The sequence below is a fragment of the Zingiber officinale genome, chromosome 2A (assembly GCF_018446385.1).
Source record: "Zingiber officinale cultivar Zhangliang chromosome 2A, Zo_v1.1, whole genome shotgun sequence".
Classification (NCBI taxonomy): domain Eukaryota; kingdom Viridiplantae; phylum Streptophyta; class Magnoliopsida; order Zingiberales; family Zingiberaceae; genus Zingiber; species Zingiber officinale.
In genome coordinates, this window is record NC_055988.1 from 111,933,313 (window position 1) to 112,005,401 (window position 72,089).

Here is a 72,089-nt window from a genome sequence, read left to right on the forward strand (position 1 = left end):
AATCCTAACTCGTAAAATGTTAATCTTCTTGCAAAACAGAGTTAGAATAATAGACAAATAGTATATATATAAAAATTAACTTTTGACAGCCTTCGGATTGTCTGGACCTGACTTTGAGTTTCGCTGAAACTCTAGGTCGGACTGAAGCCTACTGTTCCCTCTTCGGGGAATGCGTCATCACCTACTCCTCTCATGAGAGTTTAATGTTGGTGCAGGAAGCATCCGACAGTCGAACCTTTGTTTTGATTATGTCAAAGGGTCCAAAGTTAAGTTATTTTGTTATCTAACAAGTTTGATGAGATTGCAGGAAAGTCCTAAGTGTACTTAGGCAAAAGTCCTAGCTGCAGTTAGGCAGGTGGAAAATCCTAGGGGGTGGTAACCTTAGGTGAGGAAAAAGTCCTAACTGCGGTTAGGCAAAGGGAAAACCTTAGGGGGCGGTAATCCTAGGTCCTAGGGGTGGTAACCCTAGGCAAAAATTCTTGGCGGATCGAGAGCTTCGGCAAAATCCTAGGGGATGGTAACCCTAGGTTGAAATTCTGGTGTCGCGAACCGAGTGGAAGACTAGAAGGGTCGTGGAGTGGACGTCCGGCATGAAGACCGGAAGATTCGAACGCTGAGCAAAAGTCAAGTTATCTAGAGGATCAACTGACAACAGGTAAATTCTCCTGAGTGGAGTAGGTGAGGGCGTGTTCCCCGGTGAGGGAACTGTAGACGTTGGTTCGACCTAGAGTTTCCAATTGGAAATCCGAAGTCAAAACCGGGCAGTCCGATGACTGTCAGAGATTTATCTTAACCTTATTGTATTATGTCTAATTCTGTTTTGCAAGATATATTTTGTATTTTGGACTAACACATCTTGCAATGAACAAAAAGATGTAAAGCCTCGGATGAACAGTACCCGAGGTGCCCTCCATAGAGCTTGGAGGCGCCTCGGGTGCACTAGCTGAACACCTCCGCGCAACAGGGCAAAGGGCGCCCTCTATGGAGCTGAGGGCGCCCTAGACCCAGGTGGAGGACGCCCTCCATACGGTTGGAGGCACCCTCGGGCAGATAAGTAGCGAAGAAGTCAGGGCTTATCCACACTGCGGAATCGGTGGGGTGAGGGTGCCCTCCATGGTGTTGGAGGCACCCTCCACGGGCCTTATAAGGTAGTCTTGAGCAGCAGCTTGGAACAACAATGAAAACGTGATCCATCTTCCGTGCACTGCTCAAAGAACCATCCGATAAAGCTATAGCAAGACACCGACGACCTGTAGCTTCAAATTTCCTATTATTAAATTGTTGGTATATTTTCTTACTGTACTTAATTGTTGTACTCTAAACTGTAACTTTTGCGAACTCATAGTGATTGCCCAAAGTAAACGCTCAACGAGCGTGGGCCTTGAAGTAGGAGTCGCCCAAGGCTTCGAACCAAGTAAAAATCTTGGTGTTTATGTGTTTACAATTATCTTATATATTTCCGTTGTGTTTTACTCTTAATCTTCCGAAACGAAAGTGAAAGCCACAAGCGCTATTCATCCCCCCCCCCCCTCCTAGCGCTTTCGATCCAACATTTAACTTTTTGCTAGATCGGTCCTCCAGACCATCTGAACTTTTGCTCAGCGTCCGAAAATTTAGGACTTCATGTTGAACGTCTGATCCATGACCCGTCCAGACTTCCACCTGGTGTCCGTGACCCCTAGGATTTTCACCTAGAGTCCTCGACTCTAGGATTTCGCTCAAAGTCCTCGATCCGCCAAAAGTTCGCCTAGTCTCCCGGACCAGAACTTGGTTGCCTAACTGCAGCTAGGACTTTCTTTTGCTTAAGAACACTTAGGACTTTCCTGCAAGCTCAGTCACACTTGTTATATCACAAGCCAACTTAACTTTGAATCATTTATCATAATCAAAACTTAAGTTCGATCATCTGGTACTTTCTACACCAACACTGTGGTATGTGCATGTCCATAGTTTCCAACTCTTGGTCCCTCCTCCGTCAACATTTCCACCTTCTCACCGATCGTTCATCTACCCAGCTTCCGGACGGGATCAGAGGGACATCTAGATTAAAAAAAAAATTAAAAGAGAAAGCACCATTCCATCAAACATTAACAATCCAACACCCAAAGTAGGGCTATCTCAATCATTTCTGAGCCCTGAATAAAAGAAAAGCATTTAAATTTTTAATATTTTTAAAAATTAATATTAATTTTTTAAAAAATAATATAAAATTTAATTTTTTTAATTTGGGGATGCAAAATTACTAATTAAGTTTTTATATTTAAATTTTAATAATAATTTTTTTTTCAATTGATAAAATTATTAAAGTATTATCTTTTCATAGAAATTTAATTAATTTTTATATTTAAATTTTCAATTGATTTGGCTTTGTTTTGATTTTTACTATTAGTAGCAAACAAATCAAAACATGAATAAATTCTTCTATGTTTTTTTGAATATTATATATTTAGAATCATTTTGTATATAGCGGTTATATTTATATTCAAATAATAAAAAAAGAAAAATAGATCGCTAGTATTTTATCAAAATAAAAATACTTAAAATTAAAGAAATAATAAAACTTATTTTATATTGTGTATTTTCATTAAAATAAAATAAAATCACTACATCAGTGGTCCCCTAAAGCTCGTTCTATAAATATAAAGAAAGGTAAATATAGATACACAATTGAAAGCACACCATGAATAAATCCTTCTATGTTTTTTTTTTTTTTTTTTTAAGATCTTATATATTTAGATCATATTGTATAGTGGTTATATTTATATTTAAATAATAAAAAAGAAAAATAGATCGTTGATATTTTATCAAAATAAAAATATTTAAAATTAAAGAAAAATAAAACTTGATTTATATTGTGTATTTTCATAAAAACATATGAAACCGGCCCCCAGGGCGTAGCGCAGACGGTGAGCGCATGGTATTCTGGCGTAATGGTCAGGGGTCGATTCTCAGGAACTGACGATCTGGGGTTTACCTCGCCATGCGTCTATGGCTTGTGTACCTGCATGAACCTCCCTCCATATCCGTGGAGCCGGCACTAGGGGGACCGCTAAGGTAGCGGATCTACCTTTATAAAAACATATGAAACCGTCACATCAAGGCATCCTAAATCAATTCTATTGATATGGAGGGAGGTAAATATAGGTACATAACTGAAAGTGCATGATCAAGATATTAATCTCAGGTAATGATATCCCGATGATCGAATCCTGAATCTTTTTGCCATGAAACCATATGTCCCAAGTTGTGCTACGCCTATGAGATTATATTGTGTATTTTCATGATACTTTAAAATTTAACATATTACATGCACGAATGTAATAAAAGAATAAATAAATATTAACTTTTATTTTAATTAATTAGAACAAGCATCTAACGAATAATTGATCCAAATTATAAAAACATATGTAAGAGATTATTCTACGACATTAAAGAATAATATTAAATTTTGTTAAAAATCATACCAAATTAAATACTATCATCCATAAAAATCTATGAAATTTGACATGCCAAGTGCAAAATCTAAATTTTTCATTAAAAAAATATGAAGAGAATCGTGGTATTTTTTTTTTTATGTATGTAATAAAAAATGATTAAAAATCAATTTGATACTTAAAAAATTAGCATATTATTTTGTATAGAATAAACGAGGAACCCCTACTTCCTCTTCCTGTTGAGGAAGAACAGGAAAGGAAGATGATCAATGAGGGAAGAGAAGGAAGTATTTTGAGAGTATGACCGGTGAGAGAGGAGAATGGCCCAGATTAATTGAAAATTAACTAATGGGTTTAGAATTAAAAAATTAAAAGCAAAAAATTAAATTTTAAAGTCAAGATTTGATTATTTAAAGAAAGCCCTTAAAAACTAACTAATGGGTCTAAGAATGGAGAGTAGTCATAAAGGAAAGAGTCAACTATTAACCAGAATAGTTTGGGCTACAAATCCAAGTCTAGGTTAACATGTCAATCTAAGTTATGATTTACTTTGATTATGATATAAAGCGATGAGAATCTCACAGTGTGAGAAGTGATAAGAGGATACTAGGGAGGTTATTCCTAATGATCACTTTGATCAAAGTACTAAATATAGCAACACACGGGTATAATCGAATTAGTACTTGGATGATAGATTATCATACGAAAGCAAGGATCGAATTTTTGGAAAAACAAACCTTTAAAAAAAATAAAATCCCTTATACCTAAAGAGGTTATTCGTTCACCATGATTTACTTCACTCACTATGGGGCTAACGGTGAAGGGTATTTGAGAAGAACAAGTCACTTTTTGCCACCAAAAGAAACTTTTTTGCCACACAAATAAGCCTAAAAGAGTTCTTAGAACAATATTAGACAAGTTATCCCTATGAATCCATAAAAAATATAAAGAAATTCAAGATCTCTAAAAGTGCAATTTCATCGTAGTAAACAGGTATAACAGGTATAGGATGTGACAACTAATTTAGGAGAGGTGTTAACTCAACTTAAGAAAGTTGGCAAATTAGGATAATCTTAGGATTAAATTAGTGCCTAGGAAAATGGATATCCAATGAATTTCTTAGTTAATCAAGTCAATTTAATTCTAAATTCTAGAGTGTTCAAGTTCAGCTGAGTGGATAACTCAATTTGAATTATTTGGCAAATTATAATTAACTTATGCATTAAGATGGAAAATTAGTTAAAGGGTTATCCCTAAAATGCATGGTTAAAATTATTAGGATTAGAAGATGATACATACCCTAATGGCCTGTGTCAAGTAGGATTATAAATTTCATGGGGTGTCCAATTGATTAAAAGATGACATTTATTATAATGAAGCAAGGATCAATTTTTAATAGGTGCATACCCTCGAAGAGAAACTCCTACTTGTTAATCACTTGACGATCAATTATAAACTAATTCTATGATTTAACTCTTTTCATATAATATAGAGAGAGGAACAATGAAGGGTACATGAGGTAAGTATACTTATCTTTTACTATTATTGTGTTAAGTATAATTAGTTCATATATTTTTTTTATGTTTATGCACAGGAGAATCATAGGCATTAAAAGACCAATTTGTTTGAATTATGATAACGCAAGATTAAATTTTCTAATGTTAGGAATTGATATGTATGATACAATGAAATATAATTTTTGTCAGATACAAATAATATGTAGCTGGAGATTTTACGAGGTATTAGCTGAATTTAAATATATCAAATTTAAATTCCCTTATCTGTTAAAATGATCTGAGCTGGTAATCTCAGGCTGCCAGCAGAGACTGGTTTTCTGACCATGGAGTGACTGAGTGAGCAGAGTGTTAGAGCAGCAAAGTCCGAGCGAACTGAAGGTCGACCGGGCCGGGCAACAAGACAGGCCAATCGGACGAGTAGTGAGACCGACCGGGCTTACAGAGGGAGGACGACCGAGTGAGCGAAGATGCTGATTGGGCGAACGAAGGGGTCGACCGAGCAGCGAGGTCGGGTAGGCAGAATGGTCGGTCGAGCGAACAGCGAGACAGATCGAATGGGCGAACAAGCTGATCGAGGCCTGCGAATGACGCAGTTTCCTTGAAACAGATTCACCCACCTCCGGCTATGTTTCGAGGCTTACTCGGGTCGTTTGTTTCCCAAGATACAAATCTTTCTTTTCCTCTCATGCTCAAGGCCTTTTCTAGGATACCTTGCATGAGGTTACTTTTTCATTTGCTGCAGAAACGTCATATGCATTATATTAATATGCGTTTCTTGTTTAAGCGTTAATGAAAAAAGAATAATCCAAGTGGAAAAATGTCGTTTAATTTATTTGGGCGTGCATAGGTCGTGCTCGCACACGAACAAACTTGGTTCAGTACAATCCGAGCCCTAGATTTGCACCCTCCCTACGCAACCACACACAAGAGCAAGCTTCCACTCATTTATTTGTTCACAACACACATTCTTGTGAAACAATATAAACCAACCATCAAACCTTAAAACTTCCAATGTACAACTAAAATCTTCTTCACAATGAAACTTCTTTCTTCTTCCCTCTCTTCTCCATTCACTCATTTTCAACCATTTTATCGTCAATTCAGTTGAATTCACGTCTTCATATAACTTACATTTTTAATTTTTCCATGATTATTTGTAAATCATTTGTGTCGCACGGGAAATAGTATAACCATGATGATGACAAATAGTGTCCTAGCAAAAGGAATTGATTGGTAGTGTGGATTTGCTTAACCACAGTAGAATTGATTTATTTGTGTATTAAAACACAGAAATAAGAGATGTTAGGACGATGATCTAGTTCAAGATCTTCATCATAATGCACGTAATTAAGCTAATAAACATGATCAATTATGGAGAAGACTTGTGTATAAAATACATGCATAAAATTCAATGATCTTGATTAAAAGTTATTATTAAAATGCTTGATGATGATAGAAGCTTTTAGAAATTAAATTATTTCAATATCAATAATAAAGAAATCTAAAATCCTAGTTGCCAAAAAGATTCAACAAATTATTTTAGTGATGGCACACTAATAATGTTTGTTCCAAATGCATAAAGAGCTTCTCATATCATTGTTTATTGACAAGCCAATCACTCACACCTTATTTATTAACTATGCATTTACATCACACTTCACACTTTCTGAAATAAATCTCCTTTTTTTCTCATGGGTCTTCAGAACCAACCAAGGCAAGCAGGAACCTCTTGTAATCCCCAGAGGTGTCACCAATTACATCAGCTCTTAGAGTGGTTTTATATCTGATCTTATACTCCTCTTTGATCTTCTCCAAATCGATTTCTGCTCGTGTAACAATAGCTCTTGTAAGAGAATCTTCATCAGTTCCAAGCCCGACAACCGATGTCCTCACAACCTGCACAGAGTGAACATACTTGAGCATTAAAAAAAAGAAAGTCGAACACTTTGAAGTGCTCTTTTTGTGTGCAATTCTGTAGTTTTACCTCAGCGAAGTGGTTCTCTGGCGATGCAAGACACCAGATAGCAGTTTTCAGCAGTCTTGTGAATTGATTTTTATCAATGACCTCAATGTCCTGTATCATAAACACCACAAACAGTCAACTGTTTCAAACAGTAATAACAATTATACAAAGGGAAAGAAAATGGTTTTAATGATTGCTGAATTGGATAAAATTTTTCTACAATAAACATGTTGATACCTTTCAAGGCATTAAAAGTTATAAAAATCTGCAATTAGCTTTTTAAGAAACTTGAATGTAAATTCCAAATTTGAGGCGCCTACTTTAAACAAGTTGAAACTAGTTTTTGGAGGATAATTTATTCTCATAATCATTGAGTTACAAGATATGTATAGACAATGGAAATACCCTCAGTCAGCTTCTAACACTACAAATCAAAGTATATTGGCTAAAATATCTTCTTACAAATAAAATATCTTTTTCGCTAAAATATATTGGCGAGATTTTTACATAAATTGTGACAAATCACCATAAGAGAAGGGTTAAACTTTGTATTAGCAACAATTTGGTAAAATTTTGAGGACCTATTTACATAAATTTTGATTGTTCAAATTAAGCAAAACCATTTCCTTTGCAGAGCAGGTGCAATTTTAAAGTTAAAAATATATTGAAAAATCCATGACTGAGCAAATCAGTGCAATCTACCTCCAAGGCACGAGAATGAAATTTAGAAGGAAAGGCCCAATCCACACCCCCCAATCCAAACCCCAAAAACCCACTCGAGGCAAACACCAATGTAAAACCCCGAGACCCAAATGGCTGGAACCCAAAACCACCCCGGTTCGGCAAGAGGTCAGGTTGGGTCCAACGAAGAGGTCTGGTCGGCGTCAGGGTCGAGTCCGGCAAGAGGGGCCAATGGTGGGATCAAATTTGAAGGTAGGTGAGCACCCTAATCAAATGGTCTATTAGTGGCCCCGCTTCACCCCCCGTACCCATGCCACTTATAGACCTACTGATGGAGATCTTCTCTCAGGCAAATTTGGTGGTAAGCTTTTCGGTCAAAAGAAAACCACCATAGGCACCAGGCATTGGGTGAGGCAGTAGGAGGTTCATGACCAGTCTAGGAAGTGTGCCACCAAATCTGTCTGGAGGCGCACACCTGCCTTCAAATCTAATCCCACCGCTGGCGCCCTCTAGCCAGACCCATCAGACCCAACCTGACCTCTTGTCGGACTAAGGGTGGTTTTGGGTGCCATCCACTTGGGCCTTGGGGTTTTACATTGGTGTTTGCCCTAGATTAGAGGTTTTTCTGCTTCACTAATGTCGATTGGACCATGAAGCAAATAGAGAGGATCAAGGCAAAGCATCAGCTATTTTAACAAATAAACAGCAAGACGTGAGAATCCAAATCATTAATCATGAATTTGTCTTATTGATGTGACAAAAAGTTTCATATAAAGGAAACTAGTTGATTCTGGATTTGATTTGTACCTCAACAATGTGTTTCCCATAATTTTCATTGTAGTATTTGAATGTTTCCTTAAGCTGTGACTTATTCCTTGAGCTAAGTATGCGAATAACATCATCATGGCCTATTTGATTACTTTTGACTGCATCAGACAGCAGAGCTGCTTCGTACTTAGCCAACTCACTATCGACATGATCACCAGAATACCTATATGATGTAAGGAGACGAACTAACAACTGCAGAAATGAAAACACTTGCCAAGTGAGAAATACAAACAATCACAAGTCACTCAGGATGAATTGAATGGAACTTATCTCTCCAAGGTAACCAATGTAACACAATATTTCTTAAATATTGATGATCTTGGCCTTCCCCAGTAAGAGATATTAAACAATAGATACAAACATTGATGATGTTTTCAAGAACTTCCTTGGATAAGACAAAATAGTACCTTGCTGAGAGGGTGTACTGTGGAGAAGCTTTGAGCAACTTCTTCTTCCATCGAGGAAGAATAAAGAGAGCAATATGCCTTCCTCACAGCAACCAGGTGATCAGGTGATGAAGCACATGCAACCTCTATGATCACCCAAAGATCCCTGTCCCCTTTTCTTTTCAGTGCCTTATTAGCCAATTTGGCATCCCTTTCTGCAGGGTCCATTGTCCATAGCATCACTGCTTTCTGTAACAAAATAAAAAATTAACAAAAAGATGAATGGCTTTTATACTCAGATAAAGAAAAAGATTGATCAGATTTCAGAATATTCTTAATTTCACCAAATAATTATTCAAGCAAACTTTTCATCCATTAAATAGAGAAATAGTTGACAAATAAATTCATTGTTAATGACTGTCAGAATAATAATTTAGTGTCAGTCTCCATAAATATGCTTCACAAAGAATTAACCAATCACAAGGAAAATGATCTAAATTCTTGTTTAAGCATTGAAAGTGCAATTGGAGTTGTTGGGATGACTATCAAACTGCTGGTTAACAATCATATACTTCCATCTAGTCAGCCCTTCAAATGATAGTTAAAATAGGCTCTTTTATCAAAATTGCAGAAAAATAGATGTTTTAAATTATCATCTGTCAAATAGGACCAGCAGGCAAGGTTTAAACATGTCAGCGTTTTAGTCCCTAACCAAAACTATACTATATTGTGCTATAATGGTACATTTTCGATATTAATTTATTCTAATTATTAGCACTTACATGATTATTTTTTAGTAAATATGTCATAACTTCTAATTAAATTTTTATTCTAATTAAATGTTTACTTTGTAATGCATGTTTCTTTTATGGTTAATTAATTTGATTATTCTCCTCCCACCTTTAGAGCTAAAAATATTTACGTCCAACTAAGTTTTAATTTTTAGAAAACTTATTTTGTTTCATAATGATTTATACATAATTAAATCAATTTTTGTAGATATAACATTGAAATGAGCAACAACAAAAAATAACCTTTCTAGTCCTTTGATAGGAATCAAGTTCCAGATGTGGACCAAGTGTTGGATTATGAGGGAAACAAACCCAAAACATACCTTGTATATATTCCAAGAAGGATAAAACAAAAAGGGTCGGAACATAATTAATATATAGCAAGCAATTTGTGTTTTAGAGTTAGTTATATCTTTGTGGCATATATGTTAGCATGTTTGAGAGTATGTGTGTGGTTATAAATTTGTTTGAAGTTAGAGGGGGGAGGATTTGAGAATTATTATCAGAAAAGAGCATTAGCTTTGGCTGGTGGAGAGAGTTTCTTTACCATATTTGAGTGTTTTTTGTTGTACTGGTTGTGTTAACCCTAATTAAAGTCTGCGTTACTTTATTCTTATTTTTCGAATTCTAACATTTGACTTGCCAGATGTAAGAGGGGTTGAATGCTAGAAGGAATGCCAAAGATGTCAGATAAGGTTAATGTTTTGAAAGAGAGGATGGCGATGCAAGAAGGAAATAAAGAAGACATGAAGGAACTATGCAGCAACTGATGCCTGAAATACAACAACATGGTTCTCTTTTACAAGAGATCAACGAACAATTAGGAACACTGGTTGAAGCAACACCATTAAAGGGAGCATCCACCTCTGCTAAGAAGTCCTCTCAATCAGAGTCTCAGCAAGGTAATCAATTGGAAGCGTACATGATGTATGTTAAGAAAGTGGAATTACCAATGGTTGGGATCCAGTAGCGTTGATTACTAAGGATGAGATTTATTTCAAAGTGCAAAATATTTCCGATGAAGTTAAGGTCAAGTTGGCACATGTAAGTATGGAAGGCAACACCATTTATTGGTTTAATCTTTTGAAGGAGACCAAAATTAATCTAACTTGGGAAAGACTTAAATGCGCTCTCTTATCCCGTTATAGAAGGCACATACATAAGAATCCTTTTGAAGAATTGGCAGCATTAAAACAAACTAGCAATGTCGCAGAATTTGTTGAAGCCTTTGAGTTGATTTCTTTATAAGTTCCACGTCTCTCAGAAGAGCAAATTATTAGGTATTTTATGAGTGGTTTACAACCTCATATCAAAAGAAGAGTAAAATGTTGAATCCACTATCTAGAGGGCGATTAATGTGCATGACAAAAGATGTTGAAGAGGAATTACTAGAGGAAGGGAAGATCCCACAAAAGACATTAGGGAAGGAGACATTATGGAGCAGTTTCGGCCAGGCCAATGCTGGTTTGGGCAGTTCTCAGCCATATACAAGGCTTAATTCAATTCAGAAGAAACTGGATCAATATTTCTAAATAGGCAAAACCAATACAATAGCATGGGGTTCTAACAAAATCCATGACTCTAAGGAAGCTAGTAATGCAGGTTCTGCATCAAATAGAGATCCCTCTTTATAGCCTCTATAGTAAGAAAAGGAGAAGGAGAGAAGCGAGGGTTCATGGAAAAATTCATAGGAATTCATTCGATTACTTATCCATAATTAATGGAACAAAGGACGAAGGGATTATGCTTCGAATGAAGTGAAAATTTTCACCCACCTCACCAATGTGCAGAGAAGCAGTTAAAGCTGTTAGTGTTAGAAGAGAATGAAAAATTAAAGCAGGTCTTGAGGCAGAAAATTCAAAAGATGAGGAGTTGGAGTGTAAACTCGTGGTATTATTGGGTATGAATTCAGAGAGTACAAATGAAAATAGAATCGTGAAGTTAGAGGGCAAATTAATGGGGATTGATATTGTGGTGCTTATGGATAGTGGACCCAGTCATAATTTTATTTCTCCGCAATTAACTGTGGCTCTCAGATTGAAGGTGCAAGAGACAGAGATTGGGAATTAAACTTGGGGATGGGCATAAATTGTTTACTAAAAGGAAGTGTCCAAGTTATCCACTTGCTTGAGAGCTTTTGAGTTGAACACAGAGGTATATGTATTAGAATTGGTAGGTATAGATTTAGTTTTGGGAGTTTCTTGGTTGAAAACATGGGGAAAAGTTATAATGGATTAGAAGGAAATGACCATGCAGTTCCATCATGGAGATCTTGTGGTCAACCTACAAGGTAAGTTGGAGGCAGCTAAGAAGAGTAAACAAATAGACAAAAAGGGGGTAGAATCTTGCTCCCTGTATTGTCTTTTGAAAGGGCATTCCCTTAGTATTGATGGACTTTTATGGGTGGCAGAGGAAGTTCCTTCTTAAACAACATTACCACTAGAATTGAATGCATCACAGCACCAGGAATTATCACAGTTATTGGAAAGATTTTTTGTAGTTTTCAAAGAAAGGAGCAGGTTACCACCTAAGAAGTCAACAACATGCTATAATGTTGCAAGAAGGGCAAAGTCCTATTAGTGTGTGTCCATCCCATTATCCACACCACCAAAAGGAGGAAATCGAGAGGCGGGGTTCAAGAAATACTGCAATTTTGTTATTCGACCTAGTGTGAGTTCTTTCTCTAGTCATGTCTTATTGGTTAAAAAAAAAAGATTCATCATGGAGAATGTGTGTTGATTATAGAGCATTAAATAAGGTGGCAATTCTAGATACGTGTCCTGTGGTAGATGAATTTCTTAATGAGTTACTTGGAGCTACAATTTTTTCTAAAATTGATTTAAAATTGAGGTATCAACATATTCAAGTAAAGGAGGAAGACATTCATAAGACTGCATTTCACACTCACAGTGGGCATTATGAGTTCTTAGTTATGCCTTTGGGGCTCACTAATGCCCCTACAGCCTTTCAAGAAGGAATGAATGATTTATTTAGACTGTTCCTGTATAAGTTTGAGTTGATTTTCTATAATGATATTTTAGTGTATAGTTTTGATTGGCCTACACATTTGTCTCATCTTTCTGTGGTGTTGGAAGTTCTTCTCAAGAACCAATTTGCAATCAACTCCAAGAAGTGTAGTTTTGGCACCATAACAGTGGAATGTTTGGGTCATATCATATCTGAACAAGGTGTTTCAGTTGATCCTTCTAAAATTCAATGTACTTTAGATTGACTGGTTCCAAAGAATGTCAAAGGGGTAAGAAGTTTTTGGGGTTTGACGGGTCACTACAGGAAATTTGTAGAAAATTATGGTAAAGTAACTAAGCCCTTGACAGAGTTAACTAAGTAGGATAATTTTCACTAGGGATTAACTTTTTAGAGTCTTTCTTGGAACTTAAAAGACTCTTGGCCAGTTCCCCACTTCTTGCCCTTCCTAATTTATCAAGGCCTTTTGAGATTGAGTGTGACGCCTCTAGCAAGGGAATTGCCATTGTATTAATGTAGAATAGAAGACCAATAACTTATTTTAGTAAAGCTTTATTTGAAGGGAATTTGTCAAAATCTGCATATGAAAAAAAAAAATTGATGGCTTTGGTTTTGTCTGTGCAACATTGGCATCCCTACCTTCTTGGGAGACCTTTTATAGTCTACACTAATCAAAAGAGCCTAAAGCATTTACTACAACAGTGGATCACAACCATAGATCAACAATGTTGGATGGCCAAGCTATTGGGTTACCAATTTGAAGTCATTTACAAATCACATTTCAAAAATGGAAAATAAAGCTGTTGATTTATTATTTAGAATAATGAAGAAGGTGAATATCACACTTTGGTATCTTACTCTACATGGGAGGATGGTGAAAATCTTATTGAGAAAGCTAACCATCAATTCCAAAAAATTATGGCCAATTTGACCCAACAATCCATATTCTCATCCGGGTTTTGAGCTGCAATAAGGAATTTTGTACTACAACAACAAACTTGTTATTTTTGCTACATCTCCTTTGATACAATTACTCCTATAGGAATTTCATTCTTCTCCTTTAGGATTCAATTTCTTCCAAACTTATAGGAGTTTGTGCAATCTTGTGATGTGTGTCAAAGACATAAATATGATGCAACCGCTCCTAGGGGACTACTCCAACCATTGCCAATACCGGATCTTATATGGAATAACAACTCTATAGATTTTATCACAGGACTTCCTCAATCAAAAAGGCATGAAGTTGGTTTTGTTATAATGGATCGGTTATCTAAATACAACAATAGCAATCAAGTCTTATCCCACTAGATGAGGTAGGCTATATGGATTCTTTTACACCATTGAGCTCTATCTCCTATTATATCATCATCTATACTTAAATAAATTATCTTATTTTATTGTTGCTAACCAAATCTTTTTTGATCTTTCTCTTCCTCGTTTGATATACATGTTAGTCGTAGTTTCATATCGCCTAAGTACATGTCGAAACATTCTTATAGAGCCAAGATAGCAAGTGAATTGTTTGCTAAAGAAATTATACAACTCCATGGAGTTCTTAAATCCATTATTAGTAGTTGAGATCCATTGTTCATTAGTTACTTTTGGAAAGAAATTTTTTGACTGCAAGGCACTATGCTTAAGATGAGCTCTTCCTACCATCCTGAAACAGATAGACAAGCTAAAGGGATATTTGTGTTGTTTTGCTTTTAAACAACACAAAAATTGGGCTCATTGGATATCGTGGGCATAACTTTGATATAATACTTCTTTTTAGATATCTATTGGTAAAACCCCTTTCAAAATAGTTTATGGTCGGAAGCATGGTTTAAAATCTTAAGTCATATCGGAGTTTCGATCTATAATCGGAACGATACGATTTCGATAATGTATTATACCATGTGGATATGGTTTCGATGTTTTTTAAATATAAAATATATAATATTTTTAACATAAATATTTAAAAAATAAAAATATATAAAAAATTTATAGAGATAAATAAATAATTTATTATAGATTTTTAGAATTAAAATAAATAAAAATCATAGTTAATTAGAAAATTTTATTATGATTTAATTAAACTTCTTTAGATTATCTCTATGAAGTTAGATAATCAACTTAAATTCTAATTAAAACCCCCTAACCCGCTCACGCGGCCCCTCCGTGGCCGTGAGAATCGTGCAACTCCTCTGTGGCCGTGAGAGTCGCACAACTCCTCTGCGATCGCGAGAGCACGTGACTCCTCTGTAGTATTTTTTAAATATAAAATATAATAATTTAAAATAAAAAATTTAAAAAAAAATAAAAAAAAGGAGATAAATAAATAATTGATTATATATTTTAGAATTAAAATAAATAAAATATATAATTAATTAGATAATTTTATTAGGGTTTAATTAAACTTTTTTAGATTATCTCTATCATAGTTAGGAATTTGTTAAGATAATCAACTTAAATTTTAATTAAAACCCCTAACTCGCTTAAGCGACCCCTCCGCAACCGCGGGAGTCACGCGACTCCTCCATAATATTTTTTAAATATAATAATTAAAAATAAAATTTTTTAAAAAGAAAAAAAAATAAAAAAATGGAGATCAATAAATAATTTATTATATATTTTTAGAATGAAAATAAATAAAATATATAATTAATTAGATAATTTTATTAGGATTGAATTAAGTCTCTTTGGATTATCTTTATCATACCTAGGAATTGATTGAGATAATCAATCTAAGTTCTAGTTTTCATTTTAAAAAAATGCTCAGCCGACCCAGCGCGGCCGCTAGGTCAAGTGTCCTCTTCAACACTGCTGCATGGGTCACGCGACCCCTCCAACGCTGCTGCTAGATCTGGTGCCGAGTTGTGCCGATGCCGGTGCCGGTCGGCGGGCTGAACAAATGTTTCAACTGATTCGACACGATATTTTAATCCATGGTCAAAAGGTCTCCTACTTTAATTCATTTCTTAACAAATGAAACTAAAGTTGAGACAATGGCAAGCAAGTTATTTGATAGCGCAACCCCTCCAGCACTACCGCTAGACTTGTTGTCGAGTTGTACCGATGCCGATGTCGATCGACGGGTGGAACAAAATGTTTCAACTGATTCGGCGCGATATTTTAATCCATGGTCAAAAGCCTCCTACTTTAATTCGTTTCTTAACAAATGAAACTAAAGTTGAGACAATGGCAAGGGAGTTATTTGATAGGGATGAAGCTCTCCTTCAACTTAAATGTACTCTGTCTAGGGCGCAAGAACAAATGAAAGATATGCTGACAAAAAGAAGAAGACACTACAATTTGTAATAGGAGAATGGGTGTTCCTTATCTTAAGCCCCTATAGGCGGCACACAGTTTCTTGGAGGATTAATCAAAAATTGGCAACGAGATATTAATGACCTTTCCCAGTTGTTGCAAAATATGGAGAGGTTGCATATAAGCTAAAACTTTCACCTCATTCTTGAGTCCATCCCATCTTTCATGAATCATTACTTAAGAAAGCTATTGGATAGTACAAATCTATCGAGTGACTGGAGGTAGTACTAGAAGATGATATAGAACTAGAATATGTGATTGCTAGTAGAGACATTGTTCAAAACGGTGAAGTGATTTGTCAATGGCTAGTCAAATGGAAGGGCAAGAGCATGATTGACACAACGTAGGAGAATGATTTCATTCTTAAAACTCAATTTCTTCATTTTATCCTCGAGGACGAGGTTAGAGCTTCAGCAGGTGGTAATGATAGGAACCAAGTTCCAAATGTGGACCAGGTTTGGATCATGGGGAAAACATGCCCAAAACATGGCTTGTATATTCCAGAGGGGACAAAACAAAAAGGGGCCTAAACAAAATTAATATATTGTAGGCAATTTATGTTTAGAGTCAATTATATCTTTGTGGCAGTTATGTTAGCATGTTTTAGAGTGTATGTGGTTATAAGTTTGTGTGAAGTTAGAGGGGGGAGGATCTAAGAATTAGCATTAGCCTTGGCCGATGGAGAGTGTCTTTACCATATTTAAGTGTTCTTTGTTGTAATATTTGTGTTACCCTAATAAATTTTGTGTAACTCTCCTGATTTTTGGAATTCTAACATCCTCTTTTAACTAAAGCATTCTATTTTTTTTTTTTTTTTTGATAATCCAGATATCCAAACCCCCTTACAGACCCGACTAATCCTAGAGGTTCGCGGTCTTCCCTCCAGTTTCCCCACCTGGTAATTTGAAGTGCTTGTGGCAAATTCGCCCAACAGCTGACCTACACAGTTTAAAATCCACTATAAAGTCTGCCCTTTCCCTAACTGGGTTTTGAACCATGACACTCTGTGAATCCAAACGCCTTACCGTTGCACAATGTTGGGGGCAAATAATTTTACCAAACACCTTACCACTACACTGTGCCCCAACTAAAGCATTCTATTGAATTCTTTAACATTGAAACAATTTTAGATTTGAAGGACCAAGATGCTTTCATTATTGACGATGTAATATTTTTTTTTAATGAGCTTATATTTTTATGGATATAATTTGTTTAAAATAAACGTATATTTTTATGGGTTTATATAATTGTATTTCAAAAAAAATTATTTATGAACATTTGATAAAAAAAATTGAATATTAAATATCACATTATTTCTTATACTTTGTTTTATGAAACCTAAATAAATCTTTTTGGATAAAATAATTTAAAATTCTACTATTTGGTTTGAATTTTGTTTTGTTTCTTCGACATAGTGATAATTATTAAAGTGAACAAAAAATAAAGAGATAATTTTTTTCAAATTTTAGGATATAAAATATTAGATTTTAGATTTAAATTATATTTTAAATTTTATAATTTATTTATTTATTTTTATAAATTTAAAATAATAATAATATGAACCTTGACTTGGCTCAATCAAATTTAAATATTTTCATATATGAGATTTTTTTATAAAATTGAATCCAAATTTGAAAAAAAAATTAAGCAAAGTTTTTTTTAATTATTAGAGCACCTATTATAATTATCATATTTCTTCAATGATATTTAACTAAATTATTTTCTTAAGTTAATCAAATAAATTTTTATTTAATAAAAGCATTATGTTGAACGCAATTCCTTGATGCTTGAACCAAAGAGGAGGGAGAAGAAGCTTGACAAGATCTCATCAAACCCTAGTTTTCTTGTTTGCTCACACGAATTCTCTTGGTTTGTCCGATGTCACAAAAATTAGCACACAAGAAGTCTTCACCTATGTTAGATACCAAATTTTATCCTATTTAAAATTTTCATTTAAAATTATTTTTTAACAACTAATTAAGCTAAATCAAACTAATATTTAAATTTTGATGTCAATTGGACGTTAGATTAGGACTATGTGAAATCCATTGAGTAGACATGGTGATTAGGATCAAGTGCGTTAAAATCGGACTCCAATTGAATTTATTTCATCCTCTTAAAATTGAACCAAGTTAATATAAATGGAATAGTTTGATTCAATCTTATTTACTCAGTGTAGTGGTACTTTTAGAAGTTAAGAATTAATTCCATCTCTTTTCAGTTAATCCATGCACGCCTGTTCCCTAGTCCCTCTCACTCGCTTGTACTACCCTAGTCCCTCTCACTCGCTTGTACTACCTGTTGCCCATTTCTCTCTCCCCAATACCTTCTCTCTTCTTGTCCTTTTCTCCCTCGGTCTCTCCTCTCCCTCTCTATTTTCAGCACACTCTGCAACTACCATGATGCACAACCTCAATCCATGTTTGCATGTGGGACCAAGGCACACCTCGACACCTCAATCTATGCATAAAGGTGAGACCAAGACAAGTGGGACCAGGAAGAGAACTCAAGGAGCATTACCATATTGAAGGTAATGAAATAGCATACTGAATGATAAAAAAAAAGGTCTTTTTAAATAAATTCTATTTGTGTTGCTTGCATTTTGAAAAGATGTTCGATCGAAAGCACGATCTAGAGCAAACTTAGTCACTAATCAGATATAAATAATTTTGACTACCACCAAGATGAAAGGCTATCGAATGCATGATTTACAATCTCAACTTGTGCCAAGATTTCTGTCCCAGATTAAAACGATACAATTTCGGTATTGTATCATGTTGTGCCGATATAGTTTCGATCTTCTTTAAATATAAAATATATTAACTAAAAATAACAAATTTAATCTATATATATTATGATATAGTAGGGGATAGAGCTCAATGGAATAAAATGATCCATATAGTCAACCCCACCTAGTGGGATAAGGCTTGGTTGTTAACTATGATTGGATAATATAGATAGGTTTAATTAAAGTCTAATAAAATTATTCCATTATATATATATATATATATGAATTATAATGGAATATTTCAACATTATATCGTCATGAGGAAAAACATCAAACAACCTAAAGTAAAAAAGGGACTTTGGTGGGGTTCCATAAAGCTAACCCATGAATTGTTTAATCTCTTACCAATGTATTAAATGGAGAATTTTATCGATCCCTCCAGGCATTTATAGAGTGTCACCTCATGATAGTCTCCCCTACTTCAATCATGCAAAGCTACAAACCATAGATAAATATTCATAGCCTATGATGTAGCTCAACCTTCAACTCACTATCCACAGGTCCACAGGCTACTTAATTGATGACTTGATAAACAATCGCCCTCATCACATATTGTCAAACCCATGTGCCCAATAGGCACATAGTTATACTAGGTAAGAGTATTGGGAAAGGGTTCAACTATAAATCGATTGGGAATTTGGGTGTGGTTATACTTCACTGCACAAACTCTTGGACAATTTCGATCTCATGATTATAAGAAAAAAGGGATCATGCACCCTACCCATCAAATGCTCAAGTATAGGGTTAGGTAGTCCTTGTAACAATGTGAATATAATAAACAAACTAACACAATCATTGCAAGTACGTCTTTCCTAAGAGATTTTGTTATGAGTTTAGATCATGTTAGACCAAAATCCTCTACTTAAGAATTTAGATTGACATAGTTAAAAGTATTGACTAACCACCCTAGTTTGATTACATATTTTAACTAGGCTAAGCTTTTTGAAAGAGGGAATATATTTTACATAAGTAATTAAGCTAAAGAAGCTACAATGATGCTCAATAGATGCTTACTATTGAGTTATATTTGAGATGTTGAATGTTGAGTTTAAGTCTTAATATTATCTCGTGAAATATTTAATACTTATGGAGTAAAAGTCGATTTAAAGTTAACTTAAGTCACCAAGTATACATGGCAAGATCAAGTAGATTTAAACTAGATTTAATTTTGATTTATTTTGATCGGATTAAAATTAAACCAAATTTATATATAGAATAATTTAGTTAATTAGTAGTAGTATATTTTATGTTAACCCCACCTAGTAGGATAAGGATAAGATTTTATTGTTGTTGTTGTATATTTTATAATGTTAGAAGTTATATTATATTTAATTTTTTATCTTTGTTAATAATCTGTGTCTTATATTCTTTAAGGGTTTTTTTCTCAATGTTAACCTCGTGGACATATGAAGAAGGGAAAAATAATCATCCTCAAAGAAGCTTTTTCTTTCTCTATTTAATTTGCGAAGAGATGAAGGAGAGAAAAAATTAATCATCCTTAAAGAGGTTTTTTTTTTATCTTTGTTTACCTTCATGAATAAATGGAGGAGAAAAAAAATTAATGAATAAAGGAGGTAAAAAATTAATGAAGAGAAAATTTAATAGAAGAAAGAGAGAAAAATTAAGAAAAAGGGAGAAATAACATGGGAAAGAAGTTACCTGATCAAAAAAAAATTATCTAAACTTTTTATTAAAAAAAAGTAGAAAAAGGGGTAAAAAAACGTGAGGCCGTAGCTGCTTCCATGACCTCGCGCAAGCGGATGCGAGGTCACAGCAACTAATGTGACCTCACAAAGGCGATTATGGGGTCAAAGTAGCCACTGCAACCTCATGAAGGCGGCCACAAGGTCGCAACAACCACCACAACGTTGTGGAGACGATTGTGAGGTCATGGCAACCACTGTGACCTCATGAGACTATCACAGCCTCCATAACCTCGTGGAGGCTGTCGCCACAATGTTGCAGTCTGACGGTGTTGATCGGTGGGCAAGTGGAACAGTAAATTATGCCCGTACTGACCAACACAGCTCAGAGTTGAGGCCCAATGCTTTCCTATTAGGAATATATTAGGTCTTTATATTCTCAAAGTTGTCCATTGTAATGCATCTTCTGTAGATGAAATGGAAGTGAATGTACGCCTGTTTTCAGGCTTATGCATTGTTGGTCCAAAGCTAAAATATTGTTGCTCAAACAATTATTCATTATATGAGTACAAGGATATGTGATTCAAATACAATCAATGTCATTCTTGTGTAGATGGTATTGAACCTGATACTAAAAGAAAGGTGGTTGACATCATACATCTGCATCATGATCTTCTATAAAGATTTCCTTTCAGTTGTGAAGTTTCTAGACACTTTTTATTTGGACCTAGCAAGAATGGCTAAGTGAAAGATCGAATGAACTTTTTCATTGTTTACTACAAATGATGAATGAAGGGGAGGAGAAATTTCTCAACTAAGACATTAACTAACAGGTATTCCTTGAAAATTTTCCCCCACTTTTCTGCATATCAGTTTTAAAAGGTGGTTTCATAAATACCTTTAATTTTCATTACCTACTACTTGTTGAAATTGGAGAGGAAATTTTCCTTCTAGTTTTTATCCTTCCAAATTTTTCTCTTCAAAAAGATATACTTTAGAACTATCCTATTCCATCACTCTCTCTAAAAAAGATAGTATATCATAACAAAGTTAACAAATTCTATAATTTCTATAAATAAATGCACAAAATGCATAAGAAGCAGTAGGAATCAAAGCAATTTGAGGCAACAAAAACAATGAAGTGCTACTTAAGAGCTCATTTGTTTTATACAAAGCCAAAATGAACCTATTATATACATCAAGGCCAAATCCATAACATACTGTTTACATTTCTATAATCAATTAAAAAAAATAAACGATAAAGGAATTTGATTTTAAAAAGGCAATCAAATGATAGTTCCAATTATCATGAAGGAGAGGCTAAAACCAGAGTGTGAATCGAAGCAAATAAATGTCAAATGCATCCCTATCTAGAAATACTAAGCTTTTCCTCACTATCCCAAATATAGCTCTACGACCAAGCTGTGATAAAGATTTACTCAAAATCCTTTTGGGTAACTATGGACTTGTAGGGCTTGACATGGTGGCAAAGTCATTAGCTAAAGCTCAATAAAACAATAATCAGGTAATAAAACACTGTACATATTAATTGGAATAACACTAGAAGAATTGATAGCACAATGAAATTCCCAAGGCCACAAATTAACTGTTAGTATCACCAAGAAGACAATTATCTATGTCATCAGACACACCACCGTCAAGCACCATACTATCTGAGAATGAATCACCAGCAAGCAAATTCAAATGAAAGCAAGATATGAAATCATTGTGCAGACATTTTCAGAATACTCCTTATGAGAAAAATTCAAAATGCTGTGGCACAATCAGAATGCTGGAAAAGCTTATTGAGGGCAGATGCTGCATGAGCAAGTATTGATTTCACCTTGCCTTCCCAAAAGTTTAAAGAAGGGGAACAACAATTGTGAAAGAATACATTCTATCTAGAAAGACATAAGTTATGATGTCACCTTGCCTTCCCAAAAATAAGTCTGAAACCTTTCTATAAATACCTCATGTGATGATGCTTGTAACCAAAAAAAAAAAAAAAACTCAGACCACAATTTAAGTTGTAAGTGAATGTTTCCACTCTAAATCCTATTTCTTTCCCTTTTCCTCTCAGTCTAAAGTGCAGTTGTTCTACATTCTATTAAAACTAAAATAAACTGAAATTTGTTTGAGGAAACTAGAACGTTTAGCCTATCATGTGGCAAAAGGCGATTCGCTCGCCCCCAGCACCCCCGCCAACCCGTCCCTAGGCCAACACGAAGGAGATAAATCACGGATGACTACTAACCATTAGTGAAAATGGCCAAGACATGGGGGAGGGCGTTTAGCCTACCATGATATTATTGAACATGAGTAAATAAATAGAATCAAGAGACAAAAAAAAAAAAAGGAAAAACGTACAAAAAGAAGAACAAAAGACTGGTTGGAAAAATAGGATACAAAGGGTAATTAGGTCCCAAATTGAGTCTCTTCAAAGATACATTCATCTCTGCTCAAAAGATCAGTTCATTCTGAGTAACGACAATCCATAATTATACAGAAATATTGAAGGGGAAACATACTGTAAAAGTCAACGATGTTACATCAGGCATGAACCTAGTTTCAGGCCATCAACAATCAAAACAACTAAATGTCGGAAGGGCTAGATTCAGTTACCCTGAAGTCGCCGGAGAGCTCGGAGTGGAGGCGCTCGAGCAGTGATTCGCCGTAAAGGTGAGCATAAGCCTTGGCGATCGCCAATCGCTGTCCGGCGCTGCGATGACTCAAGATCTCAATAACCGTCTTCTCGTCCGTTCCCAACCCTATCGTTTGAAGGCGCACACTAAAGATGCATACGAACACACAACTCTCTGTCCATTTTAGTAGTAGAAGTGGAAATGCCGGTGGTACCTTGGAAGGCTTTTCTTAGCTTCTTGGCGTCCTCAACAGGCGAAAGGGGAGAAGGAGGAACAGTGATGGTGGCCATTTCTCCACCTACTCGATCGATCACCTCGCCCCCTCTCTCCCTCTCGCAAACCTTTCTCTGTAATTTGTCGCATCAAGCCGATGGAAACCTCCTTTAATCGTTTTGGCAAAACTTCCCATCAACGTCCCTAATTTTAAAATTACCAAAAAATATGCCTGGGCTTTCAAAATTCCTAAAGCACCCCCAACTTGAGCTTCCAATAATATCCTCCAACCCACCGAGTAGGGATGTAAATGGGTAAAACAGTTTATGAGCTATTCGAAATTAGATTCGATAAAAATTTGTTTAAGCTCAGCTCATTTAATGAGATTCGTTAAAATAAATAAATCAAGTTTAAGGTTAACTACATTCGACTCGTGAACATATTCATTAAGTCATGAATCAACTTTTAAATGAAACAAAATAATAACTTCGATATTGAATTTATAGATTTTACATTCTAACATATAGACAAATATATTAAATTTATTTATTAGAATAAAATTATAAATTTTAATAAGAATATTATAATTTTCTTAAATATATAATTTAATTTTTAATAAATATTTAAATTTATAATTTATGTTTATTAAACTCGTTTAGGTTTGATAAAAGCTCGAATAAGTTCGTGAGTCATGATATATTTGTTAAATAAAACTCGAGCTCGGCTCGATTATAAACGAGTCAAACTCAAACATTCAAGAGTTCGGCTCGACTCGATTACACCGACGCCTTTATTTTTCTAAATTTTTTTTATAATTCATATATTGTGTTTTCCAAAATCGATTAAATTTAAAAACATAACACTACTTCTCGCTCATTAATTAACGTCTTAAATTTTTTATTCCAATAAAAAAATATATCTAACTAAATTGTCTGCACAATTATAAGAGGGTGGGGTGAATAAGAGTGGAATTGATGTTTTAAAAATTCTTTCAATGCAATATAAAACTTAATAATCGTCTGTGTTAATTAAGAATAAGCATAAGCAGTAAAAAAATAAAACCATAAGCAAGTTAACATAAAATTATTTAATATAGTTCTTCCTATTTCACAATCTATGGGTTTGTATTTTGTAAAATGAGTCACTCCTCGGAAAACTATTATGCTTTTTTTAATGAAACTTTTAGAGGTGGAGAAATTTTTTTAAGAAAATCCCTTTATAAACATTTAAAGCAATAAGTGTAGAGACAGCTTTTATGATAGTTATTTTGCATTAATGTCATTTATAGCCCTTCAAATGGTCACATGGTCAAGGATAAGCTCTAATAGTTAGTTTGCATTAATGCCAATTATTGATTTTAGTCATTAGTCAATTGAAGCTTTATCATGAGATCTACTTGTAGCAACTTAGTCCTTGCCGACTAAACTAGATAAGTTATGCTTCAAATAATTTTCTTTTTAAATTCTATCAAAAATTTAGTCAACTAGTCAGTGGATTCAATCCATGACAGTCAACTGAATTCATGTACAACTTGAATACAAATTTTCTATATAAGAGTAGAACATCCACAATGATATTAAATATTTTCCACAAATATTTATGAGACTCACTTTCATATTATCAATCAAATATCTCACTTATCAAATATCTCAAATCTCACAATAAAATATCCCCTCAACTAAATATTTATGAACCTCACCTATCAAATATTTTTATCTCTCAATTACAATTTATGGGGCCCACTTTCATGCCACCCACAATGAAATCACCAGGCACAAAGTTGTGCTCGGTGATTTCTATTCTCCTTTCAAATATCCCCACAATGAGGGATATTTAAGAGAGGGGGATATTTAGAGAAATATTTTCTCTAAATATTCCTCATAGGAGATGCTCTCAATCATTTAGGCGATTCAACATTTCAATTGATAAATATTGACCCATAGTTGAATGAATCATCAACTACAAGCCCAAAACATCTATTTTGTGTCGACTTCATGCATAAGCAAAAGTCTATCAAAACTCAAAGACTATCATCACTCATAATCTTTCAAGACTCATTTAGACTTTACCTAATAAGAGAACTCATTTACCAAGAGGTCTTGCCTTTGGTCTTCCTGATCGTGTACCAAAAGGCATTACCTCTGTGCCTTCCTTATCTATGAAAAAGCATTGCTTCCAAGTCTTCCCTGTTTGCTAAAAAGTCTTGCTTCTAAGTCTTCCTCGACTATCAAGAGGCCTTGCCTCTTAGCCTTCAAGCCAAGGTTTGCTTTGACTTATCTATCAATACCTATTGAGCTTCTATGTTTACTAAGTATTTAGTCCTTAATCTACTTAAACTTCTCTAATTACTAAGTGTATGTTCGACCTTGATCCATTTAAACTTTATACATTGCACCTACATTATCAATGTCAAGTAACTTGCGTCTATACACATAATGTAAGGGTGAATAGTAATTGTTCTTGTAATTTAAAACTTATAGACTTTCTAAAGAGTCATCAAGGTCAATCAAAGTAAGTATGCAACAGAAATGAAAAGAAATAAATGCTAACACCTTGACATAATAGGGTTTGGAATCTTCGTTCCTACTCCATGATCTATGACCCATCGATAAGTCACTTTCAATGGCACCATTAGATTTTGTACCTTTCGGACTTCTTTTGGAGGTAGAGAAACTTTTTACTCTTTATAAGTTTACAATTGGAAGCTTAAAGGATTAAAAGGGAAATTACACAAGAAAGCTCAAATGACCAAAATGACACATAAGAAGTGTTCTCCTTCAAAGCTCCCCTTGGTCCCCTTTAATAGGCTTTAATCATGTTCGACTTCACTTTACCTTTTTGGTGTACTACATTGATTGATCAATTGGATCCACCATTAATTTATTGTTTTCCTAATTGCAACAACTCCTAGTTTGGATGGTTGAGCTAGAGGAGGTGACTAGTGAACATTCTTGATTTTAAGATTTCACGACATTCTCTAAAATATTTATTTAGTTCATTCGAAACACATTGAAAATATAAAGAACAAGGATACAAACAAAGATACAAGATGGGCACATGGTTCGATGACCTCAACTCCTACTCCATAGCCTATCAATCCTTCAAATGGATCACCCCCAAACAAATACTATTCTTTATCCTTCATAGAACTCTCTCTCACAGACACCCCAAAAAAAAACCTCTTACAATCTCTTGAAGGTTTACAACAAAACACTTTAGAAAGCTTAGGAGAATTAAAATAGAACTTAGAAAATGCTTATAGTATTGTTGGGAATGCTAACCTTCAATCCCCCTCCAACTCTTTTTATAGCTTTTGCTTGACTAGTTTACGATTGTTATTCTATGCCTAATAGTTGATTGGAATTCTTTGGCAGTTGGCTATTCCTTTGTTATTACCATCTAATTGTTGTATATTTATAAATGATTCTCTCAATATTAGCATTCTAGCATTAGTTAACTATAGTTATTCTATTGACTAACAAATTGATTCAGCCACAAACAAAATTATTTCGTTTGATGGTTGATTAGCCCCAGTCAATTGCATCAATTGAATGATAGTCAATATCAACCAACTAACATTACCATGAACAAGTCATAATCGCAAAATCTCCTTATTTGGAGTTTAAGGTTTCATTAGTCAATTGATCAATCCATCAATCAACTAGATCATATAACCTTGAATAGAAACCATTGTTATTTGACGACTTAGTCCATGCTTCAACCATCAGTTGATCGATATTTAGAATCAATCGATTAATATATTGACTATGACCATTTCTAATGTCGAGTTTATCTATCTTCTTCCTACCCTTGCCCAGATATATTCTTTCAACACTCAATTCTCATAAAACTATACTTGTCTTGAAGTCATCTTCCTTCATGCCCTAGTCTTTTGAATCCACCCAAGCCCACGATTTCTTGTTGTTCCATTCTTCATGCTTTTGCCTTCGAAGCCTTCTTCCCTCCGCTCCTCTTCAATATTCTTTATCTCGGGTTTCCTCAAATGCTCCAGACTATTCTTCATTGAGCTCCATGGACCTTGAACTATCGAATGTCTAATAATCTTGGTTGAGCCAAATCATCTCTAGGTGTATTCCACCATTCAAATACACATTTCAAATTCAAAGGCAAAGCTAACTTAAAACTTGCTACCTATACGTCAAAACTTATAATCTTATTCCAATTACTAAGGAGGTCAATTGCACCGACAATCTTTCACTTTTTTTATATATGATGATATATTTAAGTTAGGTAAAATATAAATAAAATTTAAAACCAATGTTAGGCTCCTCCTACACCTATGCTCCTTATAGGAATTTTAAAATTTTAATTTTGTCATTAAGGTGAGAAATCTAAGTTTTTAACTTAAACTATCTTTTCCTTATTTAACACTATCAAAAAGATTACACTATTCAACTTTTACTTCATGAAATTTTATCAAAATCATGAAAAATACTATAAACTTGCATTTCATAACAATTTCAAAGATGTAACATGAAATTCTAAGTTTATGTCTGCAAAAAATAGCTTGAAAGTTTTGATTTTTGAAGTTTTTGTCTACCCGAGACAAACACATTACTAATTGATCTGATAACTAAAGTAATCGACTAATTTTTGAACTATATTCTGATGTCAAATTTAGAGATGCATTAAAAATTCATGAAACCTCAAAAAATATGAAATTTAACAAACACATCTTTTTAAGTTAAATTAACATGGAAAATATTTTTTTTCATGAAAAAATCATCTTGATTTTAGAATTTACCAAAAACTCAAAATTCCCAAAGATATACAATTATATATCACTTACAAAGTTTTTTAAAATTTTTAAGTTTGAAAACATCAATTCCCAATTTCTAAAACTTTAAATTGTATTTTTTTTAAAAAAAAAAATGTCCAACAATGATTTTAGAACTGATTATGCACAATAAACACATTGGTCTTCCCTAGATTGGTCAATGATCACTATTTTAATACTACTTATGGTGCATCAAGCAACTTCAAATAATGTGAACCATTAGTATCATCCTAACATCCCATATAGTATCTAAATGTTCAATACACAAATCATGTTTTAACTTATAGTTCCGTTGTGAGATGTAAATGAGGTGCCCCTACTTAGCTATGTATGCATGTCATTTTACTCATGCTAAGTATCAAGTCAATTATTCATAAATGATGTGAAGTGAATTTAACTATGGTTGATTATCCTAGGGCACTCTTGAGAGATAAGAATCAATTTGGTCACTCAAACATAGATTGCATCCAATCAGATTCATCAAGTATTCTTTGAGATTCATCCCCAGTTACCCAATTTGCCTTTGATTGCCCTTAGAATTTAAACAATAGTTGGACCTTTCATTTTTTATAACTCTTGTATCCTATCCTCTTTTTGCTATAATTCATTTTTTGGCTTCTTATGGTCATGTTAAAGGTGTTAGAGCTAGTGGTGACTTTTTCAAGGGCTAATTTAAGACTTTCTACTTGTTTCCCTTACCCCTTGTTTTCATCCTCCAATTTTTTAATCAAGCAAAGGAACTACTTTTAATTTATCTTCCAAAATTATAACTAATTTCTTCAAATGAATAATTTTTTTCTTTTTTTACTTTACATAATCTAGAAACTACGTAAATTAAATCTTTGGTAGGTAAGTTTCATATCTCATTTACCATAACATCTGATTCGGATGAATGAACTCCCCCTTCATTTGAGTTTTATTCTTCTTCCTCAGATGAGGTTGAAACACCATCATCAAATATCACGAGGGAAATATTAGCCCAATGTGTATTTTTTCCTTCTTTAGATGATGATAATGATGATAAAGGGACAAATGTATCAACCCATGTTGCATGTAATTCAACATCTTTTTGGTCCTCTTTCATCCTACTTTAGTTTTTCTTTCTTCTTCCTTTTTTTTCTTCAATAATGAGCATTCATCCCTTATATGACATTCTTCATGGAAATTAAAGCACCTTATTGTAGGATCGAAAAGAATTTAGATATCTCCACAATAGCATGATATTGTCCACTTTGGGCCTAAGCCCTCATGGCTTTGCTCTGGGCTCTCCCCAAAAGGCCTCATGCCAATGGAGATATCTTTTCTCTTATAAACCCATAATCTTTCCCATGTGTTTCCAATATGGGACTATGTTTGCAACCATGCAACCCCAACAATCCCCCCCTCAAACAAAGGACCATAGGCTTCCCACGTCCGATCCTCGACCCACTAGGTCTTCCTGCCCCTCGGTCCACCCGACCTACTAGGACTTCCTTGCCTAGTCGCAACTAGGACTTCCTGCCTGGTGTCTGGTCCTCTTGATCCGAACATAGGAGCCCCCACTTTCTTTGTTCGAGGTCAATATTGTACCCACATGGCTCAATCAGACCATAGCTCTTGTGCACAGTTGGCGGTTAAACCTTCTGGCAGTCCGGGCTCTGATACCAATTGTAGGATCGAAAAGAATTTAGATATCTTAAAGGAACAACAAATGTAGGAATTTGGTATCCTAGAACCAATAATTTTGAACTAATAGGGTATTCTGACTCAGATTATGCTGGATGTAAATTAGACCGCAAGAGCACAAGTGGAGGATGCCAATTATTAGGTTCATCACTTGTTAGCTGGTTTAGTAGAAAGCAACATTGTGTTGCTCTATCTACAACTGAGTCAGAAAGCAACCACCAATCAAACAGGGGGTGAATATCGATTCAAAAATATCGAGTATAAACGCAGCGGAAAAATAAAATAGACACAATGGTTTTACTTCGTTCGGAGCCTGTGACGACTCCTACTCGAAGGCCCGTGGTCCTTGACCACTTTCGTTGGGCAATCACTAGCAATTCGAAATGATGATTACAAAAGAACCGTACAAGGAATGCTAATGAAAACTGAAAGGGAAAAGAACGGAGCGTAGTGTCGGAGCTTTGTTGGCGTCGCACTGAACGTCGAGCAGCAAGACCAGCAGTAGAAGAGTTCTCAGCTTGATTGATTGATTCTGAAGCTCTTGCCTGGGGCTTCTTTTATATGCTGTTCCGGGCGCCTGGATTCCTTCCGGGCACCCGGAATGTGACGTAGCTGCTCAAACCGAGATGCTCCACGTGGCGACGACTTGGCTGGATAGAATTCGCCTTCCGGGCGCCCGGACCTCCGGGCGCCCGGATCCCCTCCCTGCGCCCGGACCACCTTGTTCCAGAAAACTCCCTTTTTCTGCAAAACAAAGTTAGTCCGAGGCAAATATACATCCTGTAAAACAGATTGTTAGCAAAGTTAAAGTTCAACAGATGGATAAAAAGAGTATGACTTAGATTCCGTCTTTCCGAGACCGGAATCTAGTCACGATCTCTACTTAGACATCCGAAATGGATCTAAGCCGGATCGACGCCTAATGTCCCCTTCCCGGGAACGCGTCCTCACAGTCACTCCCCTCCAGTGACTTACCTGCCAGACGTCCGGTCAGCCCGTCGACCCGTCTGGACTTCTCGCCAGCTATCCGGTCAGCCCGTCGACCTAGCTGGACTTCTCGCCAAGCGTCCGGTCAGCCCGTCGACCCGCTTGGACTTCTCGCCAGCTATCCGGTCAGCCCGTCGACCTAGCTGGACTTATCCTGCACACTCGATCAGAGTGTTAGATAACAACGAACCTAACTTAACCTGATTTGTCATTCATCAAAACCTGAGTTAGACCGTTAGTGCTAACTGCACCAACAATCTCCCCCTTTTTGATGGAATGACAACCTGGTTAAGTTAGTGATAAATATATGCAAAAATCAAGCATGATTTTCGAGGTTTTTAAGGTTTTTAGTTAGTTTTTCAAGTTGGCAATTAGTTGTTCTAACTTAACCACCTAACCCTCCCCCTTTGGCATTCATCAAAAAACACAAGGGTGAACAATCATAGTGTAGAGTTACTGTAAAAATCTGAGTTTGGTTCAAGAAAACAATTTTCAAAGTTAATCAAGCTAAATTTGAAAAAATTAAGGCTAATTTGATAAAAGCGAAATTTGGAAAGTTTAATTTTCAATAGTTAACTTTTAAAATCAGGTGTGAAAATTAGGTGGAATTAAACTTCCAAGTTTTTCAAATACTTAGTTAAATTTTAACTCTTTGTAAACTGATGTTCAACCACAAGTTAATTTTAAAAGGCATTTTTCAAACACATAACATTTTAATTAATTTTTCCCCCTGAACTTGATACTAAAATTTAAACAGCTGTCTAACCAATTAGTTACTAACTAACTATTAGAAAATAGTAGTTTTCACTTGGTTAGTCAGATTAAGTTGATTATAAGCAGTCAGTGTTTGACTTGACTGATGAACTTAATCTGATTACTGTCTGATTTGTATTTAATGTCCAGACTTATGCTGATGCACTGAGATAAGCATCTTAAGTCCAGACGGTTGGCCTATGCATCTCACCCCTTTCTATGTTTGTCAAACACACGCAAGGTAAACCTAAAGTGTTGGTGAGATGCTCAAAAACTAGCCCTATGAGTGCATGCTTTCTATGGATTCCAAGCTAGTCTAAGGCCAAAACTGTTTTTGAACGTCTAAAAATGAAAGGTTTTGAAAACAAATAAATTTGACTTATAATTTGAAGGAGTGATTGAAAACAATTTTGAAATTTAAAATTCCTAGTCTATTGAGCACATTCCTAATTTTCGGCGTAAGTTGCTAAACTCACTTTCAGGGAGTGGTTTTGTGAAAATATCAGCTAAATTTGATTTGGACTCAATGTATTTGAGTTCAATATCACCTTTAGTAACATGATCCCTGATAAAGTGGTGTCTAACTTCAATATGTTTGGTTCTTGAATGATGCACAGGGTTCTTGGTTAAGTTAATTGAACTTATATTGTCAATTAATACTTTTACATTTGTAATGTTTAAGTTGAAATCTTTTAGAGTATGCATCATCCATAATACTTGTGCAACACATTCACCTATAGCTATGTATTCTGACTCAGTTGTAGATAGAGCAACACAATGTTGCTTTCTACTAAACCAGCTAACAAGTGATGAACCTAATAATTGGCATCCTCCACTTGTGCTCTTGCGGTCTAATTTACATCCAACATATCAGAATACCCTATTAGTTCAAAATTATTGGTTCTAGGATACCAAATTCCTACATTTGTTGTTCCTTTAAGATATCTAAAAATTCTTTTAACTTGTGTCAAGTGGGATTCCTTAGCACAAGTTTGGTATCTAGCACACATACTAACTGCAAATAAAATATCAGGTCGGCTTGCAGTTAAGTACAGTAGGCTACCTATTGCACTCCTATAATATTTTAGGTCAACTGATTTTCCATTTGGGTCATTATCTAAGATTGTGTTCACTGCCATAGGTGTTTTTATTTCTTTTGTATTTTCCATTCCGAATTTTTTAAGTAATTCTTTAGTGTATTTGTGTTGATAAATGTAATTTCCCTCATTTGTTTGTTTGATTTGTAATCCTAAGAAATAAGTTAATTTTCCTACTAGGCTCATTTCAAATTCTTTTTCCATTAGATTAATAAATTCCTCTAAAAAATCTGAATTTGTTGAACCAAATATTATATCATCTACATAAATTTGTGCAATAAATATGTTTGAATTCAATGATTTAACAAACAAGGTTGGGTCAATTTGACCTTATTTGAATCCTTTAGATGTTAAGTAGGATGTTAGCCTTTCATACCATACCCTGGGTGCTTGTTTAAGTCCATATAATGCTTTCTTTAACTTAAATACATAATCAGGGTGTTCTAGACTTTCAAACCCAGGAGGTTGACCTACATAAACTTCTTCTTTTATTAGTCCATTGAGAAAGGCAGACTTAACATCCATTTGGTATAGTTTGAACCCCTTATGGGCTGCATAACTTAGTAACATTCTAATGGATTCTAATCTGGCTACTGGGGCATAGGTTTCATCATAGTCAAGTCCTTCAACCTGACTAAACCCTTTAGCAACTAGCCTAGCCTTATTTCTAGTGATTTCCCCAGTTTCACTTAATTTGTTTCTAAATACCCATTTTGTTTCTATTATTTTCTTGTTCTTAGGTGGTGGTACTAGGTCCCAAACTTCATTACGCTCAAATTGGGCTAGTTCTTCTTGCATGGCTATAATCCAGTCTGGGTCTAGTAGGGATTCATCTATAGTTTTGGGTTCTATCTTTGAAATCAAGGAGATTTGACTCAAGTTCCTAAAAGATGATCTGGTTTGAACCCTTAGGTCTGGGTCACCAATTATTTGATTGGTTGGATGGTTGGGATTCACTCTTATGGTTCTAGGGGGTTCATTTTCTTGATGTTGTTCTTCTTCTTCATGACTTAGAGTTTAGTTGGTTTCTGAAACAAATTCAGGTGGTTGTGTAAGTTCTAAGTTTTGTTTAGTTTCTTCAAATTTTACATTAGTAGTTTCTTCAATTTTTAAGGTAACCTTATTGTAAATTCTATAGCCTCTACTATTTAGGGAGTATCCTACAAAGATTCCATTTTCAATTTTAGAGGAGAATTTTCCTAAGTGTTCTCTTGTATTTAAGATGAAAACTGGGCACCCAAACACTTTAAAATATTTTATATTGGGTTGTTTATTATAAAATATTTCGAAGAAGGTTTTGTTATGGGTTTTATTTATTGTTGTTCTGTTCTGTACATAGCAGGCTGTACTGACAGCTTCTGCCCAAAGGTATTTAGGTAGGTTATACTCATTTAACATTGTTCTAGAGGCTTCAAGTAAGGTTCTATTTTTTCTCTCTACAATCCCATTCTGTTGGGGGGTTTTAGGACATGAAAATTCATGATGGTAACCATTTTTAAGGCAGAAACTGTTAAATTTGTGATTTTTAAATTCTCCCCCGTTGTCACTCCTGATTCTTTTGATTTTAATCCCTTTTTCATTTTCAATTTGTTTGCAGAAGTTTATAAAGATTTCACAAGTTTCATCTTTATGTTTTAAGAATTTTACCCAAGTAAACCTAGAATAATCATCTATAATTACTAAACAATATAAGTTTCCATTTATGGATTTGACTCCATGGGAGTCAAAGAGGTCTAAATGTATAAGTTCTAATATTGAGTTCGTTTGTGGTTGATTTGTTTGTTTGTGAGTGGATTTAGTTTGTTTGCCTTGTTGACAAGCGTTACATATGGTTGAATCTAAGTTAGGTAATTTTGGTAAACCCCTCACAAGTCCATTTAGTTTGCTTATATTTCGAAAATTGGTGTGTGACATTCTTCTATGCCATAACCATGTTTCTTCTTTTTGTGTTAAATAACACTTATTGGAAGAAGTGGTTAAGTTGATGGCATAGATGTTGTCTTTTCTAAAACCTTTTAGGCTTATGGTAGGATTATCTAGATGTTTGATTAAACACTCTGTGGCTAGAAATTTGACCCTATACCTAGTATCACACAATTGACTTATGCTTAGAAGATTATATTTAAAATTTTCAACAAGTAAAACATTTGTAATTATAAAGTCTATTTTTAATTCAATATTACCTATACCAATTACCTTGAGTTTGTCGTTGTTTCCAAAGGCAACTGTTCCTAAGCTTTTGTAAGTGAGTTGCGTGAACTTGGTGTGATCTCCGGTCATATGTTTGGAGCAACCACTGTCCAAAATCCACTTGGTTTCCTACAGTAAGTGGGATTTAACGTTAGTCCTTTTAGTTTTAAGTTTTAAAATTAAAATTTGAAGTTAAAATTTGAAATTAATTTTTAAGTTTAAAATTAAAATTTTGAAATTAATTTTTAAAATTAAAATTTGAAATTAATTTTTAAGTTTAAAATTTAAGCCTTATTCATCTCACCCGATCTATATTATCAATCAGGGAATCCTATGATTTTGTGAGATGAAATTGGTTTGATTACAGAGTTTTGGTTTAACTTGTGTTAGATTCAGACTTAGCTTTGATTTCCACAAATAGGCATTCTTCGGATAAACTTCTAAGCTTGGTGAGTCACATGGACATCATTAGAAGTAACCAACCTTTCGAGGTTTTCGAATAGTCCTATCCATGAACTTAGTACTAAATCTTGGTCTAGCGGTTAGGATTCGTTTAAGGGTAGCTTGGTCGGTTCCACTTGGCCAAATGCACAGTCGAAGCCATATCTTTCTAGACATGCGATGCCCAAGCTTCCTAACGTCTATCATCCAAAACTTCATCCAGTACCATGAGTCAAGTTAAACTTGGTCTCTTTTAACTAATCCTAATTACCTCGGGTTAGTTTGTTTTGGGTTACCACGGGTAGGTTAGTTTTGGAGGTGCCGACTATTCGGAGCCTCCCAGAATTATTGGCCATTAATTTAGATTTTGGTTTTAGGTTTGTGTCGATTCTTTTTATAGTTATGGTTAACTTGGTGATAATTTTGTTGATTTTTAAAATGTTTAGATTTTGAATTTGATTTAGGTTTGTATTTTGGATTTTGGTTTGGTTTATTCGATTTTATATAATGTATTTTTTCTTTAGGTATATAATATTGATTAAGTCCTACTTGCGTGGTCAGACACGCTTTCGGAACCCAAGCTAGATTGGTTGATTTATATTGGGTTATTAATGATTTGAAGGTTTTATTTGAATTCGACTTATATCCTAGTCCGATTTTATTATAACATGCTTTTTGATTATTTAGGATTAAGTCTAGATTTTTTGATCTTGTTGTGAATTTTTCTAACATTTCTTTTAAATTGTTAATCTCAATTTTTAATGATAAATTCTCCTCCTCAAGTGTTAGATCTTGAGTTGGATTTGAATTTTTGATTTGTTCCTTGAGGTTTTGATTTTCCTCAAGAAGTGATTTGTTTTCATTTTCTACTTTAGTTAATTTATTATTTAAACAGGAAATAATTCTAAAAAAAATTTGTTTAAATTAAAATATACCTCATTCGAGTCTTCGGAAACGAGTACGGACTCGTGGCTTGTTTCGGATTCATACCCGTCTTCATCTTCTGACTCGTCTTCTGTTTCAGCTTTGTAGGCCATCAGTGCGAGGTGGCTCTGATGTTTCTGCTCTTCTTCTTCCGATTCGTCCGAGGAGTCGTCCCACGTTGCTTTGAGTGCCTTCTTTTTTGTTGGCTTCGGTTTGTCGAACTTCAGTTTGGGGCATTCGTTCTTGTAGTGTCCCTTTTTATTGCATCCGTAGCAAGTCACGTTCTTTTGTTCTGAGGGAGAACTGATCTTTTGAAGGTCCTTTTTGCTGAAGCTCCTTTTTCTCCTGGTGAACATTTTTCTTACCAAGTTCACCAGGTGTTCTTCGTCTTCAGAATCTTGATCGGAGTCTTCTTTAAGTTCAGGCTTGCTTTTCTTTTCTTTGGAGGAACCTGCAAATAAGGCTATACCTTTCTCGGCTCCAGCATTAGTTTGTTCGTGTAATTCCAATTCACAGAAAAGTTCATCTAACTTTAACTTAGAGAGATTTTTATAAATTTTGTAGGCATCCACTATTGATGCCCACAAACTATTACGTGGAAAAGCGTTTAATGCGTACCTTATTAAGTCTCTGTTTTCCATCTGATGGCCTATCGCATGAAGCCCGTTGAGGATGTCCTTGATCCTCGCGTGAAGTTGATTCGCCGTTTCACCTTCCTGCATTTTTATATTAAAAATTTTATTTAAGAGCAAGTCTCGTTTGGTTACCTTGGCGTCGCTCGTTCCCTCGTGCAGCTCGATCAACTTGTCCCACAGCTCTTTAGCGTTCTTGTGTGGACCGACTCTGTTTAGTTCTTCTCTTGTCAATCCGCACTGTAGAGTGTTGATTGCTTTATTTTCGGTTGACGCCTTCTTCTTCAAGTCAGCTGTCCAGTCTTCAGGATCCAGTATATTCCCGGAGGTGTCTGCAGGAATCTTGTAGGGTCTCGTAACGCTCATCCATTGGTCGAAGTCTGTTTTGAGGTAAACCTCCATGCGCTTCTTCCAGTATGGAAAGTCGTCCCCGTTGAAGAGTGGAGGTCATACTGTGCTGAATCCTTCTTGTTGGGACATTCTGTGCACAGGTAAATAACCAAAAAAAATATCCCAAGACTTGGTATTGGATTAGTAGTGCGGGAAGAGAAAAATAGAGAAAAAAAATCTAGATTCGTGTTGCACTAATTTAAGTTAAACATACACCAGTTTTAGAATTAATTGAAAGAAAAAAATTCACCCCCTGTCTGATTGGTGGTTGCACCAAATCAGAGCGGTACCTGCTTTGATACCACTTGTAAGACCGTTAGATTCGATAGAGGGGGGGGTGAATATCGATTCGAAAATATCGAGTATAAACGCAACGGAAAAATAAAATAGACACAATGGTTTTACTTCGTTCGGAGCCTGTGACGACTCCTACTCGAAGGCCCGTGGTCCTTGATCACTTTCGTTGGGCAATCACTAGCAATTCGAAATGATGATTACAAAAGAACCGTACAGGGAATGCTAATGAAAACTGAAAATAAATACCGACAAAAAGGGAAAAGAACGGAGCGTAGTGTCGGAGCTTTGTTGGCGTCGCACTGAACGTCGAGCAGCAAGACCAGCAGTAGAAGAGTTCTCAGCTTGATTGATTGATTCTGAAGCTCCTGCCTGGGGCTTCTTTTATATGCTGTTCCGGGCGCCTGGATTCCTTCCGGGCGCCTGGAATGTGACGTAGCTGCTCAAACCGAGATGCTCCACGTGGCGACGACTTGGCTGGATAGAATTCGCCTTCCGGGCGCCCGGATCCCCTCCGGGAGCCCGGACCACCTTGTTCCAGAAAACTCTCTTTTCCTGCAAAACAAAGTTAGTCCGAGGCAAATATACATCCTGTAAAACAGATTGTTAGCAAAGTTAAAGTTCAACAGATTGATAAAAAGAGTATGACTTAGATTCCGTCTTTCCGAGACCGGAATCTAGTCACGATCTCGACTTAGACATCCGAAATGGATCTAAGTCGGATCGACGCCTAATGTCCCCTTCCCGGAAACGCGTCCTCACAGTCACTCCCCTCCAGTGACTTACCTTACTTACCTGCCAGACGTCCGGTCAGCCCGTCGACCCGTCTGGACTTCTCGCCAGCTATCCGATCAGCCCGTCGACCTAGCTGGACTTCTCGCCAAGCGTCCGGTCAGCCCGTCGACCCGCTTGGACTTCTCGCCAGCTATCCGGTCAGCCCGTCGACCTAGCTGGACTTATCCTGCACACTCGATCAGAGTGTTAGATAACAACGAACCTAACTTAACCTGATTTGTCATTCATCAAAACCTGAGTTAGACCGTTAGTGCTAACTGCACCAACACTTATCTTTTATTACACTCTTCTTCTTCGTTAGCATCCTAGATCCTAATATCATTCGTCAAATTTTAAATGTGTAAAAGTTCTACTTACCTTTTCTTAACATGTATTCCTCCTCATTGCTACTTATTAAAGAACATGATGATTTGGATGATGCTTATGTGGAGTGGAAGATTTCTTCTTCCCTTTGTCCTTGTTTGCACAAAAAATCACTCTCCTTAGTTGACAATTTTTTTACTTCTTCCAACCTTACAAACCTTTTTCATGTAATTTCATATTTGAAAAAAAATCATCCAAATTATATATCTCAAGATTCCTTAATACATAAAAAGAAATCTACCATGGATGTCAATTGTGGAGTTCTTCGAAAGGTGTTGATGACACTTCTAAGCATGTAATGATTTGAAATGGTCTCTTCAATACGACAAATTGTTGGTTAACTCCTGGATCCAAGCATGAAGACTTCTACTTTCTCTCCTTTCTTTAATTTTAGGTTATTGATTTGTGACCTTAGGATGTCTCTTCTAGCCAATTTTTCCTCCGTTGTTCCCTCATGAATTTTAATTAACTTTTTCCATAACTCCTTTGCACACCTATATCTTCCAGTTAGGTTGATTTCATGCGTAGAAAGCACATTCAATAGATGATATTTTTTGAATTTGTCATGAACTCCTTGTTTTGCTTCTTGGTCCATGTATGACTGTAAATGAATCAGATATTCGTGAATACGCTCAGTGTTTAATTTGATAATGATTGTTTATGTTTGTCTAATAGTAAAAGGATATATTAAATAAATAAGCTTAAACACTAGTGAGCTTAATTCATTAATATTCATGAATAAAGTTCGTGAATAATTTATAATTAAATTTATTTATTAAATTGTGTAAAATTTTATTATAATTTTTTTTTTATTTTTTATTTAAATACATAAAAATATAGTATTGGATAAACATTTAACCTAATTTATAAGAACAATAACATTGTTAATTGAGTTCGATAAAAAGTTTGAGTTTAGCTTAAGTTTGATAAGATTTTTAATAAATAAGCTTGATAAGTAAATAGATAAGCTTGAATAAGGTTAAGCTCAAATCAACTCGACTTGACTCGTTTATATCCCTAGGTCTATATACTATCTTCTACCTATTTCCCTTGATTGTCCCTAGGTATTTCAAAATCATACTTCATGATTAATATTATATCAAAATCGATTTTTAAAAATTATATACCTCCATAATTAGTATCATGTTTCACCTATGTAGTTCACTTCCTTAGCTCAGCTGCACTCGAACACTCCTCGTCCAATGGTCTCTTGAATATCTCATACAACCCTTCTTTAATCTTTAATGAACTTGAGTCATAAATCTTGGCTACACTAAGACTCCATATAATATATCAATTAAGTCCTACACAACTTCATACACATATTAGATATATAAGTAATTCTAACTTACATTCTTTGCCCAAATATCAAAATTGACAATGATATAAAACTAAGGACTTGATTGCACTAACAAAATCCTTCACCCAACACATTAAAATCATATGGTTAGACTCAACCACTTGGAACATGATTTCACAAGCATAAACAACATATCAAATCTTATTTCTAGAGTTCCAAGTGTTGGTGCGATGATGCTATGATGATGGTTAGCTTTGACAAAGTGGTTCTAATGTGTTTGACAAAATGTATAAGTTAGGTTTGACCTATGTTGCTTGTGTGTGCATCAAGTATGTAGGGATTTGAAATAGTGCACATAGAAGATCTAGTTACCTCAATGCAGTTGAGTTTGTTTTCTTTCTTTGTAGATAGTTTAATGGCTTGATGGTTTGATGGGAGATGAATTATATAGGTGAGCAAAGAAGGGTGGCATATGGAGAAGCTTAGAGATCCTCAGTACATTTGAAGGATTGAGGGTTTAATGCAATGTGTACTTTAAGACAACCCAAAGGAGGTGGACTTGTACACGAGGGGTGAAGGATGACACATGATAGGATCATGGAAAACAAAGAGCATTGACAAAGTTTGAAGATCTAGAACCATATGAGCTATGAGAAATTATGAGGAAATGTAAACATGGGGTTCTCTCTTTCGGACAACATCATTTGATATAATGTGCATAGCTAGGTAGGGGGTAGACTACCTAATATTTTATAGAAATCCTTTGATCAAAGAACAACAAATCTCAAATTTTAGTTGTTGTCTCAATTTAATCTCAAAATTTTGTGCATGCTTACAAGGAAGTAAGCTTAGTGAAGGAGAAATCTCTAAGCAAATTTAGTCAACCGGAGTGAAATCTCAATTGAATGGAGGGTTTAGTTGATTCTTGAGTCAACTAAACATAAGGGCCCAAAGAATAGAATATTTCTATTTGACAAACAATCAACTAGAGGCACTATCCGGTTGAATGGAGGATGAGTTGTCTAACTTGACAAGATTTTCAATTTACTCCCAAAGAGCCATTGACTACTCAATAATTAAATTTGTTTGAGCAAATGATTAGACTAATAAAATTGTTAGTCTTTTTTAAAAAATCTTCGGAGGTTATTCGAGTGGGAAAGTCTACACAAATTGTTAGGGAATTTTCATTAACCAAGTATTCAAGTGAAACAACTTTTCAAGGGCTTACAATCAAAGTGAAGAATGCATTCTATAATTAAACTCTTGGTAACCTCATCTTCTTAACGTTGTTAGTGTCCCAAGGTAATTTTAATGTGATCAACTAAGTTAAATTAGGTTCTGTTGGTATTTAACCTCTGTGTCTTACAGGAACTTAAGAGCGCAGGAAGTCAAGTGAAAGACGCAGCTAGCGAGAAGGACGACACGGGAGAGAGTCAACGGGCTCAGTGTGTCCAAGGTACGAGGTGCTACGAAAGAGTACGTGGGCAGACTAGAAGGAGGCGCATGACGTTTCTGAGGGACGAGAAGCCAGAGTGGAAGATTACTCGAAGGTCGGAAGTTGGGTTCATGTGAGCCCTATTCCGGAAGGTCGAGATCACCCAAGTAAGTCGAGCCGAAGTGAAAAATCTGGACCAATTCGAATGGGCCCGAAGTGAATGACCCAAACCAAAAAGTCAACTAGAAGTTGACTTTCTGGTCAAGGCGCTCGGAACCCTTCTGGGTGCCCGAAACAAAAAATTATTCAGAACGCTACGTGGCGCGTCTCGTTACGACGGGGATAAAAGTTGTTCCCCTTCCAAGCGCCCTAATCAGGGTTATAAATACAGGTCTGGTCCCAGAAGCTTAAACAGAATACTTGTAAACGATTTTTTTTATCTAGCTTTACATTTTGAGTGCTTCAACTACTTTAAGAGACTTCTTCGCCTGAAGGAGATGTTAGTGAGTTTTCATCTTTCTTGGATTAACAACCTCCCCGGTTGTAACCAAGTAAATTCTTTGTGCCTCTTCCTTTCTTCATTTAGTTTCTTATTTTTTTTAATGCAAGTGTTTGATTTAATAAACCTGTAAAAGTTCGAGAAAGGTTCTATTTATTGTGCAGGCTATTCACCCTCTTCAGTCGATCTCCAAAGGGACCAACAAGTGGTATCAGAGCCCAACAGTTTCAGGAAGACTAACCGCCGAACGAAATACACGAGATGGCCGGACCGAGTATCTACTCACCAAAGTTTGAGGGGGAATTCGAGAGCTGGAAGATAAGAATGGAGGTATTCTTTAAAACAAATTTCGATTTACTTTTAATAATGAAATTTGGTTTTGTAGCACTTGAGGGTAAAAAAGAATATCAATGGACAAAGAAGGAACAAACCGACTTCATGGCAAATGACAAAGCAGAGTTCCATCTGTTGAGCATCTTACCGCCATAAGAAGTCAATCGGATCAAAGCCTACGAGTCAACAAAGGAGCTTTGAGAGAAATTCTTGGAACTACATGAAGGGACCTCGGAGGCGAAACTCGCGAGACGGGATCTGCTTAGGAACCAAATCAGCAATATCAAATTAGAAGAAGGAGAAATTGTTGGACATCTTCACTCGAGAATAAAGGAACTCATCACCGGACTTATGAATCTCAGAGAAAAGGTAAGCAACAGAGATTCGCTAAGGTATGCGCTTAATGCATGTCCTAGAACTACTGAATGGACATCATTAGTAGATGTTTATTATATATCTAAGGATCTACAGTAAAGTACTTTAGAAGAAATGTTTTCAACTTTTGAAGTCTATGAAACTAGATGTGTAGATCTAAAGGAGCCAAGGCACAACATTGTCTTAAAGGAAAAGATAGACGAACGAGACTCTGAATCTTCTCTCGATGATGAAGAAACAACACTTATGGTAAGTAAATTTAGAAAATTATTTAAAACTAAAAAATTTAATCAAGTACAGGGTACAAAAAGAAAAGGAAAAGTAAGATGCTATCACTACAATGAAGAAGGACATGTCAAAAATAACTGCTCAAAATTGAAGGACAAGGAAAAGTACAAGAAACCAGCCCGGTCCAAGTATAATCTAAAGGCGATGTGGGGCGACACGTCATCCGAATCGGAGATAGAAGCCCTCGTCGGACTTGCGCTAGTGGCAAGTCACCAAGAAGACAAAGACGAAGCAAGCTCGTTTGAAATGAGCATCGAGAGCATCGATGAAGGGGAAACAACATCGGAAGAAAGCAACACTTCAGGGGGAGCATCAAACTGCGAGATCGACAAGGTAAGTTAGGTACGGTCTCTTCCTCCTGACAAGTCATTTCAGTTTATAAAACTATTATCGAAAAACTACTGTAAGTTAGAAAAAGAAAATAAAGAGTTAAAATTAACCTTAGTTGGTTCTTGTCGATTAAAAGATTTCGACAAAGTAAAAATTAAAAATTAAAAATTAAAAAAGGAAATAGAAAATTTGAAAAGTCGTGCATGCTCAACTTTTATTCCTTCTAATTTTAGAAATTATTCAGGACTTAACTGGTATCTCAAATATCATAAGGGTCAAATTAGAAAAATTTCACAGAAATACATTCCTAAAAAATTCTTGATTAATCCTGTAGGAAGGAATCTATTTTGGGTTTCAAAATCATATTTAGACTGATTGTTTTTACTTAGGGTTTTCAGAGAGAAAATTGAATATTTAATTTCTTTAAAAAGCTTTGTCTAGAAAGTGGTTGTTGTTCCAATAACTAAGAAGGCCTAGTGTCTCGCCACAGTCTGAAATTCAATTATTGAAATAAGTATTTAATTGACTAACTTTTAAACAATTAGTTTCTATAAAAATACTTTTTCAAAAATTGTGTTAGAAATTATTTAGAAGTTAATTTTTCATGAAAAATAACTTTATCTATAAGAGAAATTTCAAATATTAAAATTTTCTAAATGTTGATTTTTAAAAAAAATCCTTTTATGATAATGTTAATTTTATATGAATTTATCTCACTTATAGATGTTAAATTTTTTCAAACTTAAACTTAAATATTTTTTCCCCTTAGACTTTATATTATTTTTTGTAGAAGTTTTAATATATCCCATTTTTTTGTGATCAAAAGGGGGAGTAGTAAAGATTAAGTCTAGGGGAGGGTAGTACAAATTTAAAATGTTATTTTATAACTATTATTTATTTATGGTTTATCCTAACTTAACTTGGGTTTGCTTACATCAAAAAGGGGGAGATTGTTAGTACCCAAGGTAGTTTTGATGTGATCAACCAAGTCAGGTTAGGTCCTGTTGGTATTTAACCCCTGTGTCTAAGTGTGCAAGAACTTAGGAGCATAAGAAGTCAAGCGACAGACACAGCTAGTGAGAAGGATGACACGGGAGAGAGCCAACGTGCTCAGTGCGTCATTGACTTTCTAGTCCGGGCGCTCAGACTCCGGGCTCCCGGAATCCTTCTAGGCACCCGGAATAAAAAATTATTCGGAACATGATGTGGCGTATCCCATTGTGACTAGGATAAAATTTTATCCCCTTCCAAACACCCAGACCAGGGCTATAAATACAACCCTGGTCCCAGAAGCTTAGACAGAACACTTGTAATTAATAATTTCTTTTGTCTAGCTTTACATTTTAGTGCTTTAACTGTTGTAAGAGGTTTCTCCGCTTAAAGGAGACATTAGTGAGCTTTCATCTTCCTTGAATTAACAACTTCTCTGGTTGTAACTAAGTAAATTCTTTGTGTCTCTTCCTGTCTTCATTTAGTTTCTTATTTTTTTTACGTAAGTGTTTGATTTAATAAAGCTATAAAAATTTAAGAAAGGTTATGTTTATTGTGCAATCTATTCACCCTCCCCAGCCAGTCTCCAAAGGGACCAACAAGCGTTTGTATTCATATTTATATAAAGGAAAATGGTTAGGAATACAATCAAAGTCTTATATTAGAAATACATGAAAAAGATCATGAGTTTATAAAATAGAAGATATCTTCATTAGTATAAGGTCTTTTGAGTAGAACCCAAAAATAAATTCATGAGGGTTTAAATTCATAATGGAATATCATATCATTGTGGAGATATGCAAATTCTTTTGGTCTTACAAGTGGCATCTGAGTTATATGGGAGGAATAATGGTCTTGAACAAAGGAAGTAGGGGCACCCAAAGGAATGAACTCTAAGCGAAAAGTCTAAGCATGCGAAGGATGATCGAATGCTTTGTAGAAAGCCTAAGAGAATGAACCTTAGGTGGCAAAAAGTCTTAAAAGAGAGAAGTGACCTTTAATTGACTGGATACTTGAAGGGAGGCCTAGAGTAGGTCAATAGTGACCAAATACTTAAGAGGAGTCCCAGAGCAAATTAAGAGTGACAAGATACTTGAGGGGAGCTCTAGACTATGAGAATAATAGTGGTCCTTATTTGATAGGAGGATTGTTGAGAATACAATCACAGTTCCAAATTGAAAATACATGGAAAAGATCGTGAGCTTATAAGATAGAAGATATCTCTATTAGTATAAGGTCTTTTGGGTAGAACTCAAAAATAAATCCATAAGGGTTTAGACTCATAATAGAATATCATATTATTGTAGAAATATGTAAATTCTTTTGGTCATACAAGTGGTATCAGATTTATATAGGAGGAATAGTGGTCTTGAACGAAGGAAGTAGGGGCTCCTAGAGGAGTGAACTCTAAACGAAAAGTCTAAATAGGTGAAGGATGACCGAATGTTTTGCAGAAATCTTAGGAGAGTGAACCTTAAGTGGTGAAAAAGTCTTAAAAGAGAGAAGTAACCTTTAATTGACTGAATACTTAAGGGGAGACCCAGAGCAGGTCAATAGTGACCAAATACTTAAGAGGAGTCCCAGAGTAGATCAAGGGTGACAGAATACTGGAGGGAAGCCCCAGACTATGTGAATAATAGTGGTCCTTATTTGATAGGAGGATTGTTGAGAATACAATCACAGTTCCATATTGAAAGTACATGGAAAATATCATAAGTTTATAAGATAGAAGATATCTCCATTAGTATAATGTCTTTTGGGCAGAACCCAAAAATAAATCCATAAGAGTTTAGACTTACAATGGAATATCATATCATTGTAGAGATATATGAATTCTTTTGGTTATACAAGTTGTATCAGAGTTGTGTAGGAGGAATAGTGGTCTTAAATGAAGGAAGTAGGGGGCTCCCAGAGGAGTGAACTCTAAGCGAAAAGTCTAAACAGGTGAAGGATGACCAGATGTTTTGCAAAAATCCTAGAAGAGTGAACCCTTGGTGGTGAAAAAGTCTGAAAAGAGATAAGTGACCTTTAATTGACTAGATATTTGAGAGAAGACCTAGAGCAGGTCAATAGTGACCAAATACTTAAGAGGAGTCCCAGAGTAGATCAAGAGTGACAGGATACTTGAGGGGAGCCCCGGACTATGAGAATAATAGTGGTCCTTATTTAATAAGAGGATTGTTGAGAATACAATCACAGTTCCATATTGAAAATACATAGAAAAGATCATGAATTTATAAGATTATAGATATCTCTATTGATACGAGACCTTTTAGTAAAGCCCAAAATCAAATGTATGAGGGCTTATGCCCAAAGTAAACTATCATTATGGAGATATATGTTTTTTTTATCCTAACATAAACTACTTATAATCATCCTAAATGTTTAGGTTTATAAGAGGCTTACTTGCCTCATGTAGAGTGGTGGTTCATAGTAAACTTGTTGAAGTGACTCACTTGGTGGGTTAATAGGCTATGAAGTAGGAGTGGAGTCTTTGAACCACATCCTATGCTAGCTTTGGTCTTATTATTTCATTATATTTTCTCTATGCACAACATTTGACATGATGATATGATTCACACATGAGCACTTTATGCATACTAACTAGTTTTATTGCCTTTGTATTTTGTAAGAAAGATGGACTTCATAGGTCAACAACGAAAGATGAAATGTTGGAGCAAGCTTGGAGGGATTAGTAAATTCAAGAGAAACATAAGGCATGCTTTATGCAACATCATCAAGAAATGATGTAGGAGTAGATTACATGCAACTTAAGAGAAGCCTTTGACTAGGGCCAATAGGTCGCTAGTCGTATGTAGTGACTAAGCTTGATTTTCTCATGAGGGTGTAAGCCAAGTGAAGTTGGGATCTTCAAGCAAATTTTGCCATCTTAAAATGAGCCTTAGTATATTTAAGTGTTCAATTAACTCGAGAGTCAACTGAACATTAGAGTTGGGATAACATATTATTTTTGTTTGAGCTCTAATTAAATGCAACTTGATTCAATCTATTGAAAGCTTGAGCAATTGACTAGATAGGTGTTGAGTCCATATCCTAGCTAGTTGTCGGGTATCCAACAACGATTTTTGCCCACTCACTTGACTAGAGTCTATTCTAATCGAATAGAGATGAAGAAAATAGAGTGTTGGAATCTCTTAGAGAGCTTTTGTCTAGTAGAAGTTACTCAAATGAATTCCTAAGAGCCTCTATTATCATGTCTATGATGCTTAAAGGTTTGTAAGGACTTGGATAATATTAAAGGCATCAACTCAAGTTGAGCTTGGTAATCTCTCTTATTTTATTTGAAGATGAATAAGCATTTAAACATTCCAAGATTAAGAGCGTAAAAGATTTATCCCAATTACTCTTATAAAGGGGTGATTTAGTGAAACAATTCAAGAGTGACTCACTTGACGACTCATAAATTATATAATATGAGCATAGTCTCTAAACCCCGCTAATGTCGATCCTAAGGGAACACGTTGTAAGGTCCGATTATAACGTCTCGACAAAAATTACTATATTTCCATGAAAACTCAGTTGTAGTGTTAAATATGTAAGGATTCATATTACAGAGATGAAAATGTTAAAATGGATGTGTAGATATATAAGGATGAACATGATAAGTAATAAAAACATTAGAGAGAAAATCAAAATTACACATATTGAGGGAAAACTACATTTAAGATAGTACGAATATGTATGTAAACACCAATAGATGCTCCAATTAGACGATATAAAATTATACTAAATGTGCACATCAAGCGAGAAAAAGGAAGACCAAAGAAGACTTGGTTAGTAATAATAAAATAAGATACAATTTATTTAAATATAAATGATGATATAATAAAGAATAAAGTTCAATGATGTGGAATGATCCATATAGCCGACCCCACTTAGAACATCTCCAATGCAAGGTTTTTGGAGATGTTTGTCAAACCAAAAAGCTGAACAAAAAACTCAAACTATTGTAGACACAAGGTTTGAGATTTTTAGTTCAAAAATAGTAGTGAAAATTCAAACTTGATTTTTCTCTCAAAATTAACAATATGAGTAGAATAAGTAATTAATTAACAATGAGGTTTGAGGTTGTAGGGAGATTTTTGATTATGGAGAGAGTAGTAGATTTTTATGCTTGTGTTGGGTTTCGTTGTGAAAGTTAAACGAGAAAATGTAGTGGAAATAGAAAAGGACCCACTAGAGATTCATGCGAGTTCTAATTACATCATTGATTTGTAAAAATGTTACCTCTTTATGTGTAAAATCCTTTTGCATATTTGGAGAGTCTGGTTGATCTTAACATGATTCGTACGTTCGTGCTTCTAGCCAATGGCGGAGCCAGCCTGGGTGATCTACCCGGGCTGATTCCAGGTTGTGAGCAATGACCGTCGATTCCGACGTCGTCACTCCGAGCTAATTCCTCTTTCTCTCGTATTTTTCATTTGTTTTCCACTGTAAATTTGAGATTCGTCACCGTCGGCCTCCGGGCTACAACCTGGGTAAGCCATAACTTGGCTCCGCCTTTACTTCTAGTGTTATCTAAACAAGCACAACCACCTCCATCTCACGAGCACAATTAAAGTCTCTCAATATAGTCCATGCAGTTCTAACTACCATACATATATATAAGTTTTAGATCAAACTTTAATTGCTAGGGTCATTTTCTCAAATAAAATATGACCAAGTCTTATCTAATAAGATTTTATCTAATAACGTGGTCAAAACTTATCTATCAAATAAAACATGCCCAAATCTTATATAATAAGACTTTATCTAATAACGTGATCAATTCTTATCTACTGAGATATTATCTAATAATGTAAGATTAATTTGATTTGAGCTCATTTGAAAAAAAAAAATCTAAACAAATATTATTTTAACCATTAATTTAATAAGTTTAAGATCCAATTATATTAACTCAATAATCTAATAAGATCCAATTAGATTAACCCATGATCTATTTAAATATGTGACTTTAATTGTATTCCCAATACTATGATATGACATCTTGAAAATTATTAAAAAAACTCATTTAGAGCTTTAGCCCAGCCCTGAGTTGGATAAAACTTTATTATTTTTGTTCTTGATGAGCAAAGTCTTCGAACCACCTGATTTATATATATTAGTATTGTTGTTTTTATTTGCATTCTTTTATTTAGATCGGATAACTTAACCTAAACATCAATATTAAGAGTGTTTGATTTCATTTTCATTTTTTGATATATATATATATATATATATATATAAATGATTTTTACATTTTCTCTATTTTTTCTATAAATGATATCTTTTTTATAAAATTAAATATGAAAATAATTAACCTAACAATTTTTTTCCCCTTTTCTCATAAAATGAAAATAAAAAAAACCAAACCAACCAAACAATTGATCCTAACTTTTCAATTGGATTTTTTGGTTTAAAAAAGGAAATTTAATTTATAAATATTGAATATTCATTTCTCCAATATTTATATATTACGAAGGCAGTTAGCAAGGGTGGCTGGTCGATTCGCTTTGGGCGTTGTCCGCCCCATCGAAGGCGAGGATAGGAGAAGGAAGCGGAAATGGCTTCCTTGGATCTCTCCTCCTTTTCTTACCACAAGTTTGTGGAGTTCGCGTTCCAGGAGGCCAAGCTTCGCGCCGACCTTATTCCGTTTCCCTCCCACGTCTGTTTGCCCCTTTTCTTTCCTCAATCATTTTCCTGGATTTTTAGAGCTTATTATTCACTGAGTATCTAATTAGTAGGCCGGCGGGTTGTAATCTTTAGTATTCTATGCAAGGAACTGTTTTGCGCCTGAACACTTGACATCCGGTGGTTTCCTCACTAAAATGGAGCATATCTAGTGCTTTACTAATTCTGGGAGCTGTGTATTAAGGAAACATTATGTTTAACAACTCGTAGTAGTGCTCCTACTTGGCGACTGAACATGTTTCTAAGTCCTTGACTTCTAGCTGAAGCTTCTGAGTTCTGCCTATCCGTAGGGTGCGTGTGAGCTGGTGCCGACTTGCTCCTTTGGTTATCTACAGGGAATATTGCTCAGGTAGTGTTTGTGCTATACCCTCCTGCGGCCAAAGTAGGCTGATTGGTTGAAGTGTGGGGATGTAGTCTTGCTAGGATTTATTAAGCTCAAAATCTTCTTTTTTCTTTATAAATAAATCTATTCACAGAACTTAGAATGTGATAAGCTTACCTAAAATGGTCAAGATTCTATTGGGCTGTGCTCTAAAAGGTTGCTTATTTAGAATGGAATGGAATGGGAGAAGCTAAGAATGAAGACAAATTAGCTTGTCTCCCTAGTTTACTCTCCGCCTAACATTCCAAGTAAACAGGGATTAAAATATTGGATAAGGACTTGGTGTTAAGTTCTTCTACAATGTGGCGCCTTCTGGATTGGTTTCCTACCTATCTGACTTCATTTGATATGGATTCTGAATTATCAGAAAGTTACCATACAAATTCAGGTATCCAAGTTTTGGTTATTATGAAGTCGATGAGTTGTTCTAACTTCTTCTCCTGCATTTTTTATCTCAAGAAGGGAAAATACCTCGTTTAAACTTATAATTCAACAAGATTAAAAAGAAATATGGACATTATATTCCAAACCTTTTGTTGGGCAAGTAGGTTGTTGATCTTTATAATTATGCAACAATATAACTTGGACATGTTAGACGCTCAAGCTGCTTTATGGGACTATTTGAAGGGGTGGCAATGTTGTTGCACAGTAGACGAAGACATTAGCTTTAACAATAGCCTATCAAAAGAGGAGACTGAGGGGAAGGATGGATGAGGGGAAGTGTACCCCTTATTTGGGTGCTATCATGAAAGGGAAGGGTGGAATAATTTTTCTTCACCTGTAACATTCTTGTTAAAATTCTTTTTTCCCATTGTGGGTAAAAGAGTGACAACTTTTTTCACTTAATCGATAACATAAATTTTTTCAATTTCCCTAATCGAGAGGATAAGAACTTACATAAGATGCAGTGAGGGATAGAGTGGGAGATGAATTTCCTCTTTGTTCTTTTAAAAATTCTTGTAAACAAGGTTTGGCTACCATTACCCTCGACTTTGTGCAATTTAGAGAGTATGAACTTACATAAGATGGAAAGAGAGCAAGAGAGATTATTTCCCTCATTATTTACTCCCACACATATTAAGATATTTTTTTATAAGTTTTACTTCTATAATCTTCTTTGATTATTTTTAAAAGGAACACTCTCAATTAAATGATAATTTTAGATAAAAAATAATTTTAGAGAAAAAAATTATATTTTTGGTAATTTATTATCCGATAAGTTTCAACCATGACGCGTCGCATTAAACAATTTCAAACCATGATGAGTATTACTAGGTTTTATTTTTTGTAACTTTTGATTAGAAAAAGAGTGAATACTAAGAATCATCTAGGTGTTTAAAGGGAAAAACGCTTGGTAAACTTCCAAAGCCAAATATTGTGCTTTAGCTATAAGTAAAACTATGAAGAAGAATCTTTATTTGTGTTATAATCTCACAATTTGTTTTGGACTTTTTCCACTTTATCTTTATCATTTTGGTTGTATTTGTGAAACTTTATCTTGATGCTTTTATATTTTCTCTTATGATGGTATCAGGAGAAATTTAAATCATTAAGGTCAAAAGACAACAATATTATGCTCCATACACTTTCTTTTCATGCCCCTCCTAAAATTAGACTTATCAGAAGTTTGACAGTTGAAGGGAATTCCGGTATGCAGGTATTTATATCTCTCTGTAGCTCTCTTTTTATTTATGAACTCATTTTTCATTTGTTCATAGAACATATTCTCTATTTGTTTTTAGGAAAAACACTCGTACATCTATGTATTCATTACCATTTTAGTCAATACGGTCAGAACTTATTGTTCAATTGTTGATCAAAACTGAAATTGTGTTGCTTAAAGGGATATACTAGTGCTACTTGCCAACCAAATCATGGTGGGATGGTATTAACCATGTTTAATTTGGTATTGGTCAAGACAAAGAGAACTGGATAAGGAGAGTAAGACAAGCATTTATATGGTAGATTAGTAGAAGCCTTAGCTTCACTTTCATGCCAAGTGAATAGCGGTTGGAGTCAAGGGGTCTAGGGTCGGGTAGCACAAGAGGGAAAGATTTGAAATATTGTCGAGCCAGAATTTTGGTCCTAGTTAGATTGATATGGTACAATACCAAAAGCATTGAGGTGGAAGGAATTAGGTAGGAGGGGATCTGTGGAGAAGAGGAAGTGAAGAAGATTCAAAGTGGATAATGGGAGAAGAGGAAGGAATTACACTTGATCTTGTTAGGAAGTCTACCGCAGATGCCTCATTGCAAAATAGCAATGCCGTAGCCTTTAAGCTTGTGGAAGGCTCATCGAAACAATAACCCTAGCCCTTGCACTCTCAAAAGCCTCTAATAAGTAGTTAAATTCCCCTTCAACCAATATTGGTTGTGGTATGATTGTAGGGAGTCAAACAACTTTCTTTAGAATATTCTCTTCCTTTGAATTGTCTCCACACTACAAGTTTCAATTTTTGTGTCTTGTACTTTGATTTTGAATGCATTAGAAATTTTATTTTTCTTATTAAATATACATTTTTTTTCAAATAGAAACACTTTTTTTTTTAAAAAAAAACATCATTTATGCTATGGGATACAAACATTTTTACCAAGCCACTCATTTGGATGATGCAACATTTTTATGTAACAACTAAGTGGATTTAGGATAGTCAAAGGACAATTAGTGTGGTGCAATTATTAACGTTTTCGTAAGTGTTTATGCTGGATGTTGGGTTTAGAATGCTCTCTTTCCACATGACAAGGTTGAATAACACTCTTTGATGAGCGAAGAGTTAGTTCGTCAAAAGTGGTAGGTGGCACTGAAAGAAGCAGATTCTTGTTCTTTCAAATAGAAAAATAAATTATTTTCTAGCTTATAGGGGAATTTTAAAAGTAATAGGATTAATCAAATCGGTTTTGTCTCATATTATAATTTTTGATTATATGATGAGGCTCTAGGCTATATAACAAACATGGGCTGTAATATAGAGTTAAAAAAGACTTCTTAACTGTCATTATTATTACATCTTACGAATCCCTACTATTTAAGGTTGTCTAGATGGAATTTATTCTCTATTAAACTCTATGTAAAATTCTATTTCTAGTAATGTTTGAATTTCTTAAATCACTTTTTAAATTCACCTGTACCCCTGACAATGGTATGTTTTTTCAACGTGCCAATATGATCAGGAACTTTTTTTTTCCTGTTATCTAATTTCTCCAAATAGTGATAAATTTTTCTATTAACCTAACACATCAGTCTAAAGATCCTCATTATGCTACGTCAGTTAGTTTGTGTTCTTTTAACCATTCAATACTCTCATTCATAAAAGTTTGGCAAACTATATCATGCTTATATTTTTGTTTCTTTTATCCTATTGGGGATATGATGATCACACAAGGTTATTGATGTATTTTTCTATTTCTACCACTCACGCTTTATCCTATTAATGATATCTATATTTCTTTGTTCAATAATGAATTCAAGATATTTATATCTCTTTGTTCAATAACCAATATCTATATCTCAACTACATTTATTATTGGAATTATACTTTTATACATTCAATTCTAAAATTTCTCACCATAATTCTTCCTTTGAGAATTTCATTTCTACTCTCATCAGTTACACATCATTTGCAAATAATATATACTGAGAAGGTTTGTCTTGAACATAATTAGTAAAGTTGATCTAGTACTATTATAAAAAGGATAAAGGGTTAAACTCAATTTTATTATAAACTTTACAGTTATAGAAAAATCATTGGTTACACTTTTAGTATCTTGAGTACTAGTAACTGCAGTATTATAGATGCTTCCATTTGTTGCATTTCTTGTATCTCAAACACTAGTAAGTAGCAACTACATTATCAGGCATGTCAAGATATTCCTTTTTTTTAAAAAAAAATTCACCACAATAATTGTCTAAGACTCTACTTAAGAATTTTCTAAGTTAGTAAAAATCATACAGAAATCTTTCTTTTCTTCTATATATTACTCAACATTTTTCTTATGAAATATGTTGCATAGACAATCTTTTTCAAACAAATCAGAATTATTTATTTCAGAATGGTTTGTTTTATCTCTTACTCTCCTTTGGTAGTTCTTTTTTATTTGTTACTAAAGAAGTTTCCTACATTTCTCTGACACCGTAAGTTTTAAAAATTTATTTAATAACTTAGTAATCAATATATTCCATAATCTCATAAACTCTTCCATCATGTAATAGAAATATAATCCAAACATACACGTTTACCTTCATTCTTTTTTCATAGCTTCTTAACCTCATTGACCTCATATTATGAACAAATCAACAATTTCTAAACCTACCATTGATTTTATATGCAGAACTGATTTATAGTTTGTAAAAGATGTCATGTTTCCTTAATTGCATCAACAAGGAGATTTGATATTTAAATTTTTAAGCATCTACATTATTTTCTTCATTTCGTACCCTATCTTAGCAATCTACAATTTTTTATAATTGTTGGACAATCAGCAAGAGATTTTGGGAGAATTAGCTGAATTTAAATACACCAAATTAAATTCAACTTATCTGTCGAGATGACCTGAACAGATAATCTCAGGCTGCCAGTAGGGGTTGGTTTATGCAAAGTGCTGACTGCAGAGTAGTTGAGCGAGCAGAGTGGCTGATTAGGCGGCCGAGTGGTAGTGCAACCAAGTTAAGAGCTGGTAGGTCGGTCGAGCGGGCTTATCGGCCGAGTGGGAAAATCGTCCGAGCAGGCAGATCAGGTCGAGTAGGCGAGTACTAAACCAAGCAGAGTAGAGTAGCTGCGAGTAGTACGGTTGAGCAACAGATAATGATCGATATGGCAGAGTAGCCGACCGGGTATAATGGTCGAGCGAGGAAAGGCAGGTAGCCCGAACGACAGAGCAGCTGATTAGGATGAGCGACTGACCAAGTAATGCGGTCGAGCAGCAGATCGGCCGAGTCGCAGAAGGGGTTGACCGGGGCAGGGCAACTCGAGTGATAGAGCGGCCCGAGCGAGTAGATCAGCCAAGCGGTTGAGCGGGTGAGTGGACCGAGACCTGCGATGATCACAGTTTCCTTGAAACAGATTCGTCCCACCTCCGGTTGTGCTTCGAGATTTTCTCGGGTCGTCTATTTCCCAGGATACAATGGTTAACCGTGATGCACAACAAGCACTAGTGGTCACGGCGAACTGAGAAGTACCCGACTGCTATCACGGGGATTCTACCGAGCAAGATAAGCACGACAGAGGAGGAGGGGGGGGGGTGGGGGACGTAGGTGAAGAGATTCATCTTCCCGTGTGTGTTTTTTTGCTCAAGACCATAGTTTTTCTTTATATAGGAGCACCATCTCTCACTTGCGTTGAATGTCGAGTAATGGCCATTCAATACCCAGACATTAATGATAGCCGGCAATCATCAATGGCCTACCTTTACTATCTGGAAGGTTACGAAATCGCCATTAACCATGGCTAATACTTCCGTTACCTTCTTGAGCAGCAAAACAAAAAGAATCTAGAATCTAGGTGGCTAAATGTTGGTCGCTCCACTTGGACAAATTTTGCCTCGACCGGTCCGGCATTCGGCGTACGCAGGTCGTACTCGCACACGAGTCAACATGGTTCAGTGCAATCCGGGTCCTAGATTTGCACCCCTTGCACATCCACGCGTGAGAGAGAGCCTCTCCCCATGCATTTATTCACATTATCAATGCATGTGAATCAATATAAACCAACTAATATGCCTTGAAACTCCCAATGTGGGACTAAAGTCCCATTCACAATGAAGCTTCTTTCCTCTTCCATCTCTTCTCCATTCACATATATCCAATAATAATTAGCTCTAGTAAAGTGAAATTAATAATTCTGCAATCATCTAAGCTGCTTTTGATTACTTATTTTTTGTAACTGTTTCTCTCTGGAAGAGCTCTAAATATGTATTCTAGTATTCAGAGAATTATAGAAGCCAGGGCTTTATGAGGGATCTCACTTGAATGCAAATCATTTAATCCTTGGCGCTGCAACTGCTGCTTACGTTTTCCCTTGCAGGTCCTTGATTTTGCTGTGTTTCCTGAACCAGAATTTGATCTTCCTATATTTTGTGCCAATTTTTTTGCTACTGCTAACTTGAGCATTGTCGTTTTGTGAGTCTCACTTTCTGTCTTTGCTTCTCTAGTATAATGATTCTAATATCACTGTTCCTAATAATTGAACCTTTATCAATTTTGTTATTTGCACTTACTGCTAATCCAATTTCTTTCTACCTGTGTTATTACAATTGTCTATTCAATTGATGCTGATGAAACAAAGATAAATGAGAGATCAATGTAAACTGAAACGTCTATTCCCTACATGTTGGGCTCCTCTAGGTAATGTCAGTGCTGAACTTGTATTGAATAAAGTAACCATGACAGAGAAAGTGTGCAAGGCAATGCACGTCCATACATAATTCCCAGTCCATAGACCACTATGACAATCTCCATATGAGAATGCTTTAACATAGTTGGTAACATTATAGGCTAGTTCATAGACTATTATAACAACTCACAATGATCCAACAAGTTGATTTTAAATGTTTATCTCAAAATGATCCAACTAGTAGATTTAGAGTTCAGCTTGTTGAGCATTCTGTTAACAAGCTGATTCTGGACCAAATTTATTCTTATGTGTTCTTATTCTCATTTTATCATTATCTTAAGTATTTTGTTTCATTAGCATCACCATGTTGAGGTCAAACAAAAATACTAAATCCACTTGGTTGAGAAACAGATGAACGCACACAGCCAACTCACTTGCATATTAAGTTAACATTTGATTCATGGTCCATGAGGTTATGGTAGGACTAACTATTCCTTTCATGTTGATGTCTAATCAGGTAGTGCCATTTCATATCAATTTAAATAATGGAAAATGATATATAATTGATGAAAAGATTTTGTATAAAGCAGAAATTGATAAGTTTCACAAACATCAATATACAATAAGTAAAAGTTGCTAAACTTTTTCTTAAGTTTTTTATTTAACAAACATATAGATTTGTGTCACTAATTTTCCTGTCTATCATGTAAATTTAGGGTATTTTCTACATATGTTTTGTAATTAGCGTTAATTTGTCATGTCAGATATTGGGCATTAGAGGATTGTATTTGTGGGATTACTCTTTTGGAACTGTTCTTATTTGAGTTTTACTCATCTTGTTTGTTGTGCTAGCTTAGATTGTTAATATTCCCAAAAGAATCAAGCTAATTTTGTTTAGAAAATGAGGGTTGAACAAGGAAGTTATGAACTATAACTTTCTTTTATTTTTTAACAGTTGTGATGTTCTTCAATGGAATACCAATGTTCATTTTCTTATAAATTACAAATTGGCTGAACAATATGGATGAGATCTCTTAATTGCATAGCCATCAAAATGACACGATATGCAAATATATTATGAATCAGGACATGTTAGAAAACAGCAGCCTCATATAGCATGTATGTACCCACCTCTCAGTGCAAGGGTGTGCCACTATGAAAGAGACCATTATACCAATTGTTCCAGACATATTTTTACATCACCTTTCAATTGTTATGTTGCCGCAAATTTAGTTATTTAAGGCAAGAATATGGTGAGAGAATAAAAGGAATTAAAATCTTAACAGAACATTGGTTATAAAGTTAGATAGCTATCATCTTTTCTTCTTAAACTTTATGATGCTTCCTTGAAGTTCCTTGAGCTTAGCTTATTAAGTGGGAATTTTGCAGGGATCTTAACCCACTTTATGATGTCACCATTGATACAGCTTACAAACATAAATACTATAGAGAGTTACTACCACTTGGCCAGAAATACTTTGAGGTACTGTAGATTGTCACTTTCATTTGACTTTGGAGTATGTAATATGGTTGCTATATCTTGCTTGAACATTGGCAATGCAGCTTCTTCCATGGGGAGGTAATATTACGAGTGAATCTTTGAGATTCTTCTCACCAATTGTGATATGGTCAAGATTCAGTTCCAGCCAATTCAAGTATGGTGTTCTGTATTCTGCATTCATGGAATATTTTAAGGTACCAAATTCTCACTGACCGTTGGAATGATATGTTAATCAGAAGTCTTAAGCTTAAAAGAATTTACACCTTTAATGCCTGTTAATTTGAACAGCTGTAATGGTGATAATACTTGAAACTGAAATAAGATTTATCATGAAATTATCTAAGGGAAACCGTGGGGCTTGAGGGTATAATTTTCACATACCAAGAGGTATCCCACTTGATGACGCTTTAATGAAAAAGGAACTAAGTGCCATATGAGCATGACAACCAAAAATTTAACAAATTTTATATATTTAATTATGTATCGCTTACTATAAGTACAACAAAATCATATAAAACAAAAGATCAAACGAATATAATGGAAATACATCGAAATAAAAATCATCCTAGGAATTTTGGTAGATTGAGATCTCTAAGCAATTCTATGATCTAGTTGAAATCAAGTAACATCAAAAGGGCGCCTATGCTTGCAAAATTAGAGATCAAGGGAATCACGTAGTAAGCATAAATTACTAGTGGGTAATCAGAAGAGATGTACATGCATTTAATCTTGAGTAGGAGTCAAGGAATTAAAGTAGGTCACAATCTCATATTACAACTTTAATTACTTCTTTAAGTTCTTTTGGTTTTATCAATATTTAGAGTTACTATTATCACCCCAAATTATCATCATCTTTAATACTAATTAAGATAATTTTCAATTATTATTCTTTAATTAACATGTATAAATGACATCAATGGTATCTAGAAACAGTCTCTTGCAAAAAGCAGGGTAAGGCTGCGTACAATGGATCCTTCCCTTGACCCCGTATAGTGGGAGCTTCGTGCACTGGGCTGTCCTTTTTTTTTTTAAATGACATCAATGGTATACATGTGAATATGTATAAATGTCACAATGATATGAGCATGATAAATCAATTGGGAAATGAATTACTAGAGCCAGTTTTCTTAGAGTGTAATAACATCATATGACGCCTCGGCTAAAAGTCTCCTCATCGATGGAATACAATAATATAACGTCAATCCACAAGTAAATAGTGACCATGGACGATCGCTCGCTACCTCATCAACTTGTGGGCGATCGAGTACCCTAGTACAAGGCTAGACTTGGAGTTTTTACTTTTTAGTATTCTCCATTTAACATCTTTTTTATTTTACTTTTAACTTTTTTTTTACCACAATGGCTCAATTCTTAGTTCACTCAACCCAAGTCAATTTTTAACATAAATATGTTAATTTAATTAGGTATCATCATAGAGCAGATAAAAGTTATATAACATGAAACTACACGTTTCAACATCTAGAACATCAAGTAGCATGGAAGGTCAAACAGTTTTTCTAAAGACACGTATCAACTAAAGAATAATTCAGAATATTCGTTTTAAATTTTAAAACAATCCTTTTGATCTTAGTTCCCATATAGAATCCACATGTGAACATGAAGTAATATCAATTATTTACCCTCCAATGGTATAATTATTTTATAACCCATTTTACTATTCTTAAATATTATTTTAATCCTCCTTTCAGAAATCCATTTTACAAACATATATAATCCATTATCAATTTATTCATCCACAAGGAAATATAGAGAAGTCAAAGGATAAAGTTACCCACCTCTAACAACAAAAGCTCTGAGTATTTGCAATCAACGTGCTCCACTAACTAATATGTATAAACACAATACAAAAATAACTTAGAACTCAAAATAAATACCTGTAAGAATAATGACATAAAATTTGAACATTATCTAAGACTCAAAGTCGATGGACCAACTTGTGATCTCACTAACTCGGAATATTCCCAATTCCTAACGACATTTATTACTATCCAATAACAAATTAATTTGTTAATTTCCTAAATCTAAACTAGACAACCAACCTAAACTGATATCTAATAAAATATATACCTTGTAGGCTTGTAGCTTTCCTTTGACCGACAAACAATGGTGGTGTTTTTTTGATATGGATTGCTCGACAATCGAACCCTTGATTGATCAATACTGCACTAAACAGCAACATTTGGTGCCATGGAGAGTAGCAACACTATTTGCTGTTGTTGGCTGGCTGAAGAAAGACTAAATCCCGTGGAGATGGTGCTATAATACTGGTCTTACTGATGGAAAATAAAAACAGCAATAAGATGTGTTGCTGTTGGCTGGAAGATGCTGGAAAACAGAAAGAATGGTGGTTCTCGCTGCTGAAAGAAGAGGAAAAAAGAGGAACAATTAAGGACGGAGCCACGGCTTAGGTTACCTGGGCTTTAGCCCGGGGCCGACGGCATTGAGAAGGAGCTGCAGCTCAGATTTGCAGCCAGAGAAAGGAAAAACATGAGAGAAAGAGGAAGGCAACCTAGGGCATCGACGTCGGTGTTGACAATCGTGGTCCACATCCCCGGGTAGATCAGCCGTTTTGGCTCCACCACTGGGAACAGCTGCTGCAAAACCTTGGTGCTGGTTTTGCTGGACCTCTTGCTGGAAAAACAGGAAGATGAGAGAAGAGTTCTGATACTGGAAATATGAAAAAGAAAGCGAAAAAAAAGCCTGCTGTTGAGAAGAGAAGAAGCTGTTGGATTACAAACAATATGTTGCCGGAGATTTTTCGGGGTATTAGTTGAATTTAAATATACCGAATTTAAATTCACTTATCTGTTGAAAAGACCTGAGCGGATGATCTCAGGCTGTCAGCAGGGGCTGGTTTCTGCTAAGTGATGAAGGCAGTCTGCACTGCGTTGATCGGGCGGGCGTAGCAGATCAGAAAGGTCGACCGGGCAAAGTCTTCGTCAGATAAGAGACGCAGGTCGGGAGACCGCGAGGCTGGTCGGGCATACCAGATCGACCGAACGAGAGGCAGACAGATCAGGAAGACAGGTCTGTCAGGAGGCAGACCGGCCGAGCGAGAGGCAGACCGACTGAAGCAGACAGGTCGGGAAGATAGGTCTGTCAGAAGGCAGACCGGGCAGCAGACAGGTCGGGTGGCAGATCAGTCGAAGCAGACAGGAGCCGGTCGGGCGAACAGCTGAGCTCGAGCGGGGAAAAGACCGAGAGGGCAGATCGATCGAATGGGCGGATCGGCTGAGTGAGCACATCGGATCGGTCGAGCGGAAGCCAGGTCAGCCGAGCGGGAGTCGGGTCGGCCAAGAGGGCAGGTCGGCTGAACAGATGGCGGATCGGCCAAGCAGTCAGGTCGGTAGAGAGGATCGACCGAGGCCTACAAGTCGCAGTTTCCTTGAAACAGATTTGCCCCCACCTCCAGATGTGCTTCGAGGCTTACTCGGGTCGTCTGTTTCTCAGGATACAATAGTCTAACCATGAACTCCACCAAGCATTGGTGATCACGGCGAACTGAGTGACACCCGATTGCTATCACGGGCACTTCGCCGAGCAGGAGCTGCACGACAGAGGAGGAAGAAAAACGGAGAGCTTTGCTTGCTATATTTTCTGCCTATGATCGGAACCTCCTTATATAAGAGCTCGAATCAGTGGCCAGAGTTAATGACCTTAATGGTCATTATTAGCCGAGCAATGAAACGACCACCGTTTCACTCATTATTACTCGGCCGGTTTTATTCTGCATTAATCTCGAATTTAATGCATTCGTTTCATAGCAACAAAAGATCTACATGACAAAATGTGGGTTGTTCCACTTGGGCAAATTTTTGCCCCGACAGGTTCGACATTCGTGTGCGCAGGTCGCGCTCGCACACGAGTCAACTTGGTTCAGTGCAAATCCGGGCCCTGGATTTGCACCCCCCTGCGCACCCACGCGTGAGAGAGAGGCTCTCCCCATGCATTTGTTCACAACCTCAATATATGTGAATCAATATAAACCAACAAAAGTGCCTTGAAACTTCCAATGTGGGACTAAAGTCTCATTCACAATGGAACCTCTTTCCTATTCCATTTCTTCTCCATTCACTTATTCAACAATCCCCCACATGAATGGAGATAGGGTAAGTGATAGCATTCAGCAGTTGAGTCAAGTATAGGATTGGTAGGTTTTACCCTTTGAACCTTCCCTTGTGAAGATTTGGTTGCTTACTGGCTGATAGTAGACACGATGTCCTTGAACTATACTGCCGTCTGTGTAAGCAGTGACAAATCTACCCAAGACTCTCCCTGATACAACTCAGTTCTCATGAGTGTGTTCATTTTTGGCCATGAACACGCCTGGTTCTATGAGAAGCTCTAAGAATTGTGCCTCCAATTCTCTTCGAAGCGGCCCCACTTCTTTCTCACATAGGTGATCCCTCAAGAGTTGCCATCTACTCTTCTTGATTATTAAAAGCCCATCGGCTTACCCTAGTCTAGTTACTGTTTCATTGGGCTATCCCCCTACAGTGTGTCTAGTCAGTGCAGATTAGTTGTCCCTTTGAACCTAGTTCTTGGGATCTCCAGTCAGCATAGGTTGGGTATCCTCTGCACTTAGGGATGACAATTTTCCTCGCGGGTTTGGGGCCCAGCGGGAAAAACTCGAAATGGGGATGGGGATCCCCGATTTTTGGGGGATGGGGCGGGTTTGGGGCGGGTATGGGAATACTATCCCTATCCCCGAACCCCCCCCCCCCCGAATATTATTATTATTAATATTAATAAATAATAATATGATTTTTTTTTAAAATATTAATAATAGTGTTAATATTAATATTAAAATTTTTGAAAATATTATTAATAATAATATTATTGATATTGATATTAATATTAATATTATCATTAATAATTATTATTAAATAATAATAATAATAATATAAATTAAATTTAGAAATGGGGCGGGGATGGGGAATCCCCGAACCCGAAAAAATGAGAACGGGGCGGGGATGAGAATGACAAACCCGCCCCCGCCCCGCCCCGTTGCCATCCCTATCTGCACTGATCGCTGACAACGGCATCAAACCCATTCCTCTTGATGAACTTGCAACTAACTCTCGATTTAACCCCTTGGTTAGCGAATCCGCTAGGTTATCTTTTGACTTCACATAGTCAACATTGATAACTCCCGTTGAGAGTAGTTGTCTAATCGTATTATGTCTACGACGTATATGTCTAGACTTACCATTATACAGATGGCTTTGTGCCCGACCGATTGCTGATTGACTATCGCAATGTATGCAAATCGCCGGCACTAGTTTCGACCATTGTGAAATATCTTCTAAGAATTGTCGTAGCTATTCAGCCTCTTCACCATATTTGTCAAGAGCTACAAACTCAGATTCCATCGTGGATCTGGTTATTACGGTTTGTTTAGAAGATTTCCAGGAAATTACTCCACCTGCTAGAGTGAAGACATATTCACTCGTAGACTTAGAGTCTTTTATATCAGATATCTAACTCGCATCGCTATATCCTTCGATCACAGCAGGATATCTTATATAGTGCAGTCCATATTCACGAGTATACCTCAAGTACCTCAGTACTCTTGTTATCCCTTTCCAGTGCTCAACACCGGGATTACTCGTGTATCTACTCAGTTTGCTTACTGCGTAGGCCAAAGTCTGGTCGTGTACAACTCATCAAGTACATCAGACTTTCAATTACCCGAGAGTACTCTATCTGAGAGATACTTTCACCTCGATTTTTTGATAGATGTTGACTCGTATCTATCGGCGTTCGTGTCAACGCAGTATCACCCTTGGTGAATTTCTCAAGAATCTTGTCCACGTAATGGGACTGACTAAGAACAAGTTTTTCTGTCGTTCTAAGAATTTTGATTTCTAGAATCACATCAGCTATGCCCATGTCTTTCATGTCAAATCTTGAGTTCAACATGTCTTTAGTGGATTTGATTATCTTATCATTACTCCTAATGATAAGTATGTCATCTACATAGAGGCACAAGATGACATAGTCACTCTCTGTGACTTTCATGTAGACACATTTATCACATTAATTGATCTTGAATTCACATTCTTTCATGGCATTATCAAATTTCTCATGCCATTGCTTTGGTGCTTGTTTCAAACCATATAATGACTTCACCAATTTACAGACCTTGTTTTTCTATCCTGGCACAGAAAACCCCTCAGGCTGGTCCATGTAGATTTCCTCTTCTAAATCCCCGTTTAGAAAAGTTGTTTTTACATCCATTTGATGTATTTCGAGATTCCATAGAGCGGCAATAGCCAACAATACTCTAATGGAAATTATTCTCGACACCGGAAAGTATATATCGAAGTAATCAAGGCCTTCTCGTTGTCGATATCCTTTGATTACCAATCTGATCTTGTATTTATCGATTGTGCCATCTGATTTTATTTTCTTCTTGAAGATCCACTTGCAACCTAGTGGTTTACTTCCTGGAGGAAGATCCACAAGTTCTAAAGTGTGATTTTGCAAGATAGATTCTATCTCAGATGCAATTGCCTCTTTCCAGTGAGGTCCATCAGAAGAGCCTACAGCTTCTGAGTAACTTCGGGCTCACTCTCCAACATGAAAGTGATAAAATCCGATCCATAGGATTTTTCTACCCGAGCTCTTTTGCTCCGTCTAGGCTCAACCTCCACGGGTTCCTCGTCATCATCATCGTTTGCTCGTTTTGAGGAGTTAGCATCCTCTCGGGTCTTATACGGAAACACATGCTCGAAGAACGAGGCATTTCTTGATTCGATTATCGAGTTCTTGTGTATCTCCGGTATGTGTGACTCATACACACAAAATCGATATGCAATGCTGTTTTGTGCATATCCAATAAATATGCAATCAACAGTCTTTGGTCCTATCTTAATCCTTTTCGGATCAGGCACCAACACTTTGGCATGACACCCCCACATTCGTAAATATTTGTAGGACGGTTGTCTTCCATTCCACAACTCATAAGGGCTCTTATCTATTTTCTTCCGGGGCACCTTATTTAAAAGGTAATTAGCTGTTAACACAGCTTCCCCCCACATTGACTCTGGTAATCCAAAGCTCAATAGAAGAGCATTCATCATCTACTTTAGAGTTCGATTCTTTCGCTCAGCAACTTCGTTTTGCTGAGGAGTATAAGGAGCTATTGTTTCGTGTCTGATCCCATATTCAGCACACAACTCAGCGAACGGTGACACATATTCACCGCCTCGGTCACTTCGAACCACCTTAATTTTCCTATTAAGTTGGTTTTCAACCTCATTCTTATAGAGAGCAAATTTCTCTATAGCTTCATCCTTACTTTTGAGAAGATACACATAACAATATTTTGTGTTATCATCTACAAAAGTGATGAAGTATTTATTACCATCACGTGTTGGTGTACCTTTTAGGTCGCACACATCAGTGTGGATTAGGTCAAATGGTTAATTACTTCTTTTAATATGTTGAAAGGATGACCTTGTCATTTTCGCTTTAACACAAATCTCACACTTGTGTTTTGGGTCAAGGTGGAATGTAGGTATGCTTTGCATATTAATTAATCTACGCAATACATCGTAGTTAACATGTCCTAGTCTACCATGCCACAAACACGAAGACTCAAGCATATAAGTAGAAGAACTTTCAGTTTTATTTATCTTAGGCCTAATCGTTATTACATTGAGCTTAAACAACCCATCAGATACATAGCCCCTTCCTACAAACACTCTATTATTGGACAATACAACTTTGTCCGCCTTAAAGATAATGCGAAAGCCATGCTTGCTTAACAGTGATCTGGACACTAGATTCTTTCGAATCTCCGGAACATACAACACATTGTTCAGAGTGAGATCCTTGCCCAAGGTCATCTTCAACACCACTTTTCCGTGGCCCATGATGTCCGAGGTTGCTGAGTTCCCGATGAACAGTTTGTCTCCAGTGACTTCCTCGAAGTTGTGGAGTAGCTCCTTGTTGCAGCACACATGTTTGGTGGCTCCAGTATCGATCCACCATTGCCGCGGGTTTGAACCGATCAGGTTCAACTCAGAGACCACAGCGCAGAGGTCGTCCATTTCTGGTTCCTCGTTCAGGTTGGCCTCTTGCTTCTTCTTCGACTTTCTACACTCCGAAGATTTGTGACCCACTTTGTCACAGTTGAAGCACTTCCCAGAGAACTTTTTCTTGCTGATGCCTCCTCTGGGTCCCGTCTTGGAAGACTTGGAGTTCTTCTGTTTTGAGCTTTGACCGTGCTTGACCACGTTGGCTTTCACAGTAGCCTGAGAGAACAGTTTCCTCTCAAAACTCTTATTGTCTTCTTCGATGCGAAGTCGAACAATGAGTTCCTCCACATTCATCTCCTTCCGCTTGTGCTTCAGGTAGTTCTTGAAGTCCTTCCAGCCGGGAGGCAGTTTCTCAATGATAGCAGCCACCTGGAAGGTTTCACTCAGAACCATCCCTTTTGAGTGGATCTCGTGCAAGATCACCTGAAGTTCCTGGACTTGGCTGATCACTGTCTTGGAGTCAACCATCTTGTAGTCCAGGAATCGACCCACGATGAACTTTTTTGCCTCTGTATCCTCCGTCTTGTATTTCCTGTCCAGGGACTCCCACAACTCCTTAGCTGTTCTCTTCATGCTATACACATCGTACAGCGAGTCGGCAAGACAGTTGAGGATGTAGTTTCGACAAAGGAACTCAGAATAAGTCCATGCCTCCACTGTACTGATGGTCTGAGCATCAGCATCCTTAGCTCGCTTGAGAGGGTCCTTGGTCAAGAACCGAGCTAGGTTGAGCGTGGTCAGATAGAAGAGCATCTTCTGCTGCCACCTCTTGAAGTTCAGTCACTGAACTTCTCTGGCTTTTCCCCGTGGTTGATTGACACAGTTCTAATCGGGGCGGAGGGGACCTGCACGTGTTGAGTTTGTTGCACCTCAACATTTTGTTCCGTGGCCATCTCAACAGAGTCGAATCTGTTTCAAGATTGTTGGATTACAAACAATCTGTTGCCGGAGATTTTTCGGGGTATTAGTTGAATTTAAATATATCGAATTTAAATTCACTTATCTGTTGAAAAGACCTGAGCGGATGATCTCAGGCTACCAGCAGGGGTTGGTTTCTGCCAAGTGATGAAGGCAGTTTGCACTATGTTGATCGGGCGTAGCAGATCAGAAAGGTCGACCGAGTAGTATGGCCGATCGGGCAAAGTCTTCGTCAGATAAGAGAGGCAGGTCGGGCAGACCGCGAGGTTGGTCGGGCAGAGCAGACCGGCTGAGTGAGAGGCAGACAGATCAGGAAGACAGGTTTGTCAGGAGGCAGACCGACCGAGCGAGAGGCAGACAGATCAGGAAGACAGGTTTGTAAGGAGGCAGACCGGCCGAGCGAGAGGCAGACAAATTAGGAAGACAGGTTTGTCAGGAGGCAGATCGGCCGAGCGAGAGGGAGACCGATCGAAGCAGACAAGTCTGTCAGAAGGCAGACCGGGCAGCAGACAGGTCGGGCGGCAGATCAGTCGAAGCAGACAAGAGCCGGTCGGGCGAACAACTGAGCTCGAGCGGGGAAAAGACCGAGAGGGCAGATCGACCGAATGGGCGAATCGGCTGAGCGAGCACGTCGGATCGGCCGAGCGGAAGCCGGGTCAGCCGAGCGGGAGTCGGGTCGGCCGAGAGGGCAGGTCGGCCAAGCAGTCAGGTCGGCAGAGAGGATTGACCGAGGCCTGCAAGTCGCAGTTTCCTTGAAACAGATTCGTCCTCACCTCCGGATGTGCTTCGAGGTTTATTCGAGTCGTTTGTTTCCCAGGATACAACGGTCTGACCGTGAACTCCACCAAGCACTGGTGATCACGGCGAACTGAGTGGCACCCGAGTGCTATCACGGGTACTCCGCCGAGCAGGAGCTGCCGACAGAGGAGGAAGAAAAACGGAGAGCTTTACTTGCTATATTTTCTGTCTATGATCGGAACCTCCTTATATAGGAGCTCGGATCAGTGGCCAGAGTTAATGACCTTAATGATCATTATTAGCCGAGCAATGAAACGGCCACCGTTTCACTCATTATTACTCGGCCGGTTTTATTCTGCATTAATCTCGAATTTAATGCGTTCGTTTCATAGCAGTAAAAGATCTACGTGGCAAAATATTGGTTGTTCCACTTGGGCAAATTTTTGCTTCGACCGGTCCGACATTCGTCTCCCCATGCATTTGTTCACAACCTCAATGTATGCGAATCAATATAAACCAACAAAAGTACCTTGAAACTTTCAATGTGAGACTAAAGTCCCATTCACAATGAAATCTCTTTCCTATTTCATTTCTTCTCCATTCACTTATTCAACAGAAGCTGCTGCTTGCTTGAAAAAGAAAACAGGCCGGCTGGAACCAGCCTTTGTTAGATTTCTGGAGAAGGGAAGGGAGCTGCAGCTGGGAATAAGAGGGGAGTGCCTTGTTGCTGCTGTTGAGAAGAGAAGAAAAGGAGCAACTGCTGTAGAAGCTTGTGCTGGTTTGCTGGTGGGAGAAGAAGAAAAAGAGAATTAAAGAGCTGCTGGGTTGCTGGAAGGAGGGGAAGATGTTGGAGGAGTCGCTGTTGCAGGATTGCTGATGTTGGGGGAAGCAAATGAAGGAAGAAGAAGATAAGAAGGGAGCTGGTGTGTGGAAAGAAGAGGTGGCGGGTGGCAGATTTGCGTGCATGGGAGAGAAAAGCACGTAAGAAAAAGAGGAAGAGAGGATAGGGAAGGTTTCCTCAAAATTTTCTAATTCATTTTAAATCGATTGAACCGATTTAATTCATTTAAAATTTGATTTGATCACAAATGGACCAAAAACTCTAAATCAACTCGGTTTGAACTCACATAATCCTTATCTCACATTCCATATTCATTGATTTGGTTCGTTTTATTTTGTCCATTTAAAATTTTAGAAAAATTTAATTTTTGATATTGTTTTTTTATATAAAATTAAAATCAATGGTTAACAGAAATGTATTAACATTTACCTTCCATTTGCAATCTTGTGCTGCTATCTTGCTGTTGAAATGTAATATCGCTACATATTAACCCAAATATCATCCCCTCAATTAACATTTACATAAGGAAACATTGATTTGTTTTTTGATGGGTAAAACCCCTCAGATTGATTAGTAAATTTGAAATGCTTAGTCATGAGGTCTATGGGTTTGAATTTAGTTGGACAAAAGAATTGTAACATGTGCCCTATGCAAGTAGGATAAAAGTCAGTACTGTGAAAAAACTTAACAAAGGCAAATCTCACGACAGTTTTTCTTATATTTGTGCTGATGCACATAAAACCAAATTAATGCATAAAGATAACATAAAAATAGAAACAAATTATTTTAACCTACAAAATCTCTCATCTGTTGTCCATGCTTCCAAATTCAAATGACATTGTAGGACAACACTAACAATTAAGATGTTTCATGTTGAGAATCAAGATATTCAACTTCTTTGTCTAAATTTTTGTGCATAATCGATGCTTTATGGATCCACCTAGTTGAAATGCTTCTATTTTGGTATTCGATGTCCACTCAAGACCATGATGGACCTCTCTTGATTGTATATATTAGTTTTTGGTACTTCATGAAATTTCACTATCAGAAATGACTGCGTCATTTTCAGTAACTTTTCCCTTGCTAAACTTGTTTGTAAATATAATCGTAGTATTTTTCCTAGAATCAAAGTTTATTCATGAGAAAAAAACCTGAACATCAGCTCCCGTATGGTTTCAAGGTCCTCTGTTTTCTAGCTAGGAGTTGTACCCCTTTTTTTTTGTCTCATCAGTGTTACGATTTTAAAAGTATCCCACTGGCACGGTAGGCATGGCTTGTGTTGATGGAACAAGCAGTAAAAGAAACATCTGCCTTTCAGATTTGTCGGAATTGTGATGCACAGCACAAATATCTTACATGGAGAGCAGAAAAGGTAATTATTATATCCTTTTTGCTTTTTGTCATGTGGTACATTGATACTGAAATGGTCATTACCATTTTCTCAGAGTCAAAATGCTGAGAAGAAATTTGCTTGAAAATATGCTCCCATCATGGAAAACATTACTAGAGACTGCCTTTGGTAGGAGTGAACATTTGTTGACTGCAACTTTTCATAACTTTAAAGATAAATTTTAAAAAATGTTATTTTTGTTATTGATTTGGGAATAATACAATAAATATCAAGCTTTTATCCCACTAAGTAGTGGGGTAGCTATACTAATTCTCCTACGCTATTGAGTTTAATTCTCCACTATATTATCGTTTATATTTAGATGAACTATTTTATCATTGTTAACTAAGTTTTCTTTAGTCTCCCTCTTCTTTGATTAATATGTGGAATCCGTCTCACATAGCCTAACTAGGACATCTATTAGTTTCTTAAGTAAATATTTATATCATCTTAAATATGTCTCTCGAAGTTTTCTCACAATAGGTATAATTTTATTTTATTTTTTCTAATATTCTCATTTTTATTTTGTCCATCTTCATATGTCCTCACATCTACTTTAACATCCTAATCATTTTGATTCTCATCTTTTGCTCATGTGCTTGGTTCATATTCCAACATTCAGTTCCATATAATATAATAGGTCTAACTGTCATTTTGTAATTTTTTTTTTTAAGTTTTAGAGGTCCTTACGAACACTATTGATTTGAGAATAATAAGGATCTATTATCAAATGGTAATGATTTGGTTTTGTATAGAAAACACAACACCAACAAAAACGACACTTAAAACGTATCTAAATACTTTTAGATTTAGCTAAGTTAATATTTTATTCATAATATAGACACGGAAGATCTAAGGGGGCGTTTGGTACGCGCATTTTCCATTTTCATTTTCTGGAAAACGCGCGTTTTCTGAAAAACGGTGTTTGGTTTACATTTTCTGCTCTCGTTTTCTAAAAAATTGGTTATCATTTTCTAGAAAAACAGAGAATGACAAAAAGTCATTTTCTGTTTTCTAGAAAATGCGCGTTTTCCAGAAAATGAAAATGGAAACGGTGCAAACCAAACGCACCCTAAACTTTTCTAGATTTACCTTAGTTAATTTTTTATTATAGTTACTTTTATCTTTATTTTCAGAGCAAAAATCCTATACATCAGTAAATTATAAGTTAACTGATATGTTTCAAATTATGAACTAAATTTTGTATAATCTTGTTGTGCTTTATTTTTTTTCCTGTTCTCTCTCTTATTGATATGACTTCATAAGATAGGAGATCTTATACTAATTGTTCTACTAACTTACAATGGCACAAACAGGACCCAGGACATCCGATATTGAAGAAATTGGTAGGCGAAAATCTTGCAAAGGTCCACTTGTGAAACTATATGCCAATTCAACTTTCGTTAATCTTGCAACATTGTGTTTGAAGGATTTTGTTGAATGCTCTTTTACATTGCCTTGTAGGAATTGCTGCGAGACTTTCTATTTCACGGAGTTGGTTCACTAGGTACAAAAACATTCTTGGACTACTTTCCAGAATACAATTGTGCAGATGGCACAGTGAATCGAAAGCGCAGCGTGATGGGGAAGTCTTATGAGACCCGTCCATGGGATACGAACGGAGAATTCATTGGAAATGGACCTGGATAATTTAATTGTTATCGTATTGAGGTCGTTCTTGTAAGTGTGATGTTGATGATGATACTTGCTGCTCAAATTTGGCAATGTCGGTGCTATGTTACCTTGCCTCGTATCTTAGTCATTGGCGGTCAGTTATAAATTGATATTGTGATTTATTTTCCTTTATATAATCTAAAGACGGACGGTAAGGAGCACTGAGGATGAATGTAATCATCTTTTACTATAAGGGTGCGTTTGGTTCGGAGTTATTCTTGATAACCTTGGTTATCCATCCAAGGTTATCAACAAAAACTTTGTTTGGTTTAGGTATTCGATGATTCCCAAGTAATGTTCCATGCCCGACACGTCAGCAAAAGGGTCATGTAGCCCGGAATCGGAAAACCTCAGAAAACTAAGGTTTTTGTTGATTCCGGGGTTAACGTATTTTTTTATCAAAAATACCTTCCGATAAGAAAAAACATGAAAAAAAGAGAAAAAATGTAAAAAAATAAAAAAATATTTTAAAAAATTTTAAAATGTATTATTTTTAAAAAT

At 36.0% G+C, this 72,089-nt stretch overlaps 2 protein-coding genes across 5 annotated transcripts; one reads left to right on the top strand and one right to left on the bottom strand.

Moving 5' to 3' along the window:
- Positions 1-6,476: 6,476 nt before the first annotated feature.
- LOC122041943 (annexin D3-like) lies at positions 6,477-23,342 on the bottom strand. Its single transcript, XM_042601839.1, has 6 exons — positions 23,182-23,342; positions 22,948-23,093; positions 8,831-9,058; positions 8,403-8,615; positions 6,936-7,025; positions 6,477-6,847 (listed from the first exon to the last, which is right to left on the bottom strand). The coding sequence occupies exons 1-6, from the start codon at positions 23,255-23,257 to the stop codon at positions 6,641-6,643; spliced, it is 960 nt and encodes a 319-aa protein (XP_042457773.1). The 5' UTR covers positions 23,258-23,342; the 3' UTR covers positions 6,477-6,640.
- Positions 23,343-49,543: 26,201 nt separating this feature from the next.
- On the top strand, positions 49,544-71,750 carry LOC122041944 (phytochromobilin:ferredoxin oxidoreductase, chloroplastic-like). 4 transcript variants are annotated; one of them, XM_042601842.1, is made up of 9 exons: positions 49,588-50,099; positions 50,389-50,520; positions 51,667-51,789; positions 56,152-56,246; positions 57,850-57,943; positions 58,024-58,155; positions 69,792-69,896; positions 71,231-71,281; positions 71,379-71,750. In XM_042601842.1, exons 3-9 carry the CDS (start codon positions 51,706-51,708, stop codon positions 71,562-71,564), a joined length of 747 nt encoding a protein of 248 aa, XP_042457776.1. In that variant the 5' UTR covers positions 49,588-50,099; positions 50,389-50,520; positions 51,667-51,705; the 3' UTR covers positions 71,565-71,750. The 4 variants fall into 4 exon arrangements, with proteins under 4 accessions (XP_042457774.1, XP_042457775.1, XP_042457776.1 ...); XM_042601840.1 differs by lacking the exon at positions 50,389-50,520 and having other exon boundaries at positions 49,544-49,724; XM_042601841.1 differs by lacking the exon at positions 50,389-50,520 and having other exon boundaries at positions 49,544-49,724; positions 69,843-69,896.
- Positions 71,751-72,089: the final 339 nt, after the last annotated feature.

Bases quoted from the DNA above. Each gene is read 5' to 3' on its own strand.
- LOC122041943 (XM_042601839.1), bottom strand. From the start codon at position 23,257: ATGGCCACCATCACTGTTCCTCCTTCTCCCCTTTCGCCTGTTGAGGAC. The intron at 8,616-8,830 runs GTACTATTTTGT...TCATTTCTGCAG, and splicing joins CAGTACACCCTCTCAGCAAG to TTGTTAGTTCGTCTCCTTAC. The intron at 6,848-6,935 runs GTAAAACTACAG...CACTCTGTGCAG, and splicing joins CAGAGAACCACTTCGCTGAG to GTTGTGAGGACATCGGTTGT.
- LOC122041944 (XM_042601840.1), top strand. From the start codon at position 49,623: ATGGCTTCCTTGGATCTCTCCTCCTTTTCTTACCACAAGTTTGTGGAG. The intron at 57,944-58,023 runs GTACTGTAGATT...TTGGCAATGCAG, and splicing joins TTGGCCAGAAATACTTTGAG to CTTCTTCCATGGGGAGGTAA. The intron at 71,282-71,378 runs GTCCACTTGTGA...ATTGCCTTGTAG, and splicing joins TAGGCGAAAATCTTGCAAAG to GAATTGCTGCGAGACTTTCT.